Here is a 67816-nt window from a genome sequence, read left to right on the forward strand (position 1 = left end):
CTGAATGTGTATAAATGGACTTCAGGGTAATCTCCTGTTTGCGGTCAGCAGACTCTTTGAGGGTAGCCGTATACTGGGACGGGAGGGCTACCTTCTTGGATAAGCGTGTTAATGCTTTGTCCACCCTAGGGGAGGATTCCCATCGTAACCTATCCATTGATGGGAAAGGATACGCCATAAGAATCCTTTTGGAAATCTGCAGTCTTTTATCTGGAGATTCCCAAGCTTTTTCACATAACTCGTTCAGCTCGTGTGACCCCCTCAAAGGTTACCTCAGGCTTTTTCACCTTGTACATATGTACCCTCTTGTCAGGGACAGGGGGTTCCTCTCTGATGTGCAAAACATCTTTTATTGCCATAATCATATATCGAATGGATTTTGCCAATTTTGGCTGTAACTTTGCATCATCGTAATCGACACTGGAGTCAGAATCCGTGTCTGTATCTGTGTCAACAATCTGGGATAGTGGGCGCTTATGAGACCCTGACAGTCCCTGCAACATAGGATCAGGCATGGGTTGAGACCCTGACTGTCCCAAAGCTTCAGCCTTGTCTAATCTTTTGTGCAATGAGTTTACACTAGCATTTAAAACATTCCACATATCCATCCAATCAGCTGTCGGCGGAGACACCACATTCATTTGCTCCTGCTCCTCTCTAATATAGCCTTCTTCCTCAGACATGTCGACACACGTGTACCGACACACCACACACACAGGGAATGCTTTTTCTGAAGACAGTTTCCCCACAAGGCCCTTTGGAGAGACAGAGAGAGAGTATGCCAGCACACACCCCAGCGCTATATAACCCAGGAATACACAGTAACTTAATGTTTGCCCAGTAGTACTGCTGTATGTAATTTGCGCCAAATTATGTGCCCCCCCCCCCCTCTTTTCAACTCTCTTGTCTACCGTGGTATAAGCAGGGGAGAGTCCGGGGAGCTTCCTCTCAGCGGTGCTGTGAAGAAAAAATGGCGCTGGTGAGTGCTGAGGGAGAAGCCCCGCACCCTCGGCGGCAGGCTTCTGTCCCGCTTAAACTGTAAAATTGGCGGGGGCTCATACATATATACAGTGCCCCGCTGTATATGTGTTATATTTTTGCCAAAAAGAGGTTTATATTGCTGCCCAGGGTGCCCCCCCCCCCCTGCGCCCTGCACCCTTACAGTGACCGGAGTGTGTGAGGTGTATGGGAGCAATGGCGCACAGCTGCAGTGCTGTGCGTTACTTCAGTGAAGATCATGAAGTCTTCTGCCGCCTCTGAAGTCTTCTTTTCTTCTCATACTCACCCGGCTTCTATCTTCCGGCTCTGCAAGGGGGGCGGAGGCGCGGCTCTGGGACGGACGGCGAGGGTGAGATCCTGCGTACCAATCCCTCTGGAGCTAATGGTGTCCAGTAGCCTAAGAAGCAGGACCTTGCAACTCAGAGAGTAGGGCTGCTTCTCTCCCCTCAGTCCCTCGATGAGGGAGTCTGTTGCCAGCAGTGCTCCCTGAAAATTAAAAACCTAACAAAATACTTTCTGTCAGAAAGCTCAGGAGAGCTCCTGAAAAGCACCCAGTCTCCACTGGGCACAGTATCAAACTGAGGTCTGGAGGAGGGGCATAGAGGGAGGAGCCAGTGCACACCCAGAACTAAAGTCTTTCTTAAAGTACCCATGTCTCCTGCGGAGCCTATCTATCCCCATGGTCCTTACGGAGTCCCCAGCATCCTCTAGGACGTTAGAGAAAATAGGATTTTAATACCTACCGGTAAATCCTTTTCTCTTAGTCCGTAGAGGATGCTGGGCACCCGTCCCAGTGCGTACTGTGTCTGCAGTTATTAAATGGCCCTTAACTCCAGAACATTTATGTGGAGAAAACTTTCCTGACTTGACCATCTTCCTTGGATGTTTTCCCCCTGTGTGACTGCTCCCCAGCCTCGGAGGGTTGCATCCATGGTCCCTAGGATCCAGTCCTGGATCCCGAACCATCGCCCCTCTAGGAGGTGAGAACTGTGCAGCCACCAATGGAGTAAGATTCTGGTCTTGGAAGACAGGATTATCCTCCGGTGCATGTGTAGGTGGGATCCGGACCACTTGTCCAACAGGTCCCACTGGAACACTCTGGCATGGAACCTGCAAAACTGAATGGCCTCGTAGGCCGCAACCATCTTCCCCAGCAACAGAATGCATTGATGGATTAACACTCTTGCTGGTTTCAGAATTTGTTTGACCAGACTCTGGAACTCCATAGCCTTTCCACTGGAAGAAAGCCTCTTCTGTGTCCAGTATGACTCCCAGAAACAACAACCGCGTCATTGGGACCAACTGCGATTTTGGCAAGTTTAGGAGCCAACCATGTTGTTGAAGAACTGTCAGGGAGAGTAGATGTTTTGCACCAACTGGTCCCTGGATCTCGCCTTTATCAGGAGATCATCCAAGTACGGCATAATTGTGACTCCTTGCTTGCGAAGGAGAACCATCATTTCCACCATCACCCTGGTGAAAATCCTCGGAGCCGTGGACAGACCAAACGGCAACGTCTGAAATTGGTAATGACAATCCTGAATTGCAAACCTCAGGTAGCTTGATGCAGTGGCTAAATGGGAACATATAAGTAGGCATCCTTTATGTCTACCAAAACCATGAAATCTCCTTTATCCCCCGGACTGGAGATCACTACCCTGAGAGATTCCATCTTGAAATTGAATTTCTTTAGGTAGAAATTAAGGGGTCAGCGTGTTAATGTATAGATGTTGGTGTGTGTATGTCAGTGTACGTACAGATATAGGTGTGTGTGTGTGTATGTATGTATGTATGTATATGTATAGAGGAAGGTGTGATACATACATATAACACATACATGATAGATACATACATATATCACACACACGATAGATAGATAGATAGATAGATAGATAGATAGATAGAACACATACATACAAGATGGATACATACATACATACATGATAGATACATATATATACACACACATACGATAGATAGATAGATAGATAGATAGATAGATAGATAGATAGATAGATAGATACATATATATATATATATATATATATCACAAACATATATGATTCATACATATATCACACACACATACATGATACATACATGAGAAAGACCTGGGATGGTGATGAGGCCAGGGCCCCCTGCTGATGTTGCGTTGAGGAAGGCAGTGTTCCAGGGCGGATGCCAGTCGGGGAGAGCGCCGCGCAGCCCGGGAAAAATACTGCTGAGGAGCTACATCTGGAAGAGCCCCTGGGAGGGAGAGTGCCACATGCCCCATCCTGCGCGGCAGACTCTGCAGGCCTGCACATGGGAAGGGAGGTCTCTGGCCACACGTACTCACCCTTCTGCTGAAGCCCCGCTGCTGTCCCCATCAGCGCTCTCCAGCGGGGAGCGGGGCCAGGATGAACCTCAACCTGTGAGAACTATCTTCATGATCAAGAGATCTCATATGCAAGATAGGTATGTGTTGGGATAGGGCTGGGGAGGGTGGCTGCTCGGGCACACCCCCGTCAAGTTAAGGAGATTTAACTGAGGAAGCACAAGGGAACTCTCGTCTGGGGACAACAACTGCAGGGAGACCACACCTTTTCAGATGAACATGGGAGGGCGGAAGGCTGCCTAATACTGAAGCACCCTCAGACATTAAACCATATGCAACAACTATTGCAAGCATTCCTGGGGGAAGGTCTGCAGCAGACGGATTTGCATACGGTGATGTCATCCAAGCAGTGGGCCAAAGTTGGCTGGAACCCTCATCTGTATATGAAAAGAGAAAAGGGGCATGCAGGGCATGGCGGCCTTTTGCGGCGCTTGGATAACCCCAAGTTTGCATTAAACACCCCCACCCTCCTTCGGTGTGGGGCTCATGTTGGCCATGCCCAAGCCCCTGAAGCATTCAAGCTGATTTCTTGCAGCAGCTGGGCACTGTAACAGCTTCAGAGCTGCTCTACAAGACAAGTAAAAGGGTGTGGGCCCTGCAGCACCACCTGTAGTTTGCATACACACATATATAGGACAGCATCTCTTATATGCCCCAGGGTCAATAAAATAGTATCCTTGTCTAGGCTATCCATCCCCTCAGATAAGGTATTTGTCCATGCCGCTACAGCACTACACACCCAGGCCGACGCAATTGCCGGTCTGAGTAAGGTACCTGAATGTGTATAAATGGACTTCAGGGTAATCTCCTGTTTGCGGTCAGCACACTCTTTGAGGGTAGCCGTATCCTGGGACGGGAGGGCTACCTTCTTGGATAAGCGTGTTAATGCTTTGTCCACCCTAGGGGAGGATTCCCATCGTAACCTATCCGTTGATGGGAAAGGATACGCCATAAGAATCCTTTTGGAAATCTGCAGTCTTTTATCTGGAGATTCCCAAGCTTTTTCACATAACTCGTTCAGCTCGTGTGAGGGGGGAAAGGTTACCTCAGGCTTCTTTCCCTTGTACATATGTACCCTCTTGTCAGCGACAGGGGGTTCCTCTGTGATGTGCAAAACATCTTTTATTGCCATAATCATAAATCGAATGGATTTTGCCAATTTTGGCTGTAACTTTGCTTCATCGTAATCGACACTGGAGTCAGAATCCGTGTCGGTATCTGTGTCAACAATCTGGGATAGTGGGCGCTTATGAGACCCTGACAGTCCCTGCAACATAGGATCAGGCATGGGTTGAAACCCTGACTGTCCCAAAGCTTCTGCCTTGTCTAATCTTTTGTGCAATGAGTTTACACTAGCATTTAAAACATTCCACATATCCATCCAATCAGCTGTCGGCGGAGACACCACATTCATTTGCTCCCGCTCCTCTCTAATATAGCCTTCTTCCTCAGACATGTCGACACACGTGTACCGACACACTTCACACACAGGGAATGCTTTTTCTGAAGACAGTTTCCCCACAAGGCCCTTTGGAGAGACAGAGAGAGAGTATGCCAGCACACCCCCCAGCGCTATATAACCCAGGAATAAAACAGTAACTTAATGTTTGCCCAGTAGTGCTGCTGTATGTAATTTGCGAATTATGTGCCCCCCCCCCCCCCTCTTTTCAACCCTCTTGTCTAACGTGGTATAAGCAGGGTAGAGTCCGGGGAGCTTCCTCTCAGCGGTGCTGTGGAGAAAAAATGGCGCTGGTGAGTGCTGAGGGAGAAGCCCCGCCCCCTCGGAGGCGGGCTTCTGTCCCGCTTAAACTGTAAAATTGGTGGGGGCTTATACATATATAAAGTGCCCAGCTGTATATATGTTATATTTTTGCGAAAGAGGTTTATATTGCTGCCCAGGGCGCCCCCCCTGCGCCCTGCACCCTTACAGTGACCGGAGTATGTGAGGTGTATGGGAGCAAAGGCGCACAGCTGCAGTGCTGTGCGTTACCTCAGTGAAGATCATGAAGTCTTCTGCCGCCTCTGAAGTCTTCTTTTCTTCTCATACTCACCCGGCTTCTGTCTTCCGGCTCTGCGAGGGGGACGGCGGCGCGGCTCTGGGACGGACGGCGAGGGTGAGATCCTGCGTACCAATCCCACTGGAGCTAATGGAGTCCAGTAGCCTAAGAAGCAGGACCTTGCAACTCAGAGAGTAGGGCTGCTTCTCTCCCCTCAGTCCCTCGATGAGGGAGTCTGTTGCCAGCAGTGCTCCCTGAAAATGAAAAACCTAACAAAATACTTTCTGTCAGAAAGCTCAGGAGAGCTCCTGAAAAGCACCCAGTCTCCACTGGGTACAGTATCAAACTGAGGTCTGGAGGAGGGGCATAGAGGGAGGAGCCAGTGCACACCCAGAACTAAAGTCTTTCTTAAAGTGCCCATGTCTCCTGCGGAGCCCGTCTATCCCCATGGTCCTTACGGAGTCCCCAGCATCCTCTAGGACGTTAGAGAAAATAGGATTTTAATACCTACCGGTAAATCCTTTTCTCTTAGTCCGTAGAGGATGCTGGGCACCCGTCCCAGTGCGTACTGTGTCTGCAGTTATTAAATGGCCCTTAACTCCAGAACATTATGTGGAGATGAAAACATCCAAGGAAGACTTGACCATCTTCCTTGGATGTTTTCCCCCTGTGTGACTGCTCTCCAGCCTCAGAGGGTTGCATCCGTGGTCCCTAGGATCCCGTCCTGGATCCCGAACCATCGCCCCTCTAGGTGGTGAGAACTGTGCAGCCACCAATGGAGTGAGATTCTGGTCTTGGAAGACAGGATTATCCTCCGGTGCATGTGTAGGTGGGATCCGGACCACTTGTCCAACAGGTCCCACTGGAACACTCTGGCATGGAACCTGCCAAACTGAATGGCCTCGTAGGCCGCAACCATCTTCCCCAGCAACTGAATGCAATGATGGATTAACACTCTTGCAGGTTTCAGAATTTGTTTGACCAGACTCTGGATCTCCAGAGCCTTTCCACTAGAAGAAAACCTCTTCTGTGTCCAGTATCACTCCCAAAAACAACAACCGCGTCATTGGGACCAACTGCGATTTTGGCAAGTTTAGGAGCCAACCATGTTGTTGAAGAACTGTCAGGGAGAGTAGATGTTTTGCACCAACTGGTCCCTGGATCTCGCCTTTATCAGGAGATCATCCAAGTACGGGATAATTGTGACTCCTTGCTTGCGAAGGAGAACCATCATTTCCGCCATCACCCTGGTGAAAATCCTCGGAGCCGTGGACAGACCAAACGGCAACGTCTGAAATTGGTAATGACAATCCTGAATTGCAAACCTCAGGTAGCTTGATGCAGTGGCTAAATGGGAACATATAAGTAGGCATCCTTTATGTCTACCAAAACCATGAAATCTCCTTTATCCCCCGGACTGGAGATCACTACCCTGAGAGATTCCATCTTGAAATTGAATTTCTTTATGTAGAAATTAAGGGATTTCAGATTTAAGATTGGTCTGACTGAGCCGTCCGGCTTCGGGACCACGAAGAGGCTTGAATAAAAACCTTCTCCCTGCTGACTAAGGCTGATTTGAACAATCGGTGAGGGGGAACGTCTTGAAACCCCAGTTTGTACCCTTGGGACACTATTTGTAAAACCCACGAGTCCAGGTCCGAATGAATCCAGAACTGACTGAAGAGTTTTAGACGTGCCCCCCACTGGTGCGGGCTCCTGCAAGAGAGCCCCAGCGTCATGCAGTGGATTTGGCAGAAGCAGAGGACGATCTCTGCTCCTGCGATCTTGAAGAGGCTACAGACCTCTTCCCTCTTTTCCTTCCTCTACCTGCAAAGAAAGGGGAATCTTAACTTCTTGCATATCTATTGGGCCGAAATGACTGCGTCAGATAATGATGCGTCTTCATCCGTTGAGAGGGAACATAGGGCAAGAAGGATGACTTACCTGCGGGAGCTGCCGAGATCAAATTAACTAGGCCGTCGCCAAACAAGGCTTCACCTTCATAGGGAAGAGACTCCCTTTCTTCTTGGAGTCAGCATCAGCATTCCCTTGGTGAATCCACAATGCCCTCCTATCCGAGACTGCCATGAAATTGGCCCGTGAGCACTTGTGCCCGGTGTAGGATTTTTAAATATGTGTAGTTTACTGTATGCAAAGGTTTAAAACCTTTTAGGAACTGAGATCTAAGGTGTATTACATGTAGTTTAAAAAAAACAAAAAAGGTTTATTTTATGGCAGTAGTTTCCAAACTGGGGTTCTTGCACTGGTAGCATAGTTTGGTGGTCCAGGACCAATTAAAATTATTTATACTTTATTAAATTGGCAAAACCATTCCCTCACAACATAACTGAACCTGAGGATGACATGCTATAAACACAATTTACTTAATTTTATATTTTTTTCTGAATTTCTCAATAAAAAAAACTTTGGCCTAGGGGTGCCGTGAAACAAATTTTGATACTCTAGAGCAGGGGTGTCAAACCCATGGGCCGCATGCCGCCCCCAATGCATCCTTTTGTGGCCCACAGGCCGGGGTCCGACAGGGGTCCTTTTGTGGCCCGATCACCTTGCTTAGAGCGAGGGCAGGAGAGTGCAGCCAGAGTCTTTGCTTTCTATGTGCGGCACCATCTTCCCGAAGAGATCACCGGGAAGATAGTGCCCCTTCCACTGGCTACAGCACAGGTATACTGGGGTGGGGTAGCAAACTGGGGGCCCCAATGGGCCCCTCCAGCAGTCCCTCTACCAAAACACGTCTTTTGGTGGTTTTGCGGTGTTGTTATAACTACATGGTGACGATACTGTAGCACAGAGATTTTCAACCATTTACAACTCACGTCACACAGAACAAGATTTAAATATTGACAAGGCACACTGAAATATAATGGTGATGCATGGTGCAGTATCGTGTCCTAGGATGTCATGTCGCAGCTTCTCCATAGGTAACGCCTGAACAGGCCCGGTGACAGGGGGGACAAAGGGGACACTTGTTCAGGGCTCCAAGTATTAAGAACAGAAATAATGGGGCCACAGTGCCAATATTGCTTTTTAAAGTGTATCCACCAACTGCTCAATTTAAGCAGGAAAACAATTAACAGGCCAACTAAACCCTCCCCCCTCCTTTTACCCCATCACTTTGTCCAGTCCCTGTGGTCCATACTGTATTGCCATTATTATGCATGTTGCTGTGCTGGCCCTTTTCTGAATGTCCCTGCCACCGCCACCGAAGAGCTGGATAGCCCAGTATGAAAACCACCTGCCGGCCTCACTGACGGTCCGAGTCAAAGGCTCCATTTTTTTTTTAAAGATCCCTCTGCCAAGTTAAGGGGGGGTTGAGGGGGCCCCAGAGATATCAGTGTACTGGGCCCCGAGATTTCTGTTGCTGGCCCTGACCCTCAGGGGCGTATCTACCCCTTGGCCAGGATGGCACTTGCCAGGGGCACCATCCAGCTGTGCCAACCGTGGCTAAGGGATAGAGTTCTGCAGTCTCGGCGTGGGACTGACCAATTAGACGGTGAGGGAAGGATACTGAAATTGTCCCAACCTTGTTACAGTTTGAAACGCCCCTCAACTGCTGTCCACTGCTTCACTCCTAGCTCTGCCCCTTTGAAATTATTAATCCCTACCCCCCGGTAGGCGGAGTTCTCCAGGCCCATACTCAGGAGTCACCACTGCTGTACATTATGTGCCGGTTGTAGAGGCAGAGCAGGGAACATCAGAGAACGCCACAAATTACACAGTGGGCAAGGAGATGGCTGGAGACAGCTGCACAGCCATGCCTTGCAAGTTCGAGAGAGCTGTTGAATTTCAGCACTTCAAGTCAGAGCCTGCCCCCTGCTGCCCAAGCAGTCCGTGACAGTTAGTGTCGAGGAGGGAGGGATTTGTGCATGTGTGCTATCAGTGTGTGTGTGGGGGGGTGGAGGATGTGTGTGACTGTGAGGGAGCTGTCAGTGTCAGTGGGGAGAGGAGCAGGAGGGAGTTGTCAGTGTGTGGAAGTGATGAGAGTTGTCAGTATTGGGGAAATGTGTGTGTGTGTGTACTAGATTTTGGAGTGTGTGTTTGTGAGAGGTTTCAGTTGGGGAATTAGAGTTCATACAGTAATTAAATGTTTTCATATTGAGAACTACATCTCCCAGCATATACAGTGTGCTGGGGATGCTAACAAGCTTTATTTAAAAGTCTAAAAACATTGCTTTTATGACTGCAATGGTTAAAAAGGGAGAGCTATAAATCAATTTATCAGTGAATGATCGCAGTTTGAGCTGTTACATTTTACTGAACCACCTATCCCTCCACACTCACTACCTGTCCTCAGGATACATTTACCATCCCGGCAGACGGTATACCGGCGGTCATTTGACCGATGTTGGAATTCTGACACCACTTGGGAGACTGGTGCCGGCACACAGACAGCCAACATCCCGAAGGCGAGTATTGGAGGGAGGGTTAGGACCGGGGGAGGGGGTGTTAGGGAAGGCACTAGGAGGGGGGGGGGGTTAGTCCTAGCTGCCACCCCCTGAGGGTTAGCCCTATCCGCCACCCCCCCAGAGGGTTAGGATTAGGTATCATGTGACTGCTGGAATCCCGAGCGCCGGATGCCATACCCAACCCCCTTTACTTTTTCAGGCATTTCTATCTCTCCTCTCCCTATGGTGTTCCGATTGCCCACTTTCCCTTGTGCTTTTCTCTCTCTCTCTCTCTCCTTTGTTTAGAGCATCAGTTTCTGTAGTCCACTTTATCCTTATTTTTTCCAGTGTTTCACTATCTCTCTGATGTAATGAGGATGTATGGTCTAGAGGGATCAGTAATGCATTGTACTGTATAGAGGCGTCAGGGATGTAGCGTAGGGTATAGAGGCGTCAGGGATGTAGCGTAGGTTATAGAGGCATCAGGAATGTAGCGTAGGGAATAGAGGCATCAGGGATGTAGCGTAGGGTATAGAGGCGTCAGGGATGTAGCATAGGGAATAGAGGCGTCAGGGATGTAGCGTAGGGAATAGAGGCGTCAGGGATGTAGCGTAGGGAATAGAGGCGTCAGGGATGTAGCGTAGGGAATAGAGGCGTCAGGGATTTAGCTTAGGGAATATAGGCATCAGGGATGTACTAGCAGGTATATAGAGGTCAGTGTACTGTATAGAGGGGTCAGTAATGCAGTGATGGTTATAGAAAGGTCAGTGATGTAGTGTAGGGTATAGAGGGGTCAGTTATGTAGTGTGGGGTAAAGAGGGGTCAGTAAAGATACTAAGCTGAAGTACTTAGAACACTTCTTGAATTAAGACACAACCTGCAAGAAAAAGTATGCAATATGGGTGAAAAGGCAAATGTCAGAGGTCTGATACAAGTGACCAGCTCCACACCTTGCACCACATAGCGTTATGTTAAACTGGGATATGTTCTTTTTTGGTGTGTGTGTGTGTGTGTGTGTGTGTATGTGTGTGTGTGTGTGTGGGGGGGGGGGTGCCAAAGGAAATTTTTGCCATTGGCTCCTTTGGTCTAGAACCAGCCCTGATCACAAAATATTTTTGTCTGAGCAGACTGGACACTGATCAGCGTTGGCTCATTCTCAGCCCCCCGCCCAGCCTCTGTTGCCAACAGACTGCTATTAGCTAGTTAACCTTCTGCCTTCCCTATCTATGACACAGACTGCTGCTAATGCTACCAGAATGTTCCCAGTGGCTTCACACCAACAGTGAATCCCAGCCGATGATGTAGGGCAGCGTGTGGGGGAGGGGGTCAGTTGCTGTGGCTCCAACATGGTAACCGCCAATGGACTGCAATGCTTTATCAAAAGGGGGGGCGCCAGTCCCTTACTTTGCCAGGGGCGCTTGGACCCCTAGCTACACCTCTGTTGACCCTAACCGATACCCCTAAACTAACCATAATTCCTGCAGTAAAAATCCATGTTTCTATGTATATAGGGGGTCATTCCGAGTTGATCGCTTGCTGCCGTTGTTCGCTGCGTAGCAATCAGTTGAAAAAAAATGGCTAATCTGTGCATGCGCATGCTCCGTAATGTGCATGCGCATCGTACGGGTACAAAGTCCATTGTGGTTTTGCCGCCATTTTCACACGTGCATTGAGATTGATAGGGAGAGGACGTGGCTGGCGTCCTCTCCTTTTAGACTAGAGTACTAGAGAGAGACACAAATTTTGGGGAGCATATTATTAGGAGGAGTACTACTTGCTGCTGATAGTGTGACCAGTGACCACCAGTTTAATTAATCCGTTCTCTGCCTGAAGAAAAACGATACACAGTGTGACACAGTCACATACCATATCTGTGCTCAGCCCAGTGTGCTGCATTATATGTAATACTGTATATCATTATCTGACTGTGCTGAGTGCTCACTGCTCACACAGCTTAATTGTGGGGGAGACTGGGGAGCAGTTATAGCAGGAGTACATATTTTAAGTACAGTGCACACTTTTGCTGCCAGAGTGCCACTGCCAGTGTGACTGACCAGTGACCACTGACCACCAGTATTGTGATTGTCTGCTGACCACCAGTATATTGTGATTGTCTGCCTGAAAAAGTTAAACACTCGTCGTGTGGTGTTTTTATAAACGCATTCTGCAGACAGTGTCCAGCAGGTCCGTCATTACATAATATATACCTGTCCGGCTGCAGTACTAGTGTGATATATATATATATATATATATATTTTAATTTTATCTCATTATCATCCAGTCTATATTAGCAGCAGACACAGTACGGTAGTCCACGGCTGTAGCTACTAGTGTGATATATAATATATATATATTTTAATTTTATCTCATTATCATCCAGTCTATATTAGCAGCAGACACAGTACGGTAGTCCACGGCTGTAGCTACCTCTGTGTCGGCAGTCGCTCGTCCATCCATAATTGTATACCACCTACCCGTGGTTTTTTTTTTTTCTATCTTCTTGATACTAGTAGCTTACTTTAGGAATCTGCAGTGCTGAGTCTGACAGACAGTGTCCAGCAGGTCCGTCATTACATAATATATACCTGTCCGGCTGCAGTACTAGTGTGATATATAATATATATATATTTTAATTTTATCTCATTATCATCCAGTCTATATTAGCAGCAGACACAGTACGGTAGTCCACGGGTGTAGCTACCTCTGTGTCGGCAGTCGCTCGTCCATCCATAATTGTATACCACCTACCCGTGGTTTTTTTTTTTCTATCTTCTTGATACTAGTAGCTTACTTTAGGAGTCTGCAGTGCTGACAGACAGTGTCCAGCAGGTCCGTCATTACATAATATATACCTGTCCGGCTGCAGTACTAGTGTGATATATATATATATATATATTTTAATTTTATCTCATTATCATCCAGTCTATATTAGCAGCAGACACAGTACGGTAGTCCACGGCTGTAGCTACCTCTGTGTCGGCAGTCGCTCGTCCATCCATAATTGTATACCACCTACCCGTGGTTTTTTTTTTTCTATCTTCTTGATACTAGTAGCTTACTTTAGGAGTCTGCAGTGCTGACAGACAGTGTCCAGCAGGTCCGTCATTACATAATATATACCTGTCCGGCTGCAGTACTAGTGTGATATATATATATATATATATATTTTAATTTTATCTCATTATCATCCAGTCTATATTAGCAGCAGACACAGTACGGTAGTCCACGGCTGTAGCTACCTCTGTGTCGGCAGTCGCTCGTCCATCCATAATTGTATACCACCTACCCGTGGTTTTTTTTTTCTATCTTCTTGATACTAGTAGCTTACTTTAGGAGTCTGCAGTGCTGACAGACAGTGTCCAGCAGGTCCGTCATTACATAATATATACCTGTCCGGCTGCAGTACTAGTGTGATATATATATATATTTTAATTTTATCTCATTATCATCCAGTCTATGTTAGCAGCAGACACAGTACGGTAGTCCACGGCTGTAGTTACCTCTGTGTCGGCAGTCGCTCGTCCATCCATAATTGTATATCACCTACCCGTGTTTTTTTTTTTTTCTATCTTCTTGATACTAGTAGCTTACTTTAGGAGTCTGCAGTGCTGACAGACAGTGTCCAGCAGGTCCGTCATTACATAATATATACCTGTCCGGCTGCAGTACTAGTGTGATATATATATATATATATATATATATATTTTAATTTTATCTCATTATCATCCAGTCTATATTAGCAGCAGACACAGTACGGTAGTCCACGGCTGTAGCTACCTCTGTGTCGGCAGTCGCTCGTCATCCATAAGTATACTAGTATCCATCCATCTCCATTGTTTACCTGAGGTGCCTTTTAGTTGTGCCTATTAAAATATGGAGAACAAAAATGTTGAGGTTCCAAAAATAGGGAAAGATCAAGATCGACTTCCACCTCGTGCTGAAGCTGCTGCCACTAGTCATGGCTGAGACGATGAAATGCCAGCAACGTTGTCTGCCAAGGCCGATGCCCAATGTCATAGTACAGAGCATGTAAAATCCAAAACACCAAATATCAGTAAAAAAAGGACTCAAAAATCTAAAATAAAATTGTCGGAGGAGAAGCGTAAACTTGCCAATATGCCATTTACCACACGGAGTGGCAAGGAACGGCTGAGGCCCTGGCCTATGTTCATGGCTAGTGGTTCAGCTTCACATGAGGATGGAAGCACTCAGCCTCTCGCTAGAAAAATGAAAAGACTCAAGCTGGCAAAAGCACAGCAAAGAACTGTGCGTTCTTCGAAATCCCAAATCCACAAGGAGAGTCCAATTGTGTCGGTTGCGATACCTGACCTTCCCAACACTGGACGTGAAGAGCATGCGCCTTCCACCATTTGCACGCCCCCTGCAAGTGCTGGAAGGAGCACCCGCAGTCCATTTCCTGATAGTCAGATTGAAGATGTCAGTGTTGAAGTACACCAGGATGAGGAGGATATGGGTGTTGCTGGCGCTGGGGAGGAAATTGACCAGGAGGATTCTGATGGTGAGGTGGTTTGTTTAAGTCAGGCACCCGGGGAGACACCTGTTGTCCGTGGGAGGAATATGGCCATTGACATGCCTGGTGAAAATACCAAAAAAATGAGCTCTTCGGTGTGGAAGTATTTCAACAGAAATGCGGACAACAGGTGTCAAGCCGTGTGTTGCCTTTGTCAAGCTGTAATAAGTAGGGGTAAGGACGTTAACCACCTCGGAACATCCTCCCTTATACGTCACCTGCAGCACATTCATAATAAGTCAGTGACAAGTTCAAAAACTTTGGGCGACAGCGGAAGCAGTCCACTGACCAGTAAATCCCTTCCTCTTGTAACCAAGCTCACGCAAACCACCCCACCAACTCCGTCAGTGTCAATTTCCTCCTTCCCCAGGAATGCCAATAGTCCTGCAGGCCATGTCACTGGCAATTCTGACGAGTCCTCTCCTGCCTGGGATTCCTCCGATGCATCCTTGCGTGTAACGCCTACTGCTGCTGGCGCTGCTGTTGTTGCTGCTGGGAGTCGATGGTCATCCCAGAGGGGAAGTCGTAAGCCCACTTTTACTACTTCCACCAAGCAATTGACTGTCCAACAGTCCTTTGCGAGGAAGATGAAATATCACAGTAGTCATCCTGTTGCAAAGCGGATAACTGAGGCCTTGACAACTATGTTGGTGTTAGACGTGCGTCCGGTATCCGCCGTTAGTTCACAGGGAACTAGACAATTTCTTGAGGTAGTGTGCCCCCGTTACCAAATACCATCTAGGTTCCACTTCTCTAGGCAGGCGATACCGAGAATGTACACGGACGTCAGAAAAAGACTCACCAGTGTCCTAAAAAATGCAGTTGTACCCAATGTCCACTTAACCACGGACATGTGGACAAGTGGAGCAGGGCAGGGTCAGGACTATATGACTGTGACAGCCCACTGGGTAGATGTATGGACTCCCGCCGCAAGAACAGCAGCGGCGGCACCAGTAGCAGCATCTCGCAAACGCCAACTCCTAGGCAGGCTACGCTTTGTATCACCGGTTTCCAGAATACGCACACAGCTGAAAACCTCTTACGGCAACTGAGGAAGATCATCGCGGAATGGCTTACCCCAATTGGACTCTCCTGTGGATTTGTGGCATCGGACAACGCCAGCAATATTGTGTGTGCATTAAATATGGGCAAATTCCAGCACGTCCCATGTTTTGCACATACCTTGAATTTGGTGGTGCAGAATTATTTAAAAAACGAGAGGGGCGTGCAAGAGATGCTGTCGGTGGCCAGAAGAATTGCGGGACACTTTCGGCGTACAGGCACCACGTACAGAAGACTGGAGCAACACCAAAAACGCCTGAACCTGCCCTGCCATCATCTGAAGCAAGAAGTGGTAACGAGGTGGAATTCAACCCTATATATGCTTCAGAGGTTGGAGGAGCAGCAAAAGGCCATTCAAGCCTATACAATTGAGCACGATATAAGAGGTGGAATGCACCTGTCTCAAGCGCAGTGGAGAATGATTTCAACGTTGTGCAAGGTTCTGCTGCCCTTTGAACTTGCCACACGTGAAGTCAGTTCAGACACTGCCAGCCTGAGTCAGGTCATTCCCCTCATCAGGCTTTTGCAGAAGAAGCTGGAGACATTGAAGGAGGAGCTAACACAGAGCGATTCCGCTAGGCATGTGGGACTTGTGGATGGAGCCCTTAATTCGCTTAACAAGGATTCACGGGTGGTCAATCCGTTGAAATCAGAGCACTACATTTTGGCCACCGTGCTCGATCCTAGATTTAAAACCTACCTTGGATCTCTCTTTCCGGCACACACAAGTCTGCTGGGGTTCAAAGACCTGCTGGTGAGAAAATTGTCAAGTCAAGCGGAACGCGACCTGTCAACATCTCCTCCTTCACATTCTCCCGCAACTGGGGGTGCGAGGAAAAGGCTCAGAATTCCGAGCCCACCCGCTGGCGGTGATGCAGGGCAGTCTGGAGCGACTGCTGATGCTGACATCTGGTCCGTACTGAAGGACCTGACAACGATTACGGAGTCGGACATGTCGTCTACTGGCACTGCATATGATTCTCTCCCCATTGAAAGAATGGTGGAGGATTATATGAGTGACCGCATCCAAGTAGGCACGTCAGACAGTCCGTACTTATACTGGCAGGAAAAAGAGGCAATTTGGAGGCCCTTGCACAAACTGGCTTTATTCTACCTAAGTTGCCCTCCCACAAGTGTGTACTCCGAAAGAGTGTTTAGTGCCGCCGCTCACCTTGTCAGCAATCGGCGTACGAGGTTACTTCCAGAAAATGTGGAGAAGATGATGTTCATTAAAATGAATTATAATCAATTCCTCCGTGGAGACATTGACCAGCAGCAATTGCCTCCACAAAGTACACAGGGAGCTGAGATGGTGGATTCCAGTGGGGACGAATTGATAATCTGTGAGGAGGGGGATGTACACGGTGATATATCGGAGGATGATGATGAGGTGGACATCTTGCCTCTGTAGAGCCAGTTTGTGCAAGGAGAGATTAATTGCTTCTTTTTTGGTGGGGGTCCAAACCAACCCGTCATTTCAGTCACAGTCGTGTGGCAGACCCTGTCACTGAAATGATTGGTTGGTTAAAGTGTGCATGTCCTGTTTATACAACATAAGGGTGGGTGGGAGGGCCCAAGGACAATTCCATCTTGCACCTCTTTTTTCTTTCATTTTTCTTTGCGTCATGTGCTGTTTGGGGAGTATTTTTTTGAAGGGCCATCCTGCGTGACACTGCAGTGCCACTCCTAGATGGGCCAGGTGTTTGTGTCGGCCACTAGGGTCGCTTATCTTACTCACACAGCTACCTCATTGCGCCTCTTTTTTTCTTTGCGTCATGTGCTGTTTGGGTAATGTTTTTTGGAAGGGCCATCCTGCGTGACACTGCAGTGCCACTCCTAGATGGGCCAGGTGTTTGTGTCGGCCACTAGGGTCGCTTATCTTACTCACACAGCTACCTCATTGCGCCTCTTTTTTTCTTTGCGTCATGTGCTGTTTGGGGAGTGTTTTTTGGAAGGGCCATCCTGCGTGACACTGCAGTGACACTCCTAGATGGGCCAGGTGTTTGTGTCGGCCGCTAGGGTCGCTTAGCTTACTCACACAGCTACCTCATTGCGCCTCTTTTTTTCTTTGCGTCATGTGCTGTTTGGGGAGTGTTTTTTGGAAGGGCCATCCTGCGTGACACTGCAGTGCCACTCCTAGATGGGCCAGGTGTTTGTGTCGGCCACTAGGGTCGCTTAGCTTAGTCATCCAGCGACCTCGGTGCAAATTTTAGGACTAAAAATAATATTGTGAGGTGTGAGGCGTTCAGAATAGACTGAAAATGAGTGGAAATTATGGTTTTTGAGGTTAATAATACTTTGGGATCAAAATGACCCCCAAATTCTATGATTTAAGCTGTTTTTTAGTGTTTTTTGAAAAAAACGCCCGAATCCAAAACACACCCGAATCCGACAAAAAAAATTCGGTGAGGTTTTGCCAAAACGCGGTCGAACCCAAAACACGGCCGCGGAACCGAACCCAAAACCAAAACACAAAACCCGAAAAATTTCAAGTGCACATCTCTAATAGAGGGGTCAGTAATGCAGTGATGGTTATAGAAAGGTCAGTGATGTAGTGTAGGGTATAGAGGGGTCAGTTATGTAGTGTGGGGTAAAGAGGGGTCAGTAAAGATACTAAGCTGAAGTACTTAGAACACTTCTTGAATTAAGACACAACCTGCAAGACAAAAGTATGCAATATGGGTGAAAAGGCAAATGTCAGAGGTCTGATACAAGTGACCAGCTCCACACCTTGCACCACATAGCGTTATGTTAAACTGGGATATGTTCTTTTTTGGTGTGTGTGTGTGTGTGTGTGTGTGTGTGTGTGTGTGTGTATGTGTGTGTGTGTGTGTGTGTGTGTGGGGGGGGGGGGGTGCCAAAGGAAATTTTTGCCATTGGCTCCTTTGGTCTAGAACCAGCCCTGATCACAAAATATTTTTGTCTGAGCAGACTGGACACTGATCAGCGTTGGCTCATTCTCAGCCCCCCGCCCAGCCTCTGCTGCCAACAGACTGCTATTAGCTAGTTAACCTTCTGCCTTCCCTATCTATGACACAGACTGCTGCTAATGCTACCAGAATGTTCCCAGTGGCTTCACACCAACAGTGAATCCCAGCCGATGATGTAGGGCAGCGTGTGGGGGAGGGGGTCAGTTGCTGTGGCTCCAACATGGTAACCGCCAATGGACTGCAATGCTTTATCGAAAGGGGGGGCGCCAGTCCCTTACTTTGCCAGGGGCGCTTGGACCCCTAGCTACACCTCTGTTGACCCTAACCGATACCCCTAAACTAACCATAATTCCTGCAGTAAAAATCCATGTTTCTATGTATATAGGGGGTCATTCCGAGTTGATCGCTTGCTGCCGTTGTTCGCTGCGTAGCAATCAGTTGAAAAAAAATGGCTAATCTGTGCATGCGCATGCTCCGTAATGTGCATGCGCATCGTACGGGTACAAAGTCCATTGTGGTTTTGCACTAGTTCTAGCGATTATTCCAATCACAGAACAGGCCACAAGGAGATTGACAGAAAGAGGGCGTTTCTGGGTGTCAACTGACCGTTTTCAGGGAGTGCTTGGAAAAATGCAGGCGTGGCAGAAGAAATGCAGACGTGGCTGGGCATTCGCTGGATGGGTGTGTGACATCAAAAGCCGTCCCTCGGTTGTTAGAATCAACGCACACGAAGTGTAACTACAGTGCTGGTCTTATTTTGAAACGATTTTGCAGGCGCTCTGCTACTCAAGTATTCGCACTTCTCCAAAGTGAATATACACTCTCCAGTGGGCAGCGACAATGCGTTTGCATGGCTGCTAAAAACTGCTAGCGAGCAATCAACTCAGAATGACCCCCATAGTGTATTGCAAGAAAATATCTGTAAATCCAATGGTACCGTAAGTGCGGTATATACTCGCACTTCTTTGCGGGGTGAGAACATCTCCCCTAAGTGAAGTCAGCCCTATGAATAGAGTTTGTGTGATCCCTGTGCAGCAGTCACAGAAAGGGTTCATCTCTGCAGTTTGTCACTCAAATTACATTGCTGCATTTTTTCTAGAAGTGGATCTGAGAGCTGTTACCCGCAGACCAGCTACAATAATTATCCTGGGTACTCACTAGACCAGTGGTTCTCAAACTGCACCCTGGGGTGCCTCAGGACACTTGCAGGGGTGCCTTGGATTGGTGGTCCAGGACCAATTCAAAATATTTATAGTTAGTGTTATAGGCAAAACCAGTGCTGTTGGCTGGCAATCATAACATATGTGCACAAGCAGAAGCAAATCCTGTCCCCTACCAAAGGGCCAGTGCTAGGGTGTTTGGCGCCTCCCTGCAAACTATTAATTTGGGCCCTCTCTCCAATACTTAATAAAGGGACAGTGCGCTCCTTAAAAAAAGAAGGTGTGGTATCACAAGGAAGGGGCATGGCCACACAATAGCACCCCAAATCAAAATACGCCACACAGTAGCACTATCTTATTGTCATTACACCGCATGTAATAATAATAATAATAATACCCACAGTCGCAGTGCCCTTTATACACATAACCACCATATCAGTGCAGCTTACACACATAATGCCAACAGTAGCAGTGCCCCTTCTACACATGCCCACGGTGGCAATCCTTTACATGGCAAATATCAACCTGGTTTTGCCATGTAAAGGATTGCCACTTTAAAAACAAACAATCAAAAAAAAAAAAACAACAGGAAAAAACACAAAATCTCTCACTTTCTGATTCTCACACCCTATTACATTCCTCCCTATATATTTAAATGTTTCTATTACTGTATGTTCCCTCTTCCCTTCTCCAAACTATACACATCAACATTTTTTAGTATTTCCAGGTAAGTTTTGTGATGTAGGCCATGCACAATTTTAGTTGCCCTAATGTATTTACAGCCTTCTGGAGATATGGCTTCTGGAACTGAACACAGGATTCTAAATGTGGCTGTACCAAGGACCTATACAGTGGCATTACAGGTTGAGTATCCCTTATCCAAAATGCTTGGGACCAGAGGAATTTTGGATATCAGATTTTTCTGTATTTTGGAATAATTGCATACCATAACGAGATATTATGGTGATGGGACCTAAATCTAAGCACAGAAGGCATTTATGTTTCATATACACCTTATACACACAGCCTGAAGGTCATTTTAGCCAATATTTTTTATAACTTTGTGCATTAAACAAAGTGTGTGTACATTCACAGAATTCATTTATGTTTCATATACACCTTATACACACAGTCTGAAGTTCATTTAATACAATATTTTTGATAACTTTGAGTATTAAACAAAGTTTGTGTACACTGAGCCATCAAAACACAAAGGTTTCACTATCTCAGTCTCACTCAAAAAAGTCCGTATTTCGGAATATTCCGTATTTCTGAATATTTGGATATGGGATACTCAACCTGTATTACTTTTTTCTGCTACTGGTTCTTTAACCTATGCAAACAAGCATCTGACTTGCCTTTCCTATTGCTTTGTTACATTGCTCACCTGAAATAGTAATACTTAGATAGCTTTCCTCTTGCCATTATAATGCCCTTAATATTATAGTTAGCCTTTGCATTTTTGAGACGTGTATGATTTTGCATTTTTTGGCATTAAATGTTGCCATGTTCTTGACCATTCCTCTAGTCCAGGGGCGGAACTGCCAGAGACAACGGAGTCAGTTGCCGCCGGGCTCCAGCCCTAAAGGGGCTTCCTCCATTGCCCCCCGGCTGTTACGTGCCCTTCCTACTAAATAGACAAAGGCGCTACCAGCAGGGTCTCGCAGTTTGTACATTCCATGCCGTAACACCCTTCTTTCCACCTTCACAATGAAGCTATTGGTACTTTGCAAAAAAAAAATTATTAGCATTGCAACTCAGCAGATCAATGCAGTGTGCAGCCACACACTCCATATATCTGCTCAGCCACAAAGCTGATTATTTCTTCACAAAGTACAAGGTGAGCTCCAAATAGAATTCTCTAGCTTAGATTATACCTTTCTATGCAAGGGTAAATAGCTCAATTGTTTGACTGCAATGCCACAGGAAATGGTTTGGATCCAAGACAGTGTGACTGAATAATAAAGAAACCTTAAGATGAGTTCATGAATGTTGTATAAGTATTAGTGAGAGAATGGGTCAGGAGCATGCTAGGCTGCAAAAAATAAGGTAGGCTGCAAGTGAAAGTAATGATCTCCTATATATTTTCCCAGATCTGTCACTCTGTGTGGCTAACTCTGGGGGAAGTCACAGCAATGGGCGGAGACGGCATCTGCAGGACGATACACCAGTGCCAGCAGCAGACCGTAACAAAGTGACAGATCAGGGAGAATATATAGGAGGTAGGGAGGTGGCCATGGTACATGGCTGGCCAAGGGACACTAGCTCATGTACCCCTTTACCACTGAGGCTGGCCACCAAGGATGGACCTGTCACCAGTGCACATGCAATAACCTCTTCTGCTGCCCTCTTTGCAACTCAGATTGCCCAGTGCTCCCCTTCGCTAACAGTCCACAAAGTTTCTCCATCTCACGATCTGCCTCCTCACCCCCACTTTCATCTCTACAGCACACGCGCATATCATACAAGATCCCATCATGCGTACGTAGGTCTGAAATGCAAGAGGGAGGTTGGGGGGAGATTGGCATGCGCCAGAAACACCACACAGCTCACTGTGACCACAGTGGAGAGGCGCTGCAACAGAACAATACACCAACCTCGGAGCAAGGAACTGCGTCGGTCAGGAGGAGAACTATTTCAATAGCATAAAAAGGTTAATGCGTCCCACCCTATGGACACCAGACTCATCAAGTCACTGTTGCCAGAGTCTCATACAATGACTCTGAACCTCTAAGCACACTATTTGACTGTCCACACCCTGCTGTGCCTAATACCCATCTCCTCCACCACCCTCAACACTGACCCACACATCATTCACCCACAAAGATACAATAAAGGTAGTTTGGATAAATTAGCTAAATGAAATGGATTTAACCAATTTATCTAAATGACCATTTTTGGATGTTTTCCAGTGTTTGTGAGCAAATGGTCAATTGTCATTTGCTGCCACATATTAGTATAATTTTGTTTCAACTAGAAAAAAAAAATTGGACAGATAATCTAAGTGTGGATCCAGTTTAAAGGTCCGTATTCACGGCCCGATTTTGGGGAGAGATGTGTGCTGAGCGAACTGCTCAGCACACATCTCTGCCCCCGCTCAGCACAGCGTGATGTGTGCTGAGCGTACGGGGGGTGGGGGGGGGGCGCTCATTTCACCCCCTGTGTAGGGCATTCTGTGTGTATCCAGTTTTCCAGGTGTGAGCATGATACAACTACTGACTTGCGAGTAACTATACAGCAGCTCCATACCTTGTGACTTGAAGAAACACCAGTTAACCCCGGGAATGCTGCAGTCAAAGCAACAATTCCTCTTCTTACATTCCGCTGCACTTATTGTGGGGTAGCCGCAATCCCTTCTGCTGTACGGTTCCACATTACATTGTTTCTTGTCACTTCCTGTTGATGCAGTAAGGAAACATCCAGGAATTACAGCAGCTTAGTTTTTTTTTTTTTAACTGGGGCAATTTAGCTAGATCACAGGGCAATTTAGCTCCTTTGGTCCTTTTTTAGGACAAGTTAATCAGACAGTTGAGCAAACTGAAAAACAGCTAACAGGAAATTTCCACTTAAATGGTATTTTCTAATCTTATCTGACCATGACTAAAAATAAAGGATACACAAGATAAACTCTTAGAGCCATGGACCTTATCCATGTTTAAGCTCCATCAAATCTGTAATCAATAGCACTACATGCTCCCACTTTACCACTGTACTATATACTCTACCTGTGTTTTTAAGGTAAAAACACCATTTAACCCCAGTGACACTTGAATTAAAGCAGCAGCCTCTGGAATAGCATTCCTTAGCATTAATCCCAGGAAATCTGCAATCTTCACGCTCTTTGATAGCCATGCTACATTGCTGTTTACTTGGATGGAGCAGAGAGCACAACATCAGGACATGGGAAATATTACAATGCATGATAAGAAAGGTGTGAGCTCTACAGCAAGGCCTCTAACCCTTTGCCAGTGCCAAATACATAGGGCTTAACTCAGATCTGATCACAGCAGCAAATTTATTAGCTAAAACCATGTACACTGCAGGGGGGGGGGGGTGTATAATATGTGCAGAGAGAGTTAGATTTTGGTGCGGTGTGTTCAAACTGAAATCTAAATTGCAGTGTAAAAACAAAACAGCCAGTATTTACCCTGCACACAAACAATATAACCCACCTAAATCTCTCTGCAAATGTTATATCTGCCCCCCCCCCAACCCTGCAGTGCACATGGTTTTGCCCACTAGCTAACAAATTTGCTGCATCTGGGAATTACAGCAGCTTAATATTTCTTTTTACAGAAGGTTCAGCAAATTAAATTATTTAGTGAAATACTGTAATCATAACAGTTACAGGGATATTGTAGGTAGATTTATTGTCAGTGGATAAATGTAAAAATTAAACCCTTAGGCATAGTTCCAAAATGCTGTCATTGCAATCCAGATTTTAAGGATATCATGCTTGAGCACAGGTGACTTAATTAGAACTTCGGTCAATGTGAATTAACCATTGGACTCAACCATGGTTATCCTTAAAACCCAGGGGTCTATTTAAGATCGATCTTAATCGATGTTGGGCTTCCAGGTTGAAAAAAAAACACACATTTACTAACATTTTAAAATTTATATAAAAAATCATCTGTTCGTAAATGCAGTGCACATGGTTTTGCCCAACTGCTAACAAAAATCCTGCTGCGATCAACTCAGAATTACCCCCCATGGCCCTCATTCCGAGTTGTTCGCTCGCAAGCTGCTTTTAGCAGCATTGCACACGCTAAGCTGCCGCCTACTGGGAGTGAATCTTAGCATCTTAAAATTGCGAACGAAAGATTTGCAATATTGCGATAAGACATCTCTGTGCAGTTTCTGAGTAGCTCGAGACTTACTCTGCCAGTGCGATCAGTTCAGTGCTTGTCGTTCCTGGTTTGACGTCACAAACACACCCAGCGTTCGCCCAGACACTCCTCCGTTTCTCCAGCCACTCCCGCGTTTTTCCCAGAAACGGTAGCATTTTTTCCCACACGCCCCTAAAACGGCCTGTTTCCGCCCAGAAACACCCACTTCCTGTCAATCACATTACGATCACCAGAACGATGAAAAAACCGTGAGTAATATTCCTAACTGCACAGCAAATTTACTTGGCGCAGTCGCAGTGTGAACATTGCGCATGCGCATTAAGCGGAAAATCGCTGCGATGCGAAGAAAATTACCGAGCGAACAACTCGGAATGACCACCTATGTGCACTGCAGGGAAGGCAGATTTAACATGTGCAGAGAGAGTTAGATTTGGGTGTGGTGTGTTCAATCTGCAATCTAATTTGCAGTGTAAAAATAAAGCAGTTAGTATTTACCCTGCACAGAAACAAAATAACTCACCCAAATCTAACTCTTTCTGCACATGTTATATCTGCCTCCCCTGCAGTACACATGGTTTTGCCCAACTGCTAACAAAATTCCTGCTGCGATCAACTTGGAATTACCCCCATCGATTGATGTTTTCACACTGCTCGTGTATATAAGACATAGGGCCTAATTCAGTTTGGATCGTAATACGCGTTCCAACCGCAAAAACTATGAAGAGGATGGGGGCATATACGCAGGGTCCATCCTGTGCGTGTGCCTACATTTTCTCCGGGTGCCCCGCAGAAAATGCGAATGCCTCTGCCTGTCAATCAGTAGAGGGCGTACCTTTGCAGGTATATCGCGATCATGAGCCATGTCTCCCATTTTTGTAATTATAGGTGCTCTGTGAGCTGCTGGCCATGCCCCAGCCCCTCTGTCTCCCGTGAATAGAGATTGAGGCTTATTCAGACCAGATCGCTTCAATTTATTTTCACCCAGCGGGCAATCTGGTTTGCACTGCACATGCGTATGCGCCACAATGCGTAAGTGCGACGGTCCGGAGATCACAAGAAGATTGACAAGAAGAGGGTGTTTGTGTGGGTGGCAACTGAATGTTTCTAGGGAGTGTCCGGAAAAACACTGGAGGGACCCGGCGTTTTGTGGGAGGATTTGTGACGTCACCTCAATGGCTGAGTAAGTGCTGAGCTGTGCAGCTCTTGTGCACATGTGATCACACACCTGCACAGCAAATTTTCCCTTCCGCTGTAGGCGACAACTACCTGATTACAGGGATGCAAAAAACACACCCTAGCGATCAGGTCTGAATTACCCACAATGTGCATATTTGCAGAGCAACAAGCTACAGGGAGCCTTCCACCCCCCCCCCCCTTTCCCATGGGAAGGGGGGGGGGGTTGTTTGGGTTAGCTGGACATTCCCCAAAAAAGTGACTGTCCTGCAAAAATTGGGATAGTTGGGAGGTATGTTCAAATACATTTATTGTTTTGCATGCAGGGTAAATACTGGCTTCTTTGACATTTAGCCACAAATGCTGCACAGCTGAATTACAGTATTACACTGCAATTAACAGTTATGCTAGGACATTCCCCCTCCCAAATCTACCTCTCTCTGCATGTTACATCTGTCCCACAGTGGCGTGCGGTGAGGTCAGTGGCTAGTGAGGCACTACAGCCATAATGTCCGCCGAATCCTGCTGATGACCCTTAGCCAATGCCCGCTACTGCCTCTGAGCCGATACCCGCTGCCACCGCCAATAGCTTACAAACTCGCCCACAATCAACTGACCCAGCCCTCCACCACTAATTTCTATCTCAGTCCGATGCCGCCAATGCCCGCTGCCTGCCTGCTCATTGTTCTCGTTATATATTATAAATTTTTAAAGAAAAAAAAAAATGAGTGTTTGGGACTGGGAAGGGTGAGGGAGGAGGACATGAATGCAATTTTGTTGTCCAGGGCTTCCATTAACTTAAAGGAGAAGGGTCTGAATGGGTTAAAAAAAATGCGTGAGGCCCCCCCTCCTTAGTATAACCAGCCTCGGGCTCTTTGAGCCGGTCCTGGTTATTTAAATACTGGGGGAAAAATTGGACAGGGGTTCCCCGTATTTAGACAACCAGCACCGGGCTCTTAGACCGGTCCAGGTTCCAAAAATACGTGGGACAATAGATGTAGGGGTCCCCCATATTTTTAAAACCAGCACCGGGCTCCACTAGCCAGAGAGATAATGCCACAGCCGGGGGACACTTTTATGTAGGTCCCTGCGGCCCTGGCATTACCCCTCCAACTAGTCACCCCTGGCCGGGGTTCCCTGGAGGAGTGGGGACCCCTTAAATCAAGAGGTTCCTCCCCTCGAGGCACCCAAGGGCCAGGGGTGAAGCCCGAGGCTGTCCCCAGCACCCCTGGGTGGTGGGTGCCGGGCTGATAGCCATGTGTGTAAAAAAAGAATATTGTTTTTTCGTTGTGGAACTACAAGGCCCAGCAAGCCTCCCCCGCTTGCTGGTACTTGGAGAACCTCAAGTACCAGCAGGCGGGGAAATAACGGGCTTGCTGGTACCTGTAGTTCTACAACAACAAAAAATACCCAAATAAAAACACAAACACACACAGCGTGACAGTAAAATTATTGAGACAGGCTGTAGCATGTGGGTGCATGTAACCCTATAAAAGTGATGGATTGGGTGACTATTACAATACCCACTGTTGCTGTCTGAAAAATGATGGATTTATAGATTGCTCTGCCGAGACATGTTTTTTTCTAAAATGCACCACAGGTATGGATGGATAGTATACTTGACGACACAGAGGTAGGTAGAGCAGTGGCCTACTGTACCGTACTGCTATGTATTATATTATTTATTATTATTATTATCCTTTATTTATATGGCGCCACAAGGGTTCCGCAGTGCCCAATTACAGAGTACATAAACAAATAATCAAACAGGAAAACAGCAACTTACAGTTGACGACAATATAGGACAAGTACAGGGTAAATAAACATAGCTACATCAGCAGATGACACTGGAATAAGTATCAGGTGGCAGAAGACTGCTGGATTTGGTGCAGCTGAAGATTATTAAAGTAAGAAAAGAGTAAGCACATGAGGGAAGAGGGCCCTGCTCGTGAGAGCTTACATTCTAAAAGGGAGGGGTAGACAGACAGGGTGAGACAGATGGGGTACATAGAGAGCATGGAACAGAGGTTTAGGATGAGATTTGGCTGGGTTTGGTGAAGAAGTGGGTCTTGAGAGCCCGTTTGAAGTTTTGTAGAGAGGTGGAGAGTCTGAGGGGGAGAGGTAGGGAATTCCAGAAAAGTGGTGCAGCACGTGAAAAATCTTGGAGGTAGGAGTGGGAGGAAGTAATCCGTAGGCAGGAGAGTCGGTGTGCATTAGCAGAGCGAAGAGGACGGGTGGGAGTGTAAAGCGAGATAAGATCAGAGATGTAGATGGGAGAGGAGTGGGTGAGGGCTTTGTAAGCAAGTGTGAGAAGCTTGAAATGGATTCTGAAAGGGAAGGGGAGCCAGTGAAGGACTAGTAAGAGAGGAGAGGTGGACGTAGTGCGTTTGGTGAGGAAAATGAGCCGGGCAGCAGCATTGAGGATAGATTGGAGTGGAGAGAGGTATTTGTCAGGAATGCCAGTCAGGAAGAGATTACAGCAGTCCAGTCTGGAGATGACCAGTGAGTGGATAAGAGTCTTAGTAGCATCCTGGGTCAGAAAGGGTCTGATCCTGGAAATATTTTTTAGATGAAAACGGCAGGTTTGTGAGAGGTGCTGAATGTGTGGTTTGAAGGAGAGGGAGGAGTCAAGGATTACTCCAAGACAGCGCGCTTGGGGGGTAGAGGAGATAGTAGTGCCATCAATAGATAATGAGATTGTAGGAGGTGAGATTATGCGGGAGGGAGGGAAGATGATCAGCTCGGTCTTAGACATGTTAAGTTTAAGAAAGCGCTGGGACATCCAGGAAGAGATAGCAGAGAGACAGTTGGAGATACGAGTGAGGAGAGTAGGGGAGAGGTCTGGAGAGGAAAGATAGATTTGAGTGTCATCAGCATAGAGATGATATTGGAAACCAAAAGAACTAATGAGCTTACCTAGTGAGGACGTATAGAGAGAGAAGAGAAGAGGACCAAGGACAGAACCTTGGGGTACCCCTACAGTTAGTGGAAGTGAGGGGGAGGTGGAGTCATGAGAGGAGACAGAGAATGAACGGTCAGAAAGGTAGGACGACAACCAAGAGAGGGCAGTGTTACGCAAACCAATGGAGTGAAGGATTTGCAGTAGGAGAGGATGGTCCACAGTGTCAAAAGCAGCAGAGAGATCAAGTAGAATAAGTAGAGAGTAGTGTCCCTTAGATTTAGCAGCATGGAGGTCATTGCATACTTTTGTAAGGGCAGTTTCAGTGGAGTGGAGAGGACGGAAGCCAGACTGGAATGGGTCAAGCAGTGAGTGTGAGGAAAGAAAGGAAGTAAGGCGGTTGTAGACAATACGCTCAAGGAGTTTGGAGGCAAAAGGGAGGAGAGAGATGGGTCGGTAGTTGGAGATAGTGTTTGGATCAAGGGTAGGTTTTTTAAGAATAGGAGAGATGAGAGCGTGCTTGAAGGCAGAGGGGACAGTGCCTGATGAGAGGGAGAGATTGAGAAGGTGGGAAAGATGGGAACAAGCAGAAGAAGAGAGGTGGCAAAGGAGGCGGGAGGGGATAGGGTCAAGTGGGGAGGTGGTGAGGGGACAGGAACGAATGAGGGCCATGACTTCCTCTCCAGATGCATGGGAGAAAGATGACAGAGTTGGTGCGAGGGATGGGGAGGGTTGGTAAGGGATGGGAGAAGGCTGGTTACTGATAGTCTGGTGTGATGTGATGTCCTGACGTATGGAGTCAATTTTGGATGTGAAGTAAGTGGCAAAGTCAAGAGCAGAGAGTGAGGAAGGGAGACGAGGTGGAGGTGGGCAGAGGAGTGAGTTGAGAGTGGCAAAGAGGCGCCGGGGGTTGGAAGACTGGGAGGAGATGAGGTTCTTGAAGTATGACTGTTTAGCAAGAGAAAGGGCAGCACTGAAGGATGAGAGCATAAGTTTGAAATGGAGGAAGTCTGCCTTAGAGCGTGATTTCCTCCAGTGTCGCTCAGCAGTACATGAGCATTTTTGCAGATATCTGGTGCATTTGGTGTGCCAGGGTTGAGGTGTTAATTTGCAAGGGTGAATAGTGGTTGGTGGAGCAACAGAGTCAAGAGCAGAAGTAAGGGAAGCATTGTATGTGGAAGTGGCTTGTTCAGGGCATGAGAGAGAGAGAATAGGAGAGAGAAGTGAGTCAAACAGGGAGGAAAGGAATGTGGTGTCAATAGCTTCAATGTTACGCTTAGTGATGGTAGCCTTAGGAGGTAGAGATGGGGAAGTCGAGAGAGATAGGTTGAAGGAGAGCAGGTGGTGGTCAGAGAGGGGAAATGGGGAGTTGGAAAAATCAGAAATATCACAGCGGTGAGTGAAGACCAGATCCAGTGAGCTCCCATTCACATGGGAGGGTGAGGAGGTCCACTGGGAGAGACCAAGTGAAGAGGTGAGGTTAAGGAGTTTAGAGGCAGGGGATTGTGTGGGGATGTCAATAGGGATGTTGAAATCGCCTAGGATAATGGTGGGAATGTCAGAAGAGAGGAAGTGAGGAAGCCAGGAAGCAAAGTTGTCGATGAATTTGGAAGCAGTGCCAGGGGGCCGGTAAATGACAGCTACTCTAAGATGGACTGGTTGGAAGAGGCATATGGTGTGGACCTCAAATGTAGAGAATATAAGGGATGGTTCTGGTGGTATGAGTTGGTAGGAGTAACTAGAAGGTAAAAGGACCCCAACACCACCCCCATGGCGACCCCCAGGTCGGGGTGTGTGTGTGAATGTAAGGCCCCCAGCAGAGAGAGCAGCAGCAGAAGTAGTGTCAGAGGGCATAATCCAAGTTTCAGTAATGGCTAGTAGGTGTAGGGAGTTGGAAATGAAAAGGTCATGAGTGGGGACCAGTTTGTTACAAACAGATCTGGCATTCCAGAGGGCACAGGATAGGGGGTATGAGTTTGTGGGAGAGATGTGAATTAGATTTTCAGGGTTGCTGTAGCGATGAGGTGGGATTAACTTTGAGGGCAGGGATGATGAGAGAGTAGTGATGGTACGGGTGCCTGAGCTAGGAGGGGAAACTGCAGGAGGTGGGCAGGGAGGGAGGTCAGTGTGATGTGGATGGGGGTGTGGGGAGGTGACAGGGAAGGGAGAGAGGGAGCAGGGCTGAGTTGTGGGGTAGCAGGACCATGGGGCAGAGGTGAATGAAAGTGGGGTAACAGGAAAGGTGGGGGAAGGAAACAGAGGGATGGAGGGGAGACAGAGGAGGGGAGAGAGGAGGAGGTGGAGGAGACTAGTGGGGAAGGATAAAGATACATTATTAGGTAGACACTGAGTGATGTGGGGAGTATAAGAAAACCTTGACATAGTGTTAAGTAGGTAAATAGGTTGAAGTAGTGGAAGTAGGAGAGGAGACTGTAAGGCAATCCGAGCAGAAGAATTGCAGAAATGCAGGTGAGAAAAGCAGTGTAGGCTCAAGGGGTGTAGATTTAGTATGAAATGAGTCAAAAGCGTAGATAAAGTGGGTGCAGAAATGTATTTGGAGTGTAAGAAATGAAAGGATTGTGAGAGGTTTAAGAAGCAATGGTAATTATGTTAGATGTTTTAAGTGTTTGCAGGTAAAATTGCATTGGTGCAGCTGTGCTTAAAAAACAAAATTACAATAATACAGATACAGGCATTTGTAGGTGAAATGGATGGTTTATGAAATGTCCAAGTAAGGTAGTTCTGTGCTATGTAATCAGATGCAACAATCAGGAGGTGAGTGATCTGAGGAGTAAGTGACTCACATTTGTTATTAGTTCTTCAGTTTTCTTTGTTTTGTTAGATTGGTGTGCTTCTGTTTTCCTTCTTTTTCACTTCGATTGAACGCTGATTGAACACTGCTGTTATGTGTCAATTTTATCACGCTTTGATAAAAATGCACGCTTAGATCAATAAATGCACAGCCAAATGGCTTTGCACAGCCTACACCATTGGACTTAAGTAGAAGACTATTACAAGTGAAACCAATAATTGAAATCTGTAACCACACCCCACCCCCTCAAATGCCAGGCAATAAATTACCTTAAAAACAACAACCAGGCATTCCACAAAGATTAAACTGGGTCTATATCATTCAAAACTTTAAAAAAGTACTTAAAAATCACATACTATGCGATAATGTTTCAATTTGCATTACCCAGCAGAATTAGCTTTGCATATATAGATATAGTGCAGCAGAATATATTGGTGGTTGTAGTCAATTGTAATTACCTGTAGGTGACAAGAAGAGAAGAAACGTCAATTCACAATCGATATCAGCTGAAGATAAATTAACGCTGATTGAACGCTGCTGTTATGTGTCAATTTTATCACGCTTTGATAAAAATGCACGCTTGGATCAATAAATGCACAGCCAAACGGCTTTGCACAGCCTACACCATTGGACTTAAGTAGAAGACTATTACAAGTGAAACCAATAATTGAAATCTGTAACCACACCCCACCCCCTCAAATGCCAGGCAATAAATTACCTTAAAAACAACAACCAGGCATTCCACAAAGATTAAACTGGGTCTATATCATTCAAAACTTTAAAAAAGTACTTAAAAATCACATACTATGCAATAATGTTTCAATTTGCATTACCCAGCAGAATTAGCTTTGCATATATAGATATAGTGCAGCAGAATATATTGGTGGTTGTAGTCAATTGTAATTACTCAGCAGAATTAGCTTTTCATATATAGATATAGTGCAGCAGAATATATTGGTGGTTGTAGTCAATTGTAATTACCCAGCAGAATTAGCTTTGCAAATATAGATATAGTGCAGCAGAATATATTGGTGGTTGTAGTCAATTGTAATTACCCAGCAGAATTAGCTTTGCATATATATAGTGCAGCAGAATATATTGGTGGTTGTAGTAAATTGTAATTACCCAGCAGCAGCTCTACTGCACTCAACATCACCAGTGCTCACAATATATATAATGCTATATACTATGCCATAGTGGTGCTTACTATATAACACCCCCTACTGCGTTCCCCCTGGCAATGAGCATGACACCCAGAGAGTGAAACCCCTGGCAATGAGCATGACACCCAGCACGTGAAACTCTTGGCATTGAGCAGTTTTTGTAAAAGTAATTAGAAGCTTTACTGTAGGGCATAGTGTATCACAGATATTGTGGTGAGTGACATAATATGTTCCAAAGGGCATTAATGTGTGGGGCTTACCCTGCACAGAAACAAAATAACTCACCCAAATCTAACTCTTTCTGCACATGTTATATCTGCCTCCCCTGCAGTACACATGGTTTTGCCCAACTGCTAACAAAATTCCTGCTGCGATCAACTTGGAATTACCCCCATCGATTGATGTTTTCACACTGCTCGTGTATATAAGACATAGGGCCTAATTCAGTTTGGATCGTAATACGCGTTCCAACCGCAAAAACTATGAAGAGGATGGGGGCATATACGCAGGGTCCATCCTGTGCATGTGCCTACATTTTCTCCGGGTGCCCCGCAGAAAATACGAATGCCTCTGCCTGTCAATCAGTAGAGGGCGTACCTTCGCAGGTATATCGCGATCATGAGCCATGTCTCCCATTTTTGTCATTATAGGTGCTCTGTGAGCTGCTGGCCATGCCCCAGCCCCTCTGTCTCCCGTGAATAGAGATTGAGGCTTATTCAGACCAGATCGCTTCAATTTATTTTCACCCAGCGGGCAATCTGGTTTGCATTGCACATGCGTATGCGCCACAATGCGTAAGTGCGACGGCCCGGAGATCACAAGAAGATTGACAAGAAGAGGGTGTTTGTGTGGGTGGCAACTGAATGTGTCTAGGGAGTGTCCGGAAAAACACTGGAGGGACCCGGCGTTTTGTGGGAGGATTTGTGATGTCACCTCAATGGCTGAGTAAGTGCTGAGCTGTGCAGCTCTTGTGCACATGTGATCACACACCTGCACAGCAAATTTTCCCTTCCGCTGTAGGCGACAACTACCTGATTACAGGGATGCAAAAAACACACCCTAGCGATCGGGTCTGAATTACCCACAATGTGCATATTTGCAGAGCAACAAGCTACAGGGAGCCTTCCACCCCCCATCCACCCCCTTCCCCATGGGAAGGGGGGGGGGTGTTTGGGTTAGCTGGACATTCCCCAAAAAAGTGACTGTCCTGCAAAAATTGGGATAGTTGGGAGGTATGTTCAAATACATTTATTGTTTTGCATGCAGGGTAAATACTGGCTTCTTTGACATTTAGCCACAAATGCTGCACAGCTGAATTACAGTATTACACTGCAATTAACAGTTATGCTAGGACATTCCCCCTCCCAAATCTACCTCTCTCTGCATGTTACATCTGTCCCACAGTGGCGTGCGGTGAGGTCAGTGGCTAGTGAGGCACTACAGCCATAATGTCCGCCGAATCCTGCCCATGACCCTTAGCCAATGCCCGCTACTGCCTCTGAGCCGATACCCGCTGCCACCGCCAATGGCTTACAAACTCGCCCACAATCAACTGACCCAGCCCTCCGCACTATCCTGACTTCTCCCGTCTGCTTACTTTGTGCTTTCCAATGCACAATGCAAACTACAGGTAGTACTGCAGGGCCCACACCCTTTTACTTGCCTTACAGAGCAGCTCTGGGTCTGTTACAGTGCCCAGCTGCTGCAAGAAATCAGCTTGAATGCTTCAGGGGCTGGGGCATAGCCAACATGAGCCCCACACCGAAGGAGGGTGGAGGTGTTTAATGCGAACTAGGGGTCATCCAAGCGCCGCAAAAGGCCGCCATGCCCTGCACGCCCCTTTTCTCTTTTCATATGCAGACGAGAGTTGAAGCCAACTTTGACCCACTGCTTGGATGGCATTACCATATGCAAATCAATCTGCTGCAGGCCTTCCCCCAGGAATGCTTGCACTAGTTGTTGCATTTGGTTTGTTGTTTGGGGGTGCTTCAGTATTAGGCAGCCTTCTGCCCTCCCATGTTCATCTGAAAATATGTGTTCTCCCTGCAGTTGTTGTCCCCAGATGAGAGTTCCCTTGTGCTGCCTCAGTTGAATCTCCTTTACTTGACAGAGATGTGCCTGAGCAGCGGCCCTCCCCAGCCCTATCTCAAATCATACTTATTTTGCATAGGAGATACCATGGTCATGAAGATTGTTTTCCCAGGGTGAGGTTCATTCATTGCATTCTGGGTATGCTGACCCCTGTGATTTCCCCAAATGTGGGAAACTCGACTGCATTATTTGTGGTAGTGGGGGACTGTGTTTGTGCTTTCCTCTGGTCAGCTCTGGTAAAAGTCAGATTTCTTTGTCTCAGATCTTCCTCTAGCCTTGTTCTTCTTTCGAGAGTTCCCTTGTGCTGCCTCAGTTGGATCTCCTTCACTTGACAGGGGGGTGCACGAGCAGCGACCCTCCCCAGCTCTAGCCCAACTCCTATTTACCTGCCAGGTGAGATACTATGATCAGGAAGGTGCTTCTCCCAGGGCAAGGCTCACCCATTGCACTCTGGGTGTGCTGCTCCTGCGATTTCCCCAAATGTGGGACACTTGACTGCATAATTTGTGTTTCCTCTGGTCGGCTCTCATATAATTCAGATCTCTTTGTCTCAGGTCTTTCTCCAGCCTAGTTTGCTGTCTGTTTCCACTTCTCTTTTCTTGAGCCGCTCCCTTCTATGCAGTTGCGCACTATCCTGACCTCTCCCGTCTGCTTACTTTGTGCCTTCCAACGCACAATGCATACTACAGGTAGTGCTGCAGGGCCCACACCCTTTTACATGCTTTACAGAGCAACTCTGGAGCTGTTACAGTGCCCAGCTGCTGCAAGAAATCATCTTGAATGCTTCAGGGGCTGGGGCATAGCCAACATGAGCCCCACACCGAAGGAGGGGTCATCCAAGCGCCACAAAAGGACACCATGCCCTGCACATCCCTTTTTTCTTTTCATATGCAGACGAGGGTTGAAGCCAACTTTGACCCACTGCTTGGATGACATCACCATATGCAAATCCATCTGCTGCAGGCCTTCCCCCAGGAATGCTTGCACTAGTTGTTGCATTTGGTTTGTTGTTTGGGGGTGCTTCAGTATTAGGCAGCCTTCTGCCCTCCCATGTTCATCTGAAAATATGTGTTCTCCCTGCAGTTGTTGTCCCCAGATGAGAGTTCCCTTGTGCTGCCTCAGTTGAATCTCCTTTACTTGACAGAGATGTGCCTGAGCAGCGGCCCTCCCCAGCCCTATCCCAAATCATACTTATTTTGCATAGGAGATACCATGGTCATGAAGATTGTTCTCCCAGGGTGAGGTTCATTCATTGCATTCTGGGTATGCTGACCCCTGTGATTTCCCCAAATGTGGGAAACTCGACTGCATTATTTGTGGTAGTGGGGGACTGTGTTTGTGCTTTCTTCTGGTCAACTCTGGTAAAAATCAGATTTCTTTGTCTCAGATCTTCCTCTAGCCTTGTTCCTCTTTCGAGAGTTCCCTTGTGCTGCCTCAGTTGGATCTCCTTCACTTGACAGGGGGGTACCCGAGCAGCGACCCTCCCCAGCTCTAGCCCAACTCCTACTTACCTGCCAGGTGAGATACTATGATCATGTAGGTGCTTCTCCCAGGGCAAGGCTCACCCATTGCACTCTGGGTGTGCTGCCCCTGTGATTTCCCCAAATGTGGGAAACTTGACTGCATAATTTGTGTTTCCCCTGGTCGTCTCTCGTATAATTCAGATCTCTTTGTCTCAGGTCTCTCTCCAGCCTAGTTTGCTGTCTGTTTCCACTTCTCTTTTCTTGAGCCGCTCCCTTCTATGCCCTTGCGCACTATCCTGACTTCTCCCGTCTGTTTACTTTGTGCCTTCCAACACACAATGCAAACTACAGGTAGTGCTGCAGGGCCCACACCCTTTTACTTGCCTCACAGAGCAGCTCTGGAGCTGTTACAGTACCCAGCTGCTGCAAGAAATCAGCTTGAATGCTTCAGGGGCTGGGGCATTGCCAACATGAGCCCCACACCGAAGGAGGGTGGGGGTGTTTAATGCGAACTAAGGGTCACCCAAGCGCCGCAAAAGGCCGCCATGCCCTGCACGCCCCTTTTCTCTTTTCATATGCAGACGAGGGTTGAAGCCAACTTTGACCCACTGCTTGGATGGCATTACCATATGCAAATCAATCTGCTGCAGGCCTTCCCCCAGGAATGCTTGCACTAGTTGTTGCATTTGGTTTGTTGTTTGGGGGTGCTTCAGTATTAGGCAGCCTTCTGCCCTCCCATGTTCATCTGAAAATATGTGTTCTCCCTGCAGTTGTTGTCCCCAGATGAGAGTTCCCTTGTGCTGCCTCAGTTGAATCTCCTTTACTTGACAGAGATGTGCCTGAGCAGCGGCCCTCCCCAGCCCTATCCCAAATCATACTTATTTTGCATAGGAGATACCATGGTCATGAAGATTGTTCTCCCAGGGTGAGGTTCATTCATTGCATTCTGGGTATGCTGACCCCTGTGATTTCCCCAAATGTGGGAAACTTGACTGCATTATTTGTGGTAGTGGGGGACTGTGTTTGTGCTTTCCTCTGCTCAGCTCTGGTAAAAGTCAGATTTCTTTGTCTCAGATCTTCCTCTAGCCTTGTTCTTCTTTCGAGAGTTCCCTTGTGCTGCCTCAGTTGGATCTCCTTCACTTGACAGGGGGGTGCCCGAGCAGCGACCCTCCCCAGCTCTAGCCCAACTCCTACTTACCTGCCAGGTGAGATACTATGATCAGGAAGGTGCTTCTCCCAAGGCAAGGCTCACCCATTGCACTCTGGGTGTGCTGCTCCTGCGATTTCCCCAAATGTGGGAAACTTGACTGCATAATTTGTGTTTCCTCTGGTCGGCTCTCGTATAATTCAGATCTCTTTGTCTCAGGTCTTTCTCCAGCCTAGTTTGCTGTCTGTTTCCACTTCTCTTTTCTTGAGCCGCTCCCTTCTATGCCCTTGCGCACTATCCTGACCTCTCCCGTCTGCTTACTTTGTGCCTTCCAACGCACAATGCATACTACAGGTAGTGCTGCAGGGCCCACACCCTTTTACATGCTTTACAGAACAGCTCTGGAGCTGTTACAGTGCCCAGCTGCTGCAAGAAATCATCTTGAATGCTTCACGGGCTGGGGCATAGCCAACATGAGCCCCACACCGAAGGAGGGTGGAGATGTTTAATGCGAATTAAGGGTCATCCAAGCGCCACAAAAGGACGCCATGCCCAGCACATCCCTTTTTTCTTTTCATATGCAGACGAGGGTTGAAGCCAACTTTGACCCACTGCTTGGATGACATCACCATATGCAAATCCATCTGCTGCAGGCCTTCCCCCAGGAATGCTTGTACTAGTTGTTGCATTTGGTTTGTTGTTTGGGGGTGCTTCAGTATTAGGCAGCCTTCTGCCCTCCCATGTTCATCTGAAAATATGTGTTCTCCCTGCAGTTGTTGTCCCCAGATGAGAGTTCCCTTGTGCTGCCTCAGTTGAATCGCCTTTACTTGACAGAGATGTGCCTGAGCAGCGGCCCTCCCCAGCCCTATCCGAAATCATACTTATTTTGCATAGGAGATATCATGGTCATGAAGATTGTTCTCCCAGGGTGAGGTTCATTCATTGCATTCTGGGTATGCTGACCCCTGTGATTTCCCCAAATGTGGAAAACTCGACTGCATTATTTGTGGTAGAGGGGGACTGTGTTTGTGCTTTCCTCTGGTCAGCTCTGGTAAAAGTCAGATTTCTTTGTCTCAGATCTTCCTCTAGCCTTGTTCTTCTTTCGAGAGTTCCCTTGTGCTGCCTCAGTTGGATCTCCTTCACTTGACAGGGGGGTGCCCGAGCAGCGACCCTCCCCAGCTCTAGCCCAACTCCTACTTACCTGCCAGGTGAGATACTATGATCAGGAAGGTGCTTCTCCCAGGGCAAGGCTCACCCATTGCACTCTGGGTGTGCTGCTCCTGCGATTTCCCCAAATGTGGGACACTTGACTGCATAATTTGTGTTTCCTCTGGTCGGCTCTCGTATAATTCAGATCTCTTTGTCTCAGGTCTCTCTCCAGCCTAGTTTGCTGTCTGTTTCCACTTCTCTTTTCTTGAACCGCTCCCTTCTATGCCCTTGCGCACTATCCTGACTACTCCCGTCTGCTTACTTTGTGCCTTCCAACGCACAATGCGAACTACAGGTAGTGCTGCAGGGCCCACACCCTTTTAGTTGCCTTACAGAGCAGCTCTGGAGCTGTTACAGTGCCCAGCTGCTGCAAGAAATCAGCTTGAATGCTTCAGGTGCTGGGGCATAGCCAACATGAGCCCCACACCGAAGGAGGGTGGAGGTGTTTAATGCGAATTAGGGGTCATGCAAGCGCCGCAAAAGGCCGCCATGCCCTGCACATCCCTTTTTTCTTTTCATATGCAGACGAGGGTTGAAGCCAACTTTGACCCACTGCTTGGATGACATCACCATATGCAAATCCATCTGCTGCAGGCCTTCCCCCAGGAATGCTTGCACTAGTTGTTGCATTTGGTTTGTTGTTTGGGGGTGCTTCAGTATTAGGCAGCCTTCTGCCCTCCCATGTTCATCTGAAAATATGTGTTCTCCCTGCAGTTGTTGTCCCCAGATGAGAGTTCCCTTGTGCTGCCTCAGTTGAATCGCCTTTACTTGACAGAGATGTGCCTGAGCAGCGGCCCTCCCCAGCCCTATCCCAAATCATACTTATTTTGCATAGGAGATATCATGGTCATGAAGATTGTTCTCCCAGGGTGAGGTTCATTCATTGCATTCTGGGTATGATGACCCCTGTGATTTCCCCAAATGTGGGAAACTCGACTGCATTATTTGTGGTAGTGGGGGACTGTGTTTGTGCTTTCCTCTGGTCAGCTCTGGTAAAAGTCAGATTTCTTTGTCTCAGATCTTCCTCTAGCCTTGTTCTTCTTTCGAGAGTTCCCTTGTGCTGCCTCAGTTGGATCTCCTTCACTTGACAGGGGGGTGCCCGAGCAGCGACCCTCCCCAGCTCTAGCCCAACTCCTACTTACCTGCCAGGTGAGATACTATGATCATGTAGGTGCTTCTCCCAGGGCAAGGCTCACCCATTGCACTCTGGGTGTGCTGCCCCTTTGATTTCCCCAAATGTGGGAAACTTGACTGCATAATTTGTGTTTCCCCTGGTCGGCTCTCATATAATTCAGATCTCTTTGTCTCAGGTCTCTCTCCAGCCTAGTTTGCTGTCTGTTTCCACTTCTCTTTTCTTGAGCCGCTCCCTTCTATGCCCTTGCGCACTATCCTGACTTCTCCCGTCTGCTTACTTTGTGCCTTCCAACGCACAATGCGAACTACAGGTAGTGCTGCAGGGCCCACACCCTTTTACTTGACTTACAGAGCAACTCTGGAGCTGTTACAGTGCCCAGCTGCTGCAAGAAATCAGCTTGAATGCTTCAGGGGCTGGGGCATAGCCAACATGAGCCCCACACCGAATGAGGGTGGAGGTGTTTAATGCGAACTAGGGGTCATCCAAGCGCCGCAAAAGGCCGCCATGCCCTGCACGCCCCTTTTCTCTTTTCATATGCAGATGAGGGTTGAAGCCAACTTTGACCCACTGCTTGGATGACATCACCATATGCAAATCCATCTGCTGCAGGCCTTCCCCCAGGAATGCTTGTACTAGTTGTTGCATTTGGTTTGTTGTTTGGGGGTGCTTCAGTATTAGGCAGCCTTCTGCCCTCCCATGTTCATCTGAAAATATGTGTTCTCCCTGCAGTTGTTGTCCCCAGATGAGAGTTCCCTTGTGCTGCCTCAGTTGAATCTCCTTTACTTGACAGAGATGTGCCTGAGCAGCGGCCCTCACCAGCCCTATCCCAAATCATACTTATTTTGCATAGGAGATACCATGGTCATGAAGATTGTTCTCCCAGGGTGAGGTTCATTCATTGCATTCTGGGAATGCTGACCCCTGTGATTTCCCCAAATGTGGGAAACTCGACTGCATTATTTGTGGTAGTGGGGGACTGTGTTTGTGCTTTCCTCTGGTCAGCTCTGGTAAAAGTCAGATTTCTTTGTCTCAGATCTTCCTCTAGCCTTGTTCCTCTTTCAAGAGTTCCCTTGTGCTGCCTCAGTTGGATCTCCTTCACTTGACAGGGGGGTGCCCGAGCAGCGACCCTCCCCAGCTCTAGCCCAACTCCTACTTACCTGCCAGGTGAGATTCTATGATCATGAAGGTGCTACTCCCAGGCTAAGGCTCACCCATTGCACTCTGGGTGTGCTGCTCCTGCAATTTCCCCAAATGTGGGACACTTGACTGCATAATTTGTGTTTCCCCTGGTCGGCTCTCGTATAATTCAGATCTCTTTGTCTCAGGTCTCTCTCCAGTATAGTTTGCTGTCTGTTTCCACTTCTCTTTTCTTGAGCCGCTCCCTTCTATGCCCTTGCGCACTATCCTGACTTCTCCCGTCTGCTTACTTTGTGCCTTCCAATGCACAATGCAAACTACAGGTAGTGCTGCAGGGCCCACACCCTTTTACTTGCCTTACAGAGCAGCTCTGGAGCTGTTACAGTGCCCAGCTGCTGCAAGAAATCAGCTTGAATGCTTCAGGGGCTGGGGCATAGCCAACATGAGCCCCACACCGAAGGAGGGTGGAGGTGTTTAATGCGAACTAGAGGTCATCCAAGCGCCGCAAAAGGCCGCCATGCCCTGCACGCCCCTTTTCTCTTTTTTGATATGCAGACGAGGGTTGAAGCCAACTTTGACCCACTGCTTGGATGGCATTACCATATGCAAATCAATCTGCTGCAGGCCTTCCCCCAGGAATGCTTGCACTAGTTGTTGCATTTGGTTTGTTGTTTGGGGGTGCTTCAGTATTAGGCAGCCTTCTGCCCTCCCATGTTCATCTGAAAATATGTGTTCTCCCTGCAGTTGTTGTCCCCAGATGAGAGTTCCCTTGTGCTGCCTCAGTTGAATCTCCTTTACTTGACAGAGATGTGCCTGAGCAGCGGCCCTCCCCAGCCCTATCCCAAATCATACTTATTTTGCATAGGAGATACCATGGTCATGAAGATTGTTCTCCCAGGGTGAGGTTCATTCATTGCATTCTGGGTATGCTGACCCCTGTGATTTCCCCAAATGTGGGAAACTCAACTGCATTATTTGTGGTAGTGGGGGACTGTGTTTGTGCTTTCATCTGGTCAGCTCTGGTAAAAGTCAGATTTCTTTGTCTCAGATCTTCCTCTAGCCTTGTTCTTCTTTCGAGAGTTCCCTTGTGCTGCCTCAGTTGGATCTCCTTCACTTGACAGGGGGGTGCACGAGCAGCGACCCTCCCCAGCTCTAGCCCAACTCCTATTTACCTGCCAGGTGAGATACTATGATCAGGAAGGTGCTTCTCCCAGGGCAAGGCTCACCCATTGCACTCTGGGTGTGCTGCTCCTGCGATTTCCCCAAATGTGGGACACTTGACGGCATAATTTGTGTTTCCTCTGGTCGGCTCTCATATAATTCAGATCTCTTTGTCTCAGGTCTTTCTCCAGCCTAGTTTGCTGTCTGTTTCCACTTCTCTTTTCTTGAGCCGCTCCCTTCTATGCCCTTGCGCACTATCCTGACCTCTCCCGTCTGCTTACTCTGTGCCTTCCAACGCACAATGCATACTACAGGTAGTGCTGCAGGGCCCACACCCTTTTACATGCTTTACAGAACAGCTCTGGAGCTGTTACAGTGCCCAGCTGCTGCAAGAAATCATCTTGAATGCTTCAGTGGCTGGGGTATAGCCAACATGAGCCCCACACCGAAGGAGGGTGGAGATGTTTAATGCGAATTAGGGGTCATCCAAGCGCCACAAAAGGACGCCATGCCCTGCACATCCCTTTTTTCTTTTCATATGCAGACGAGGGTTGAAGCCAACTTTGACCCACTGCTTGGATGACATCACCATATGCAAAACCATCTGCTGCAGGCCTTCCCCCAGGAATGCTTGCACTAGTTGTTGCATTTGGTTTGTTGTTTGGGGGTGCTTCAGTATTAGGCAGCCTTCTGCCCTCCCATGTTCATCTGAAAATATGTGTTCTCCCTGCAGTTGTTGTCCCCAGATGAGAGTTCCCTTGTGCTGCCTCAGTTGAATCTCCTTTACTTGACAGAGATGTGCCTGAGCAACGGCCCTCCCCAGCCCTATCCCAAATCATACTTATTTTGCATAGGAGATACCATGGTCATGAAGATTGTTCTCCCAGGGTGAGGTTCATTCATTGCATTCTGGGTATGCTGACCCCTGTGATTTCCCCAAATGTGGGAAACTCAACTGCATTATTTGTGGTAGTGGGGGACTGTGTTTGTGCTTTCTTCTGGTCAACTCTGGTAAAAATCAGATTTCTTTGTCTCAGATCTTCCTCTAGCCTTGTTCCTCTTTCGAGAGTTCCCTTGTGCTGCCTCAGTTGGATCTCCTTCACTTGACAGGGGGGTACCCGAGCAGCGACCCTTCGCAGCTCTAGCCCAACTCCTACTTACCTGCCAGGTGAGATACTATGATCATGTAGGTGCTTCTCCCAGGGCAAGGCTCACCCATTGCACTCTGGGTGTGCTGCCCCTGTGATTTCCCCAAATGTGGGAAACTTGACTGCATAATTTGTGTTTCCCCTGGTCGGCTCTCGTATAATTCAGATCTCTTTGTCTCAGGTCTCTCTCCAGCCTAGTTTGCTGTCTGTTTCCACTTCTCTTTTCTTGAGCCGCTCCCTTCTATGCCCTTGTGCACTATCCTGACTTCTCCCGTCTGCTTACTTTGTGCCTTCCAACACACAATGCAAACTACAGGTAGTGCTGCAGGGCCCACACCCTTTTACTTGCCTCACAGAGCAGCTCTGGAGCTGTTACAGTGCCCAGCTGCTGCAAGAAATCAGCTTGAATGCTTCAGGGGCTGGGACATTGCCAACATGAGCCCCACACCGAAGGAGGGTGGGGGTGTTTAATGCGAACTAAGGGTCACCCAAGCGCCGCAAAAGGCCGCCATGCCCTGCACGCCCCTTTTCTCTTTTCATATGCAGACGAGGGTTGAAGCCAACTTTGACCCACTGCTTGGATGGCATTACCATATGCAAATCAATCTGCTGCAGGCCTTCCCCCAGGAATGCTTGCACTAGTTGTTGCATTTGGTTTGTTGTTTGGGGGTGCTTCAGTATTAGGCAGCCTTCTGCCCTCCCATGTTCATCTGAAAATATGTGTTCTCCCTGCAGTTGTTGTCCCCAGATGAGAGTTCCCTTGTGCTGCCTCAGTTGAATCTCCTTTACTTGACAGAGATGTGCCTGAGCAGCGGCCCTCCCCAGCCCTATCCCAAATCATACTTATTTTGCATAGGAGATACCATGGTCATGAAGATTGTTCTCCCAGGGTGAGGTTCATTCATTGCATTCTGGGTATGCTGACCCCTGTGATTTCCCCAAATGTGGGAAACTCGACTGCATTATTTGTGGTAGTGGGGGACTGTGTTTGTGCTTTCCTCTGCTCAGCTCTGGTAAAAGTCAGATTTCTTTGTCTCAGATCTTCCTCTAGCCTTGTTCTTCTTTCGAGAGTTCCCTTGTGCTGCCTCAGTTGGATCTCCTTCACTTGACAGGGGGGTGCCCGAGCAGCGACCCTCCCCAGCTCTAGCCCAACTCCTACTTACCTGCCAGGTGAGATACTATGATCAGGAAGGTGCTTCTCCCAGGGCAAGGCTCACCCATTGCACTCTGGGTGTGCCGCTCCTGCGATTTCCCCAAATGTGGGAAACTTGACTGCATAATTTGTGTTTCCTCTGGTCGGCTCTCGTATAATTCAGATCTCTTTGTCTCAGGTCTTTCTCCAGCCTAGTTTGCTGTCTGTTTCCACTTCTCTTTTCTTGAGCCGCTCCCTTCTATGCCCTTGCGCACTATCCTGACCTCTCCCGTCTGCTTACTTTGTGCCTTCCAACGCACAATGCATACTACAGGTAGTGCTGCAGGGCCCACACCCTTTTACATGCTTTACAGAACAGCTCTGGAGCTGTTACAGTGCCCAGCTGCTGCAAGAAATCATCTTGAATGCTTCAGGGGCTGGGGCATAGCCAACATGAGCCCCACACCGAAGGAGGGTGGAGATGTTTAATGTGAATTAGGGGTCATCCAAGCGCCACAAAAGGACGCCATGCCCTGCACATCCCTTTTTTCTTTTCATATGCAGACGAGGGTTGAAGCCAACTTTGACCCACTGCTTGGATGACATCACCATATGCAAATCCATCTGCTGTAGGCCTTCCCCCAGGAATGCTTGTACTAGTTGTTGCATTTGGTTTGTTGTTTGGGGGTGCTTCAGTATTAGGCAGCCTTCTGCCCTCCCATGTTCATCTGAAAATATGTGTTCTCCCAGCAGTTGTTGTCCCCAGATGAGAGTTCCCTTGTGCTGCCTCAGTTGAATCTCCTTTACTTGACAGAGATGTGCCTGAGCAGCGGCCCTCCCCAGCTCTATCCCAAATCATACTTATTTTGCATAGGAGATACCATGGTCATGAAGATTGTTCTCCCAGGGTGAGGTTCATTCATTGCATTCTGGGTATGCTGACTCCTATGATTTCCCCAAATGTGGGAAACTCGACTGCATTATTTGTGGTAGTGGGGGACTGTGTTTGTGCTTTCCTCTAGTCAGCTCTGGTAAAAGTCAGATTTATTTGTCTCAGATCTTCCTCTAGCCTTGTTCTTCTTTCGAGAGTTCCCTTGTGCTGCCTCAGTTGGATCTCCTTCACTTGACAGGGGGGTGCCCTAGCATCAACCCTCCCCAGCTCAAGCCCAACTCCTACTTACCTGCCAAGTGAGATACTATGATCATGAAGGTGCTTCTCCCAGGGCAAGGCTCACCCATTGCACTCTGGGTGTGCTGCTCCTGCGATTTCCCCAAATGTGGGAAACTTGACTGCATAATTTGTGTTTCCCCTGGTCAGCTCTCGTATAATTCAGATCTGTTTGTCTCAGGTCTCTCTCCAGCCTAGTTTGCTGTCTGTTTCAACTTCTCTTTTCTTGAGCCGCTCCCTTCTATGCCCTTGCGCATTATCTTGACTTCTCCCATCTGCTTACTTTGTGCCTTCCAATGCACAATGCGAACTACAGGTAGTGCTGCAGGGCCCACACCCTTTTACTTGCCTTACAGAGCAGCTCTGGAGCTATTACAGTGCCCAGCTGCTGCAAGTAATCAGCTTGAATGCTTCATGGGCTGGGGCATAGCCAACATGAGCCCCACACCGAAGTAGGGTGGAGGTGTTTAATGCGAACTAGGGGTCATCCAAGCGCCGCAAAAGGCCGCCATGCCCTGCACGTCCCTTTTCTCTTTTCATATGCAGACGAGGGTTGAAGCCAACTTTGACCCACTGCTTGGATGACATCACCATATGCAAATCCATCTGCTGCAGGCCTTCCCCCAGGAATGCTTGTACTAGTTGTTGCATTTGGTTTGTTGTTTGGGGGTGCTTCAGTATTAGGCAGCCTTCTGCCCTCCCATGTTCATCTGAAAATATGTGTTCTCCCTGCAGTTGTTGTCCCCAGATGAGAGTTCCCTTGTGCTGCCTCAGTTGAATCTCCTTTACTTGACAGAGATGTGCCTGAGCAGCGGCTCTCACCAGCCCTATCCCAAATCATACTTATTTTGCATAGGAGATACCATGGTCATGAAGATTGTTCTCCCAGGGTGAGGTTCATTCATTGCATTCTGGGTATGCTGACCCCTGTGATTTCCCCAAATGTGGGAAACTCGACTGCATTATTTGTGGTAGTGGGGGACTGTGTTTGTGCTTTCCTCTGGTCAGCTCTGGTAAAAGTCAGATTTCTTTGTCTCAGATCTTCCTCTAGCCTTGTTCCTCTTTCAAGTGTTCCCTTGTGCTGCCTCAGTTGGATCTCCTTCACTTGACAGGGGGGTGCCCGAGCAGCGACCCTCCCCAGCTCTAGTCCAACTCCTACTTACCTGCCAGGTGAGATACTATGATCATGAAGGTGCTACTCCCAGGGCAAGGCTCACCCATTGCACTCTGGGTGTGCTGCTCCTGCAATTTCCCCAAATGTGGGACACTTGACTGCATAATTTGTGTTTCCCCTGGTCGGCTCTCGTATAATTCAGATCTCTTTGTCTCAGGTCTCTCTCCAGTATAGTTTGCTGTCTGTTTCCACTTCTCTTTTCTTGAGCCGCTCCCTTCTATGCCCTTGCGCACTATCCTGACTTCTCCCGTCTGCTTACTTTGTGCCTTCCAATGCACAATGCAAACTACAGGTAGTGCTGCGGGGCCCACACCCTTTTACTTGCCTTACAGAGCAGCTCTGGAGCTGTTACAGTGCCCAGCTGCTGCAAGAAATCAGCTTGAATGCTTCAGGGGCTGGGGCATAGCCAACATGAGCCCCACACCGAAGGAGGGTGGAGGTGTTTAATGCGAACTAGAGGTCATCCAAGCGCCGCAAAAGGCCGCCATGCCCTGCACGCCCCTTTTCTCTTTTTTGATATGCAGACGAGGGTTGAAGCCAACTTTGACCCACTGCTTGGATGGCATTACCATATGCAAATCAATCTGCTGCAGGCCTTCCCCCAGGAATGCTTGCACTAGTTGTTGCATTTGGTTTGTTGTTTGGGGGTGCTTCAGTATTAGGCAGCCTTCTGCCCTCCCATGTTCATCTGAAAATATGTGTTCTCCCTGCAGTTGTTGTCCCCAGATGAGAGTTCCCTTGTGCTGCCTCAGTTGAATCTCCTTTACTTGACAGAGATGTGCCTGAGCAGCGGCCCTCACCAGCCCTATCCCAAATCATACTTATTTTGCATAGGAGATACCATGGTCATGAAGATTGTTCTCCCAGGGTGAGGTTCATTCATTGCATTCTGGGTATGCTGACCCCTGTGATTTCCCCAAATGTGGGAAACTCGACTGCATTATTTGTGGTAGTGGGGGACTGTGTTTGTGCTTTCCTCTGGTCAGCTCTGGTAAAAGTCAGATTTCTTTGTCTCAGATCTTCCTCTAGCCTTGTTCCTCTTTCAAGAGTTCCCTTGTGCTGCCTCAGTTGGATCTCCTTCACTTGACAGGGGGGTGCCCGAGCAGCGACCCTCCCCAGCTCTAGTCCAACTCCTACTTACCTGCCAGGTGAGATACTATGATCATGAAGGTGCTACTCCCAGGGCAAGGCTCACCCATTGCACTCTGGGTGTGCTGCTCCTGCAATTTCCCCAAATGTGGGACACTTGACTGCATAATTTGTGTTTCCCCTGGTCGGCTCTCGTATAATTCAGATCTCTTTGTCTCAGGTCTCTCTCCAGTATAGTTTGCTGTCTGTTTCCACTTCTCTTTTCTTGAGCCGCTCCCTTCTATGCCCTTGCGCACTATCCTGACTTCTCCCGTCTGCTTACTTTGTGCCTTCCAATGCACAATGCAAACTACAGGTAGTGCTGCAGGGCCCACACCCTTTTACTTGCCTTACAGAGCAGCTCTGGAGCTGTTACAGTGCCCAGCTGCTGCAAGAAATCAGCTTGAATGCTTCAGGGGCTGGGGCATAGCCAACATGAGCCCCACACCGAAGGAGGGTGGAGGTGTTTAATGCGAACTAGAGGTCATCCAAGCGCCGCAAAAGGCCGCCATGCCCTGCACGCCCCTTTTCTCTTTTTTGATATGCAGACGAGGGTTGAAGCCAACTTTGACCCACTGCTTGGATGGCATTACCATATGCAAATCAATCTGCTGCAGGCCTTCCCCCAGGAATGCTTGCACTAGTTGTTGCATTTGGTTTGTTGTTTGGGGGTGCTTCAGTATTAGGCAGCCTTCTGCCCTCCCATGTTCATCTGAAAATATGTGTTCTCCCTGCAGTTGTTGTCCCCAGATGAGAGTTCCCTTGTGCTGCCTCAGTTGAATCTCCTTTACTTGACAGAGATGTGCCTGAGCAGCGGCCCTCCCCAGCCCTATCCCAAATCATACTTATTTTGCATAGGAGATACCATGGTCATGAAGATTGTTCTCCCAGGGTGAGGTTCATTCATTGCATTCTGGGTATGCTGACCCCTGTGATTTCCCCAAATGTGGGAAACTCAACTGCATTATTTGTGGTAGTGGGGGACTGTGTTTGTGCTTTCCTCTGGTCAGCTCTGGTAAAAGTCAGATTTCTTTGTCTCAGATCTTCCTCTAGCCTTGTTCTTCTTTCGAGAGTTCCCTTGTGCTGCCTCAGTTGGATCTCCTTCACTTGACAGGGTGGTGCACGAGCAGCGACCCTCCCCAGCTCTAGCCCAACTCCTATTTACCTGCCAGGTGAGATACTATGATCAGGAAGGTGCTTCTCCCAGGGCAAGGCTCACCCATTGCACTCTGGGTGTGCTGCTCCTGCGATTTCCCCAAATGTGGGACACTTGACGGCATAATTTGTGTTTCCTCTGGTCGGCTCTCATATAATTCAGATCTCTTTGTCTCAGGTCTTTCTCCAGCCTAGTTTGCTGTCTGTTTCCACTTCTCTTTTCTTGAGCCGCTCCCTTCTATGCCCTTGCGCACTATCCTGACCTCTCCCGTCTGCTTACTTTGTGCCTTCCAACGCACAATGCATACTACAGGTAGTGCTGCAGGGCCCACACCCTTTTACATGTTTTACAGAGCAGCTCTGGAGCTGTTACAGTGCCCAGCTGCTGCAAGAAATCATCTTGAATGCTTCAGGGGCTGGGGCATAGCCAACATGAGCCCCACACCGAAGGAGGGTGGAGATGTTTAATGCGAATTAGGGGTCATCCAAGCGCCACAAAAGGACGCCATGCCCTGCACATCCCTTTTTTCTTTTCATATGCAGACGAGGGTTGAAGCCAACTTTCACCCACTGCTTGGATGACATCACCATATGCAAAACCATCTGCTGCAGGCCTTCCCCCAGGAATGCTTGCACTAGTTGTTGCATTTGGTTTGTTGTTTGGGGGTGCTTCAGTATTAGGCAGCCTTCTGCCCTCCCATGTTCATCTGAAAATATGTGTTCTCCCTGCAGTTGTTGTCCCCAGATGAGAGTTCCCTTGTGCTGCCTCAGTTGAATCTCCTTTACTTGACAGAGATGTGCCTGAGCAGCGGCCCTCCCCAGCCCTATCCCAAATCATACTTATTTTGCATAGGAGATACCATGGTCATGAAGATTGTTCTCCCAGGGTGAGGTTCATTCATTGCATTCTGGGTATGCTGACCCCTGTGATTTCCCCAAATGTGGGAAACTCAACTGCATTATTTGTGGTAGTGGGGGACTGTGTTTGTGCTTTCTTCTGGTCAACTCTGGTAAAAATCAGATTTCTTTGTCTCAGATCTTCCTCTAGCCTTGTTCCTCTTTCGAGAGTTCCCTTGTGCTGCCTCAGTTGGATCTCCTTCACTTGACAGGGGGGTACCCGAGCAGCGACCCTTCGCAGCTCTAGCCCAACTCCTACTTACCTGCCAGGTGAGATACTATGATCATGTAGGTGCTTCTCCCAGGGCAAGGCTCACCCATTGCACTCTGGGTGTGCTGCCCCTGTGATTTCCCCAAATGTGGGAAACTTGACTGCATAATTTGTGTTTCCCCTGGTCGGCTCTCGTATAATTCAGATCTCTTTGTCTCAGGTCTCTCTCCAGCCTAGTTTGCTGTCTGTTTCCACTTCTCTTTTCTTGAGCCGCTCCCTTCTATGCCCTTGCGCACTATCCTGACTTCTCCCGTCTGCTTACTTTGTGCCTTCCAACACACAATGCAAACTACAGGTAGTGCTGCAGGGCCCACACCCTTTTACTTGCCTCACAGAGCAGCTCTGGAGCTGTTACAGTGCCCAGCTGCTGCAAGAAATCAGCTTGAATGCTTCAGGGGCTGGGGCATTGCCAACATGAGCCCCACACCGAAGGAGGGTGGGGGTGTTTAATGCGAACTAAGGGTCACCCAAGCGCCGCAAAAGGCCGCCATGCCCTGCACGCCCCTTTTCTCTTTTCATATGCAGACGAGGGTTGAAGCCAACTTTGACCCACTGCTTGGATGGCATTACCATATGCAAATCAATCTGCTGCAGGCCTTCCCCCAGGAATGCTTGCACTAGTTGTTGCATTTGGTTTGTTGTTTGGGGGTGCTTCAGTATTAGGCAGCCTTCTGCCCTCCCATGTTCATCTGAAAATATGTGTTCTCCCTGCAGTTGTTGTCCCCAGATGAGAGTTCCCTTGTGCTGCCTCAGTTGAATCTCCTTTACTTGACAGAGATGTGCCTGAGCAGCGGCCCTCCCCAGCCCTATCCCAAATCATACTTATTTTGCATAGGAGATACCATGGTCATGAAGATTGTTCTCCCAGGGTGAGGTTCATTCATTGCATTCTGGGTATGCTGACCCCTGTGATTTCCCCAAATGTGGGAAACTCGACTGCATTATTTGTGGTAGTGGGGGACTGTGTTTGTGCTTTCCTCTGCTCAGCTCTGGTAAAAGTCAGATTTCTTTGTCTCAGATCTTCCTCTAGCCTTGTTCTTCTTTCGAGAGTTCCCTTGTGCTGCCTCAGTTGGATCTCCTTCACTTGACAGGGGGGTGCCCGAGCAGCGACCCTCCCCAGCTCTAGCCCAACTCCTATTTACCTGCCAGGTGAGATACTATGATCAGGAAGGTGCTTCTCCCAGGGCAAGGCTCACCCATTGCACTCTGGGTGTGCCGCTCCTGCGATTTCCCCAAATGTGGGAAACTTGACTGCATAATTTGTGTTTCCTCTGGTCGGCTCTCGTATAATTCAGATCTCTTTGTCTCAGGTCTTTCTCCAGCCTAGTTTGCTGTCTGTTTCCACTTCTCTTTTCTTGAGCCGCTCCCTTCTATGCCCTTGCGCACTATCCTGACCTCTCCCGTCTGCTTACTTTGTGCCTTCCAACGCACAATGCATACTACAGGTAGTGCTGCAGGGCCCACACCCTTTTACATGCTTTACAGAACAGCTCTGGAGCTGTTACAGTGCCCAGCTGCTGCAAGAAATCATCTTGAATGCTTCAGGGGCTGGGGCATAGCCAACATGAGCCCCACACCGAAGGAGGGTGGAGATGTTTAATGTGAATTAGGGGTCATCCAAGCGCCACAAAAGGACGCCATGCCCTGCACATCCCTTTTTTCTTTTCATATGCAGACGAGGGTTGAAGCCAACTTTGACCCACTGCTTGGATGACATCACCATATGCAAATCCATCTGCTGTAGGCCTTCCCCCAGGAATGCTTGTACTAGTTGTTGCATTTGGTTTGTTGTTTGGGGGTGCTTCAGTATTAGGCAGCCTTCTGCCCTCCCATGTTCATCTGAAAATATGTGTTCTCCCAGCAGTTGTTGTCCCCAGATGAGAGTTCCCTTGTGCTGCCTCAGTTGAATCTCCTTTACTTGACAGAGATGTGCCTGAGCAGCGGCCCTCCCCAGCTCTATCCCAAATCATACTTATTTTGCATAGGAGATACCATGGTCATGAAGATTGTTCTCCCAGGGTGAGGTTCATTCATTGCATTCTGGGTATGCTGACTCCTATGATTTCCCCAAATGTGGGAAACTCGACTGCATTATTTGTGGTAGTGGGGGACTGTGTTTGTGCTTTCCTCTGGTCAGCTCTGGTAAAAGTCAGATTTATTTGTCTCAGATCTTCCTCTAGCCTTGTTCTTCTTTCGAGAGTTCCCTTGTGCTGCCTCAGTTGGATCTCCTTCACTTGACAGGGGGGTGCCCTAGCATCAACCCTCCCCAGCTCAAGCCCAACTCCTACTTACCTGCCAAGTGAGATACTATGATCATGAAGGTGCTTCTCCCAGGGCAAGGCTCACCCATTGCACTCTGGGTGTGCTGCTCCTGCGATTTCCCCAAATGTGGGAAACTTGACTGCATAATTTGTGTTTCCCCTGGTCAGCTCTCGTATAATTCAGATCTGTTTGTCTCAGGTCTCTCTCCAGCCTAGTTTGCTGTCTGTTTAAACTTCTCTTTTCTTGAGCCGCTCCCTTCTATGCCCTTGCGCATTATCTTGACTTCTCCCATCTGCTTACTTTGTGCCTTCCAATGCACAATGCGAACTACAGGTAGTGCTGCAGGGCCCACACCCTTTTACTTGCCTTACAGAGCAGCTCTGGAGCTATTACAGTGCCCAGCTGCTGCAAGTAATCAGCTTGAATGCTTCATGGGCTGGGGCATAGCCAACATGAGCCCCACACCGAAGTAGGGTGGAGGTGTTTAATGCGAACTAGGGGTCATCCAAGCGCCGCAAAAGGCCGCCATGCCCTGCACGCCCCTTTTCTCTTTTCATATGCAGACGAGGGTTGAAGCCAACTTTGACCCACTGCTTGGATGACATCACCATATGCAAATCCATCTGCTGCAGGCCTTCCCCCAGGAATGCTTGTACTAGTTGTTGCATTTGGTTTGTTGTTTGGGGGTGCTTCAGTATTAGGCAGCCTTCTGCCCTCCCATGTTCATCTGAAAATATGTGTTCTCCCTGCAGTTGTTGTCCCCAGATGAGAGTTCCCTTGTGCTGCCTCAGTTGAATCTCCTTTACTTGACAGAGATGTGCCTGAGCAGCGGCCCTCCCCAGCCCTATCCCAAATCATACTTATTTTGCATAGGAGATACCATGGTCATGAAGATTGTTCTCCCAGGGTGAGGTTCATTCATTGCATTCTGGGTATGCTGACCCCTGTGATTTCCCCAAATGTGGGAAACTCGACTGCATTATTTGTGGTAGTGGGGGACTGTGTTTGTGCTTTCCTCTGGTCAGCTCTGGTAAAAGCCAGATTTCTGTGTCTCAGATCTTCCTCTAGCCTTGTTCTTCTTTCGAGAGTTCTCTTGTGCTGCCTCAGTTGGATCTCCTTCACTTGACAGGGGGGTGCCCGAGCAGCGACCCTCCTCAGCTCTTGCCCAACTCCTACTTACCTGCCAGGTGAGATACTATGATCATGAAGGTGCTTCTCCCAGGGCAAGACTCACCCATTGCACTCTGTGTGTGCTGCTCCAGCGATTTCCCCAAATGTGGGAAACTCGACTGCATAATTTGTGTTTCCCCTGGTCGGCTCTCGTATAATTCAGATCTCTTTGTCTCAGGTCTCTCTCCAGCCTAGTTTGCTGTCTGTTTCCACTTCTCTTTTCTTGAGCCGCTCCTTTCTATGCCCTTGCGCACTATCCTGACTTCTCCCGTCTGCTTACTTTGTGCCTTCCAACGCACAATGCGAACTACAGGTAGTGCTGCAGGGCCCACACCCTTTTAGTTGCCTTACAGAGCAGCTCTGGAGCTGTTACAGTGCCCAGCTGCTGCAAGAAATCAGCTTGAATGTTCTTCGTTGATTGATGGAAGAAACATCTTACAAAAACTCTCCAGATTATTGACTTTTTAAAGTTTTTCTAGGAAACGTTCTAGATGAATGCTTATTAGCCTTTGTCAGTATGAACTTTTTGCAAAGTGTCTCTGTGGCGCAATCGGTTAGTGTGTTTGGCTATTAACCAAAAGGTTGGTGGTTCAATCCCACCCAGGGATGTAATTGACCTTGTGATCAGATTTTGGTGATATTTAAGTAGACAAGTCAAAATTTCAAACCCCCGGTTATGGTGTGGGTACCTGGCCTTCCCTGATGTAATCAGAGTTAGATTTGATTCAGTGATTTTATAAAAACAGCTAGGAAGCACAATTTAGCAGTAGGTTGCAGAGAAAAAAAATATGCTGGCTGAAAAATCCAATTGAGTGATTTAACAGCTCTTCATTTTCTGGCTTTATTTTTATGCTAACAAATTTGTTCTCTGAAAAGTGTCCACAAAGCCAAGTCTCTGATTAACACCTTTGTAAGGATGGTTTTTCACCTATTACTAAATTAAACTTGCTTCATTGGAAAGGCAGCAAGATGCATCCTCATTTCAATGTCTACTGAAATTATACAGGTTGACACCAGGATACATTAACGCCACTGCATCCTTGCTGCTTTCTCATGTGGAAGTCTGTTTAATGTGAAAACAAGGTGATATCTAATTAGCACACAGGTAAGGAATTAAGAAAATCTTTATTTAAGGGTGAAGATGTTTCTCACAAAATCGTTGCCCCAATGCATCATTGAAATTCAAGCTGGAAAGATGATTTTAATATATCACTTGTACATTTTGTATTGCTCTTCTGGTGACAATGTAGTTTGTTTTTGTCAATTACCATTTTAATAATAGGGTAAAGAAAATTAAGTGGATTTTTGAAAGAAAACAATACTGTCAATATACTATTAAAACAAATTAAAATGGTAAAAGTTATTGTACTTTCAGTAAAAATAAAAGAGCAAAAATATCAATCCCAGTTTTGGATTACTTTAATTAACAAAAAAAAATGCATATAGCAAAGGATAGTTTCAATCTGCCTACCTCTGGGTTATGGGCCCAGCATGCTTCCATTGCAGTACTCTGCTGCACATGTAAGTGCAAGAGATCCTGAAGCACTTACTCATCATGGGAAAGTACCAATGTGTTTCTTCGTTGGTTGATGGAAGAAACATCTTACAAAAACTCTCCAGATTATTGACTTTTTAAAGTTTTTCTAGGAAACGTTCTAGATTAATGCTTATTAGCCTTTGTCAGTATGTACTTTTGCAAAGTGTCTCTGTGGTGCAATTGGTTAGTGTGTAAGGCTGTTAACCAAAAGGTTGGTGGTTCAATCCCACCCAGGAATGTAATTGACCTTGTGATCAGATTTTGGTGATATTTAAGTAGACAAGTCAAAATTTCAAACCCCCTCTTATTGTGTAGGGTACCTTGCCTTCTCTGATGTAATCAGAGTTAGATTTGATTCAGTGATTTTATAAAAAACAGCTAGGAAGCACAATTTAGCAGTGGGTTGCAGATAAAAAAAATATGCTGGCAAAAAAATACAATTGAGTGATTAAACAGCTCTTCATTTTCTGGTTTATTTTTATGCTAACAAATTTGTTCTCTGAAAAGTGTCCACAAAGCCAAGTCTCTGATTAACACCTTTGTAGGGATGGTTTTTCACCTATTACTAAATTAAACTTGCTTCATTGGAAAGGCAGCAAGATGCATCCTCATTTCAATGTCTACTGAAATAATACAGGTTGACACCAGGAAACATTAACGCCACTGCATCCTTGCTGCTTTCTCATGTGGAAGTCTGTTTAATGTGAAAACAAGGTGATATCTAATTAGCACACAGGTAAGGAATTAAGAAAATCTTTATTTAAGGGTGAAGATGTTTCTCACAAAATCGTTGCCCCAATGCATCATTGAAATTCAAGCTGGAAAGATGATTTTAATATATCACTTGTACATTTTGTATTGCTCTTCTGGTGACAATGTAGTTTGTTTTTGTCAATTACCATTTTAATAATAGGGTAAAGAAAATAAAGTGGATTTTTGAAAGAAAACAATACTGTCAATATACTATTAAAACAAATTAAAATGGTAAAAGTTATTGTACTTTAAGTAAAAATAAAAGAGCAAAAATATCAATCCCAGTTTTGGATTAGTTTAATTAACAAAAAAAATGCATATAGCAAAGGATAGTTTCAATCTGCCTATCTCTGGGTTATGGGCCCAGCATGCTTCCATTGCAGTACTCTGCTGCACATGTAAGTGCTAGAGATCCTGAAGCACTTACTCATCATGGGAAAGTACCAATGTGTTTCTTCATTGGTTGATGGAAGAAACATCTTACAAAAACTCTCCAGATTATTGACTTTTTAAAGTTTTTCTAGGAAACGTTCTTGATGAATGCTTATTAGCCTTTGTCAGTATGTACTTTTTCTCTGTGGTGCAATTGGTTAGTGTGTAAGGCTATTAACCAAAAGGTTGGTGGTTCAATCCCACCCAGGAACGTAATTGACCTTGTGATCAGATTTTGGTGATATTTAAGTAGACAAGTCAAAATTTCAAACCCCCTCTTATTGTGTAGGGTACCTGGCCTTCTCTGATGTAATCAGAGTTAGATTTGATTCAGTGATTTTATAAAAAACAGCTAGGAAGCACAATTTAGCAGTGGGTTGCAGAGAAAAAAAATATGCTGGCAAAAAAAAATCCAATTGAGTGATTAAACAGCTCTTCATTTTCTGGCTTTATTTTTATGCTAACAAATTTGTTCTCTGAAAAGTGTCCACAAAGCCAAGTCTCTGATTAACACTTGTGTAGGGATGGTTTTTCACCTATTACTAAATTAAACTTGCTTCATTGGAAAGGCAGCAAGATGCATCCTCATTTCAATGTCTACTGAAATAATACAAGTTGACACCAGGAAACATTAACGCCACTGCATCCTTGCTGCTTTCTCATGTGGAAGTCTGTTTAATGTGAAAACAAGGTGATATCTAATTAGCACACAGGTAAGGAATTAAGAAAATCTTTATTTAAGGGTGAAGATGTTTCTCACAAAATCGTTGCCCCAATGCATCATTGAAATTCAAGCTGGAAAGATGATTTTAATATATCACTTGTACATTTTGTATTGCTCTTCTGGTGACAATGTAGTTTGTTTTTGTCAATTACCATTTTAATAATAGGGTAAAGAAAATTAAGTGGATTTTTGAAAGAAAACAATACTGTCAATATACTATTAAAACAAATTAAAATGGTAAAAGTTATTGTACTTTAAGTAAAAATAAAAGAGCCAAAATATCAATCCCAGTTTTGGATTACTTTAATAAAAAAAAAAAAAGCATACAGCAGAGGATAGTTTCAATCTGCCTACCTCTGGGTTATGAGCCCAGCATGCTTCCATTGCTGTACTCTGCTGCACATGTAAGTGCAAGAGATCCTGAAGCACTCACTCATCATGGGAAAGTACCAATGTGTTTCTTCGTTGGTTGATGGTAGAAACATCTTACAAAAACTCTCCAGATTATTGACTTTTTAAAGTTTTTCTAGGAAACGTTTTAGATGAATGCTTATTAGCCTTTGTCAGTATGCTCTTTCGCAAAGTGTCTCTGTGGCGCAATCAGTTAGTGTGTACGGCTATTAACTAAAAGGTTGGTGGTTCAATCCCACCCAGGGATGTAATTGATCTTGTTATCAGATTTTGGTGATCTTTAAGTAGACAAGTCAAAATTTCAAACCCCCTCTTATGGTGTAGGGTACCTGGCCTTCTCTGATGTAATCAGAGTTAGATTTGATTCATTGATTTTATAAAAAGAGCTAGGAAGCACAATTTAGCAGTGGTTTGCAGAGAAAAAAAATATGCTGGCAGAAAAATCCAATTGAGTGATTAAACAGCTCTTCATTTTCTGGCTTTATTTTTATGCTAACAAATTTGTTCTCTGAAAAGTGTCCACAAAGCAAAGTCTCTGATTAACACCTTTGTAAGGATGGTTTTTCACCTATTACTAAATTAAACTTGCTTCATTGGAAAGGCAGCAAGATGCATCCTCATTTCAATGTCTACTGAAATAATACAAGTTGACACCAGGAAACATTAACGCCACTGCATCCTTGCTGCTTTCTCATGTGGAAGTCTGTTTAATGCGAAAACAAGGTGATATCTAATTATCACACAGGTAAGGAATTAAGAAAATCTTTATTTAAGGGTGAAGATGTTTCTCACAAAATCGTTGCCCCAATGCATCATTGAAATTCAAGCTGGAAAGATGATTTTAATATATCACTTGTACATTTTGTATTGCTCTTCTGGTGACAATGTAGTTTGTTTTTGTCAATTACCATTTTAATAATAGGGTAAAGAAAATTAAGTGGATTTTTGAAAGAAAACAATACTGTCAATATACTATTAAAACAAATTAAAATGGTAAAAGTTATTGTACTTTAAGTAAAAATAAAAGAGCCAAAATATCAATCCCAGTTTTGGATTACTTTAATTAACAAAAAAAAAGCATATAGCAAAGGATAGTTTCAATCTGCCTACCTCTGGGTTATGGGCCCAGCATGCTTCCATTGCTGTACTCTGCTGCACATGTAAGTGCAAGAGATCCTGAAGCACTCACTCATCATGGGAAAGTACCAATGTGTTTCTTCGTTGGTTGATGGAAGAAACATCTTACAAAAACTCTCCAGATTATTGACTTTTTAAAGTTTTTCTAGGAAACGTTCTAGATGAATGCTTATTAGCCTTTGTCAGTATTTACTTCTGCAAAGTGTCTCTGTGGCGCAATCAGTTAGTGTGTACAGCTACTAACCAAAAGGTTGGTGGTTCAATCACACCCAGGGACGTAATTGACCTTGTGATCAGATTTTGGTGATCTTTAAGTAGACAAGTCAAAATTTCAAACCCCCTGTTATGGTGTAGGGTACCTGGCCTTCTCTGATGTAATCAGAGTTAGATTTGATTCAGTGATTTTATTAAAACAGCTAGGAAGCACAATTTAGCAGTGGGTTGCAGAGAAAAAGAAATATGCTGGCAAAAAAATCCAATTGAGTGATTAAACAGCTCTTCATTTTCTGGCTTTATTTTTATGCTAACAAATTTGTTCTCTGAAAAGTGTCCACAAAGCCAAGTCTCTGATTAACACCTTTGTAGGGATGGTTTTTCACCTATTACTAAATTAAACTTGCTTCATTGGAAAGGCAGCAAGATGCATCCTCATTTCAATGTCTACTGAAATAATACAGGTTGACACCAGGAAACATTAACGCCACTGCATCCTTGCTGCTTTCTCATGTGGAAGTCTGTTTAATGTGAAAACAAGGTGATATCTAATTAGCACACAGGTAAGGAATTAAGAAAATCTTTAAGGGTGAAGATGTTTCTCACAAAATCGTTGCCCCAATGCATCATTGAAATTCAAGCTGGAAAGATGATTTTAATATATCACTTGTACATTTTGTATTGCTCTTCTGGTGACAATGTAGTTTGTTTTTGTCAATTACCATTTTAATAATAGGGTAAAGAAAATTAAGTGGATTTTTGAAAGAAAACAATACTGTCAATATACTATTAAAACAAATTAAAATGGTAAAAGTTATTGTACTTTAAGTAAAAATAAAAGAGCAAAAATATCAATCCCAGTTTTGGATTACTTTAATTAACAAAAAAAAATGCATATAGCAAAGGATAGTTTCAATCTGCCTACCTCTGGGTTATGGGCCCAGCATGCTTCCATTGCAGTACTCTGCTGCACATGTAAGTGCAAGAGATCCTGAAGCACTCACTCATAATGGGAAAGTACCAATGTGTTTCTTCGTTGGTTGATGGAAGAAACATCTTACAAAAACTCTCCAGATTATTGACTTTTTAAAGTTTTTCTAGGAAACGTTCTAGATGAATGCTTATTAGCCTTTGTCAGTATGTACTTTTGCAAAGTGTCTCTGTGGTGCAATTGGTTAGTGTGTAAGACTATTAACCAAAAGGTTGGTGGTTCAATCCCACCCAGGAATGTAATTGACCTTGTGATCAGATTTTGGTGAAATTTAAGTAGACAAGTCAAAATTTCAAACCCCCTCTTATTGTGTAGGGTACCTGGCCTTCTCTGATGTAATCAGAGTTAGATTTGATTCAGTGATTTTATAAAAAAAACAGCTAGGAAGCACAATTTAGCAGTGGGTTGCAGATAAAAAAAATATGCTGGCAAAAAAATACAATTGAGTGATTAAACAGCTCTTCATTTTCTGGCTTTATTTTTATGCTAACAAATTTGTTCTCTGAAATGTGTCCACAAAGCCAAGTCTCTGATTAACACCTTTGTAGGGATGGTTTTTCACCTATTACTAAATTAAACTTGCTTCATTGGAAAGGCAACAAGATGCATCCTCATTTCAATGTCTACTGAAATAATACAGGTTGACACCAGGAAACATTAACGCCACTGCATCCTTGCTGCTTTCTCATGTGGAAGTCTGTTTAATGTGAAAACAAGGTGATATCTAATTAGCACACAGGTAAGGAATTAAGAAAATCTTTATTTAAGGGTGAAGATGTTTCTCACAAAATCGTTGCCCCAATGCATCATTGAAATTCAAGCTGGAAAGATGATTTTAATATATCACTTGTACATTTTGTATTGCTCTTCTGGTGACAATGTAGTTTGTTTTTGTCAATTACCATTTTAATAATAGGGTAAAGAAAATTAAGTGGATTTTTGAAAGAAAACAATACTGTCAATATACTATCAAAACAAATTAAAATGGTAAAAGTTATTGTACTTTAAGTAAAAATAAAAGAGCCAAAATATCAATCCCAGTTTTGGATTACTTTAATTAACAAAAAAAAAATGCATATAGCAAAGGATAGTTTCAATCTGCCTACCTCTGGGTTATGGGCCCAGCATGCTTCCATTGCAGTACTCTGCTGCACATGTAAGTGCAAGAGATCCTGAAGCACTCACTCATCATGGGAAAGTACCAATGTGTTTCTTTGTTGGTTGATGGAAGAAACATCTTACAAAAACTCTCCAGATTATTGACTTTTTAAAGTTTTTCTAGGAAACGTTCTAGATGAATGCTTATTAGCCTTTGTCAGTATGTACTTTTGCAAAGTGTCTCTGTGGCGCAATTGGTTAGTGTGTAAGGCTATTAACCAAAAGGTTGGTGGTTCAATCCCACCCAGGGATGTAATTGACCTTGTGATCAGATTTTGGTGATATTTAAGTAGACAAGTCAAAATTTCAAACCCCCTCTTATTGTGTAGGGTACCTGGCCTTCTCTGATGTTATCAGAGTTAGATTTGATTCAGTGATTTTATTAAAAAACAGCTAGGAAGCACAATTTAGCAGTGGGTTGCAGAGAAAAAAAATATGCTGGCAAAAAAATCCAATTGAGTGATTAAACAGCTCTTCATTTTCTGGTTTATTTTTATGCTAACAAATTTGTTCTCTGAAAAGTGTCCACAAAGCCAAGTCTCTGATTAACACCTTTGTAGGGATGGTTTTTCACCTATTACTAAATTAAACTTGCTTCATTGGAAAGGCAGCAAGATGCATCCTCATTTCAATGTCTACTGAAATAATACAGGTTGACACCAGGAAACATTAACGCCACTGCATCCTTGCTGCTTTCTCATGTGGAAGTCTGTTTAATGTGAAAACAAGGTGATATCTAATTAGCACACAGGTAAGGAATTAAGAAAATCTTTATTTAAGGGTGAAGATGTTTCTCACAAAATCGTTGCCCCAATGCATCATTGAAATTCAAGCTGGAAAGATGATTTTAATATATCACTTGTACATTTTGTATTGCTCTTCTGGTGACAATGTAGTTTGTTTTTGTCAATTACCATTTTAATAATAGGGTAAAGAAAATTAAGTGGATTTTTGAAAGAAAACAATACTGTCAATATACTATTAAAACAAATTAAAATGGTAAAAGTTATTGTACTTTAAGTAAAAATAAAAGAGCAAAAATATCAATCCCAGTTTTGGATTACTTTAATTAACAAAAAAAATGCATATAGCAAAGGATAGTTTCAATCTGCCTATCTCTGGGTTATGGGCCCAGCATGCTTCCATTGCAGTACTCTGCTGCACATGTAAGTGCAAGAGATCCTGAAGCACTCACTCATCATGGGAAAGTACCAATGTGTTTCTTCATTGGTTGATGGAAGAAACATCTTACAAAAACTCTCCAGATTATTGACTTTTTAAAGTTTTTCTAGGAAACGTTCTTGATGAATGCTTATTAGCCTTTGTCAGTATGTACTTTTTGCAAAGTGTCTCTGTGGTGCAATTGGTTAGTGTGTAAGGCTATTAACCAAAAGGTTGGTGGTTCAATCCCACCCAGGAACGTAATTGACCTTGTGATCAGATTTTGGTGATATTTAAGTAGACAAGTCAAAATTTCAAACCCCCTCTTATTGTGTAGGGTACCTGGCCTTCTCTGATGTAATCAGAGTTAGATTTGATTCAGTGATTTTATAAAAAAACAGCTAGGAAGCACAATTTAGCAGTGGGTTGCAGAGAAAAAAAATATGCTGGCAAAAAAAAATCCAATTGAGTGATTAAACAGCTCTTCATTTTCTGGCTTTATTTTTATGCTAACAAATTTGTTCTCTGAAAAGTGTCCACAAAGCCAAGTCTCTGATTAACACCTTTGTAGGGATGGTTTTTCACCTATTACTAAATTAAACTTGCTTCATTGGAAAGGCAGCAAGATGCATCCTCATTTCAATGTCTACTGAAATAATACAAGTTGACACCAGGAAACATTAACGCCACTGCATCCTTGCTGCTTTCTCATGTGGAAGTCTGTTTAATGCGAAAACAAGGTGATAACTAATTAGCACACAGGTAAGGAATTAAGAAAATCTTTATTTAAGGGTGAAGATGTTTCTCACAAAATCGTTGCCCCAATGCATCATTGAAATTCAAGCTGGAAAGATGATTTTAATATATCACTTGTACATTTTGTATTGCTCTTCTGGTGACAATGTAGTTTGTTTTTGTCAATTACCATTTTAATAATAGGGTAAAGAAAATTAAGTGGATTTTTGAAAGAAAACAATACTGTCAATATACTATTAAAACAAATTAAAATGGTAAAAGTTATTGTACTTTAAGTAAAAATAAAAGAGCCAAAATATCAATCCCAGTTTTGGATTACTTTAATTAAAAAAAAAAAGCATACAGCAGAGGATAGTTTCAATCTGCCTACCTCTGGGTTATGAGCCCAGCATGCTTCCATTGCTGTACTCTGCTGCACATGTAAGTGCAAGAGATCCTGAAGCACTCACTCATCATGGGAAAGTACCAATGTGTTTCTTCGTTGGTTGATGGAAGAAACATCTTACAAAAACTCTCCAGATTATTGACTTTTTAAAGTTTTTCTAGGAAACGTTTTAGATGAATGCTTATTAGCCTTTGTCAGTATGCCTTTTCGCAAAGTGTCTCTGTGGCGCAATCAGTTAGTGTGTACGGCTATTAACTAAAAGGTTGGTGGTTCAATCCCACCCAGGGATGTAATTGATCTTGTTATCAGATTTTGGTGATCTTTAAGTAGACAAGTCAAAATTTCAAACCCCTTCTTATGGTGTAGGGTACCTAGCCTTCTCTGATGTAATCAGAGTTAGATTTGATTCATTGATTTTATAAAAACAGCTAGGAAGCACAATTTAGCAGTGGTTTGCAGAGAAAAAAAATATGCTGGCAGAAAAATCCAATTGAGTGATTAAACAGCTCTTCATTTTCTGGCTTTATTTTTATGCTAACAAATTTGTTCTCTGAAAAGTGTCCACAAAGCCAAGTCTCTGATTAACACCTTTGTAAGGATGGTTTTTCACCTATTACTAAATTAAACTTGCTTCATTGGAAAGGCAGCAAGATGCATCCTCATTTCAATGTCTACTGAAATAATACAAGTTGACACCAGGAAACATTAACGCCACTGCATCCTTGCTGCTTTCTCATGTGGAAGTCTGTTTAATGCGAAAACAAGGTGATATCTAATTATCACACAGGTAAGGAATTAAGAAAATCTTTATTTAAGGGTGAAGATGTTTCTCACAAAATCGTTGCCCCAATGCATCATTGAAATTCAAGCTGGAAAGATGATTTTAATATATCACTTGTACATTTTGTATTGCTCTTCTGGTGACAATGTAGTTTGTTTTTGTCAATTACCATTTTAATAATAGGGTAAAGAAAATTAAGTGGATTTTTGAAAGAAAACAATACTGTCAATATACTATTAAAACAAATTAAAATGGTAAAAGTTATTGTACTTTAAGTAAAAATAAAAGAGCCAAAATATCAATCCCAGTTTTGGATTACTTTAATTAACAAAAAAAAAGCATATAGCAAAGGATAGTTTCAATCTGCCTACCTCTGGGTTATGGGCCCAGCATGCTTCCATTGCTGTACTCTGCTGCACATGTAAGTGCAAGAGATCCTGAAGCACTCACTCATCATGGGAAAGTACCAATGTGTTTCTTCGTTGGTTGATGGAAGAAACATCTTACAAAAACTCTCCAGATTATTGACTTTTTAAAGTTTTTCTAGGAAACGTTTTAGATGAATGCTTATTAGCCCTTGTCAGTATATACTTTTGCAATGTGTCTCTGTGGCGCAATTAGTTAGTGTGTACGGCTATTAACCAAAAGGTTGGTGGTTCAATCCCACCCAGGTACGTAATTGACCTTGTTATCAGATTTTGGTGATCTTTAAGTAGACAAGTCAAAATTTCAAACCCCCTGTTATGGTGTAGGGTACCTGGCCTTCTCTGATGTAATCAGAGTTAGATTTGATTCAGTGATTTTATAAAAATAGCTAGGAAGCACAATTTAGCAGTGGGTTGCAGAGAAAAAGAAATATGCTGGCAGAAAAATCCAATTGAGTGATTAAACAGCTCTTCATTTTCTGGCTTTATTTTTATGCTAACAAATTTGTTCTCTGAAAAGTGTCCACAAAGCAAAGTCTCTGATTAACACCTTTGTAGGGATGGTTTTTCACCTATTACTAAATTAAACTTGCTTCATTGGAAAGGCAGCAAGATGCATCCTCATTTCAATGTCTACTGAAATAATACAGGTTTACACCAGGAAACATTAACGCCACTGCATCCTTGCTGCTTTCTCATGTGGAAGTCTGTTTAATGTGAAAACAAGGTGATATCTAATTAGCACACAGGTAAGGAATTAAGAAAATCTTTATTTAAGGGTGAAGATGTTTCTCACAAAATCGTTGCCCCAATGCATCATTGAAATTCAAGCTGGAAAGATGATTTTAATATATCACTTGTACATTTTGTATTGCTCTTCTGGTGACAATGTAGTTTGTTTTTGTCAATTACCATTTTAATAATAGGGTAAAGAAAATGAAGTGGATTTTTGAACGAAAACAATACTGTCAATATACTATTAAAACAAATTAAAATGGTAAAAGTTATTGTACTTTAAGTAAAAATAAAAGAGCCAAAATATCAATCCCAGTTTTGGATTACTTTAATTAACAAAAAAAAATGCATATAGCAGAGGATAGTTTCAATCTGCCTACCTCTGGGTTATGGGCCCAGCATGCTTCCATTGCTGTACTCTGCTGCACATGTAAGTGCAAGAGATCCTGAAGCACTCACTCATCATGGGAAAGTACCAATGTGTTTCTTCGTTGGTTGATAGAAGAAACATCTTACAAAAACTCTCCAGATTATTGACTTTTTTAAGTTTTTCTAGGAAACGTTTTAGATGAATGCTTATTAGCATTTGTCAGTATGTACTTTTGCAAAGTGTCTCTGTGGCGCAATCAGTTAGTGTGTACGGCTATTAACCAAAAGGTTGGTGGTTCAATCCCACCCAGGGACGTAATTGACCTTGTTATCGGATTTTGGTGATCTTTAAGTAGACAAGTCAAATTTCATACCCCCTGTTATTGTGTAGGGTACCTGGCCTTCTCTGATGTAATCAGAGTTAGATTTGATTCAATGATTTTATAAAAACATCTAGGAAGCACAATTTAGCAGTGGGTTGCAGAGAAAAAGAAATATGCTGGCAAAAAAATCAAATTGCGTGATTAAACAGCTCTTCATTTTCTGGCTTTATTTTTATGCTAACAAATTTGTTCTCTGAAAAGTGTCCACAAAGCCAAGTCTCTGATTAACACCTTTGTAGGGATGGTTTTTCACCTATTACTAAATTAAACTTGCTTCATTGGAAAGGCAGCAAGATGCATCCTCATTTCAATGTCTACTGAAATAATACAGGTTGAAACCAGGAAACATTAACGCCACTGCATCCTTGCTGCTTTCTCATGTGGAAGTCTGTTTAATGTGAAAACAAGGTGATATCTAATTAGCACACAGGTAAGGAATTACGAAAATCTTTATTTAAGGGTGAAGATGTTTCTCACAAAATTGTTGCCCCAATGCATCATTGAAATTCAAGCTGGAAAGATGATTTTAATATATCACTTGTACATTTTGTATTGCTCTTCTGGTGACAATGTAGTTTTTTTTGTCAATTACCATTTTAATAATAGGGTAAAGAAAATTAAGTGGATTTTTGAAAGAAAACTATACTGTCAATATACTATTAAAACAAATTAAAATGGTAAAAGTTATTGTACTTTAAGTAAAAATAAAAGAGCCAAAATATCAATCCCAGTTTTGGATTACTTTAATTAAAAAAAAAAAGCATACAGCAGAGGATAGTTTCAATCTGCCTACCTCTGGGTTATGAGCCCAGCATGCTTCCATTGCTGTACTCTGCTGCACATGTAAGTGCAAGAGATCCTGAAGCACTCACTCATCATGGGAAAGTACCAATGTGTTTATTCGTTGGTTGATGGAAGAAACATCTTACAAAAACTCTCCAGATTATTTATTTTTTAATGTTTTTCTAGGAAACGTTTTAGATGAATGCTTATTAGCCCTTGTCAGTATATACTTTTGCAATGTGTCTCTGTGGCGCAATTAGTTAGTGTGTACGGCTATTAACCAAAAGGTTGGTGGTTCAATCCCACCCAGGTACGTAATTGACCTTGTTATCAGATTTTGGTGATCTTTAAGTAGACAAGTCAAAATTTCAAACCCCCTGTTATGGTGTAGGGTACCTGGCCTTCTCTGATGTAATCAGAGTTAGATTTGATTCAGTGATTTTATAAAAACAGCTAGGAAGCACAATTTAGCAGTGGGTTGCAGAGAAAAAGAAATATGCTGGCAGAAAAATCCAATTGAGTGATTAAACAGCTCTTCATTTTCTGGCTTTATTTTTATGCTAACAAATTTGTTCTCTGAAAAGTGTCCACAAAGCAAAGTCTCTGATTAACACCTTTGTAGGGATGGTTTTTCACCTATTACTAAATTAAACTTGCTTCATTGGAAAGGCAGCAAGATGCATCCTCATTTCAATGTCTACTGAAATAATACAGGTTGACACCAGGAAACATTAACGCCACTGCATCCTTGCTGCTTTCTCATGTGGAAGTCTGTTTAATGCGAAAACAAGGTGATATCTAATTAGCACACAGGTAAGGAATTAAGAAAATCTTTATTTAAGGGTGAAGATGTTTCTCACAAAATCGTTGCCCCAATGCATCATTGAAATTCAAGCTGGAAAGATGATTTTAATATATCACTTGTACATTTTGTATTGCTCTTCTGGTGACAATGTAGTTTGTTTTTGTCAATTACCATTTTAATAATAGGGTAAAGAAAATTAAGTGGATTTTTGAAAGAAAACAATACTGTCAATATACTATTAAAACAAATTAAAATGGTAAAAGTTATTGTACTTTAAGTAAAAATAAAAGAGCCAAAATATCAATCCCAGTTTTGGATTACTTTAATTAACAAAAAAAAAAGCATATAGCAAAGGATAGTTTCAATCTGCCTACCTCTGGGTTATGGGCCCAGCATGCTTCCATTGCTGTACTCTGCTGCACATGTAAGTGCAAGAGATCCTGAAGCACTCACTCATCATGGGAAAGTACCAATGTGTTTCTTCGTTGGTTGATAGAAGAAACATCTTACAAAAACTCTCCAGATTATTGACTTTTTTTAAGTTTTTCTAGGAAACGTTTTAGATGAATGCTTATTAGCATTTGTCAGTATGTACTTTTGCAAAGTGTCTCTGTGGCGCAATCAGTTAGTGTATACGGCTATTAACCAAAAGGTTGGTGGTTCAATCCCACCC

At 45.2% G+C, this 67816-nt stretch overlaps 34 non-coding genes and 1 pseudogene across 34 annotated transcripts; all 35 read left to right on the top strand.

Moving 5' to 3' along the window:
* Positions 1–34509: 34509 nt before the first annotated feature.
* LOC134994429 (U1 spliceosomal RNA) lies at positions 34510–34673 on the top strand. The gene has a single exon (XR_010197443.1). It is a non-coding gene; the product is annotated as a U1 spliceosomal RNA (small nuclear RNA).
* A 152-nt stretch (positions 34674–34825) lies between these two features.
* On the top strand, positions 34826–34988 carry LOC134994448 (U1 spliceosomal RNA). Its single transcript, XR_010197466.1, has one exon. It is a non-coding gene; the product is annotated as a U1 spliceosomal RNA (small nuclear RNA).
* Positions 34989–35634: 646 nt separating this feature from the next.
* LOC134994432 (U1 spliceosomal RNA) lies at positions 35635–35798 on the top strand. The gene has a single exon (XR_010197447.1). It is a non-coding gene; the product is annotated as a U1 spliceosomal RNA (small nuclear RNA).
* A 152-nt stretch (positions 35799–35950) lies between these two features.
* LOC134994451 (U1 spliceosomal RNA) lies at positions 35951–36113 on the top strand. Its single transcript, XR_010197469.1, has one exon. It is a non-coding gene; the product is annotated as a U1 spliceosomal RNA (small nuclear RNA).
* A 671-nt stretch (positions 36114–36784) lies between these two features.
* LOC134994433 (U1 spliceosomal RNA) lies at positions 36785–36948 on the top strand. The gene has a single exon (XR_010197448.1). It is a non-coding gene; the product is annotated as a U1 spliceosomal RNA (small nuclear RNA).
* A 152-nt stretch (positions 36949–37100) lies between these two features.
* Positions 37101–37263, top strand: LOC134994439 (U1 spliceosomal RNA). The gene has a single exon (XR_010197455.1). It is a non-coding gene; the product is annotated as a U1 spliceosomal RNA (small nuclear RNA).
* A 671-nt stretch (positions 37264–37934) lies between these two features.
* LOC134994430 (U1 spliceosomal RNA) lies at positions 37935–38098 on the top strand. The gene has a single exon (XR_010197444.1). It is a non-coding gene; the product is annotated as a U1 spliceosomal RNA (small nuclear RNA).
* Positions 38099–38250: 152 nt separating this feature from the next.
* LOC134994441 (U1 spliceosomal RNA) lies at positions 38251–38413 on the top strand. The gene has a single exon (XR_010197457.1). It is a non-coding gene; the product is annotated as a U1 spliceosomal RNA (small nuclear RNA).
* A 671-nt stretch (positions 38414–39084) lies between these two features.
* LOC134994438 (U1 spliceosomal RNA) lies at positions 39085–39248 on the top strand. Its single transcript, XR_010197454.1, has one exon. It is a non-coding gene; the product is annotated as a U1 spliceosomal RNA (small nuclear RNA).
* Positions 39249–39400: 152 nt separating this feature from the next.
* LOC134994453 (U1 spliceosomal RNA) lies at positions 39401–39542 on the top strand (annotated as a pseudogene).
* Positions 39543–40234: 692 nt separating this feature from the next.
* On the top strand, positions 40235–40398 carry LOC134994431 (U1 spliceosomal RNA). The gene has a single exon (XR_010197445.1). It is a non-coding gene; the product is annotated as a U1 spliceosomal RNA (small nuclear RNA).
* Positions 40399–40550: 152 nt separating this feature from the next.
* LOC134994455 (U1 spliceosomal RNA) lies at positions 40551–40713 on the top strand. The gene has a single exon (XR_010197472.1). It is a non-coding gene; the product is annotated as a U1 spliceosomal RNA (small nuclear RNA).
* Positions 40714–41386: 673 nt separating this feature from the next.
* Positions 41387–41550, top strand: LOC134994437 (U1 spliceosomal RNA). Its single transcript, XR_010197453.1, has one exon. It is a non-coding gene; the product is annotated as a U1 spliceosomal RNA (small nuclear RNA).
* A 152-nt stretch (positions 41551–41702) lies between these two features.
* On the top strand, positions 41703–41865 carry LOC134994456 (U1 spliceosomal RNA). Its single transcript, XR_010197473.1, has one exon. It is a non-coding gene; the product is annotated as a U1 spliceosomal RNA (small nuclear RNA).
* A 671-nt stretch (positions 41866–42536) lies between these two features.
* On the top strand, positions 42537–42700 carry LOC134994427 (U1 spliceosomal RNA). The gene has a single exon (XR_010197441.1). It is a non-coding gene; the product is annotated as a U1 spliceosomal RNA (small nuclear RNA).
* Positions 42701–42852: 152 nt separating this feature from the next.
* On the top strand, positions 42853–43015 carry LOC134994449 (U1 spliceosomal RNA). The gene has a single exon (XR_010197467.1). It is a non-coding gene; the product is annotated as a U1 spliceosomal RNA (small nuclear RNA).
* A 671-nt stretch (positions 43016–43686) lies between these two features.
* LOC134994446 (U1 spliceosomal RNA) lies at positions 43687–43850 on the top strand. Its single transcript, XR_010197463.1, has one exon. It is a non-coding gene; the product is annotated as a U1 spliceosomal RNA (small nuclear RNA).
* Positions 43851–44002: 152 nt separating this feature from the next.
* On the top strand, positions 44003–44165 carry LOC134994440 (U1 spliceosomal RNA). The gene has a single exon (XR_010197456.1). It is a non-coding gene; the product is annotated as a U1 spliceosomal RNA (small nuclear RNA).
* A 671-nt stretch (positions 44166–44836) lies between these two features.
* Positions 44837–45000, top strand: LOC134994434 (U1 spliceosomal RNA). The gene has a single exon (XR_010197449.1). It is a non-coding gene; the product is annotated as a U1 spliceosomal RNA (small nuclear RNA).
* A 152-nt stretch (positions 45001–45152) lies between these two features.
* On the top strand, positions 45153–45315 carry LOC134994445 (U1 spliceosomal RNA). The gene has a single exon (XR_010197462.1). It is a non-coding gene; the product is annotated as a U1 spliceosomal RNA (small nuclear RNA).
* Positions 45316–45986: 671 nt separating this feature from the next.
* On the top strand, positions 45987–46150 carry LOC134994458 (U1 spliceosomal RNA). The gene has a single exon (XR_010197475.1). It is a non-coding gene; the product is annotated as a U1 spliceosomal RNA (small nuclear RNA).
* Positions 46151–46302: 152 nt separating this feature from the next.
* Positions 46303–46465, top strand: LOC134994443 (U1 spliceosomal RNA). Its single transcript, XR_010197460.1, has one exon. It is a non-coding gene; the product is annotated as a U1 spliceosomal RNA (small nuclear RNA).
* A 673-nt stretch (positions 46466–47138) lies between these two features.
* LOC134994459 (U1 spliceosomal RNA) lies at positions 47139–47302 on the top strand. Its single transcript, XR_010197476.1, has one exon. It is a non-coding gene; the product is annotated as a U1 spliceosomal RNA (small nuclear RNA).
* Positions 47303–47454: 152 nt separating this feature from the next.
* On the top strand, positions 47455–47617 carry LOC134994444 (U1 spliceosomal RNA). Its single transcript, XR_010197461.1, has one exon. It is a non-coding gene; the product is annotated as a U1 spliceosomal RNA (small nuclear RNA).
* Positions 47618–48290: 673 nt separating this feature from the next.
* LOC134994435 (U1 spliceosomal RNA) lies at positions 48291–48454 on the top strand. The gene has a single exon (XR_010197450.1). It is a non-coding gene; the product is annotated as a U1 spliceosomal RNA (small nuclear RNA).
* Positions 48455–48606: 152 nt separating this feature from the next.
* On the top strand, positions 48607–48769 carry LOC134994457 (U1 spliceosomal RNA). The gene has a single exon (XR_010197474.1). It is a non-coding gene; the product is annotated as a U1 spliceosomal RNA (small nuclear RNA).
* Positions 48770–49440: 671 nt separating this feature from the next.
* On the top strand, positions 49441–49604 carry LOC134994428 (U1 spliceosomal RNA). Its single transcript, XR_010197442.1, has one exon. It is a non-coding gene; the product is annotated as a U1 spliceosomal RNA (small nuclear RNA).
* A 152-nt stretch (positions 49605–49756) lies between these two features.
* LOC134994450 (U1 spliceosomal RNA) lies at positions 49757–49919 on the top strand. Its single transcript, XR_010197468.1, has one exon. It is a non-coding gene; the product is annotated as a U1 spliceosomal RNA (small nuclear RNA).
* A 671-nt stretch (positions 49920–50590) lies between these two features.
* On the top strand, positions 50591–50754 carry LOC134994425 (U1 spliceosomal RNA). Its single transcript, XR_010197439.1, has one exon. It is a non-coding gene; the product is annotated as a U1 spliceosomal RNA (small nuclear RNA).
* Positions 50755–50906: 152 nt separating this feature from the next.
* LOC134994442 (U1 spliceosomal RNA) lies at positions 50907–51069 on the top strand. Its single transcript, XR_010197459.1, has one exon. It is a non-coding gene; the product is annotated as a U1 spliceosomal RNA (small nuclear RNA).
* A 671-nt stretch (positions 51070–51740) lies between these two features.
* LOC134994436 (U1 spliceosomal RNA) lies at positions 51741–51904 on the top strand. Its single transcript, XR_010197451.1, has one exon. It is a non-coding gene; the product is annotated as a U1 spliceosomal RNA (small nuclear RNA).
* A 152-nt stretch (positions 51905–52056) lies between these two features.
* LOC134994447 (U1 spliceosomal RNA) lies at positions 52057–52219 on the top strand. Its single transcript, XR_010197465.1, has one exon. It is a non-coding gene; the product is annotated as a U1 spliceosomal RNA (small nuclear RNA).
* A 671-nt stretch (positions 52220–52890) lies between these two features.
* Positions 52891–53054, top strand: LOC134994426 (U1 spliceosomal RNA). Its single transcript, XR_010197440.1, has one exon. It is a non-coding gene; the product is annotated as a U1 spliceosomal RNA (small nuclear RNA).
* Positions 53055–53206: 152 nt separating this feature from the next.
* On the top strand, positions 53207–53369 carry LOC134994454 (U1 spliceosomal RNA). Its single transcript, XR_010197471.1, has one exon. It is a non-coding gene; the product is annotated as a U1 spliceosomal RNA (small nuclear RNA).
* Positions 53370–53739: 370 nt separating this feature from the next.
* Positions 53740–53813, top strand: TRNAN-AUU (transfer RNA asparagine (anticodon AUU)). The gene has a single exon. It is a non-coding gene; the product is annotated as a tRNA-Asn (tRNA).
* Positions 53814–67816: the final 14003 nt, after the last annotated feature.

This window comes from Pseudophryne corroboree, unplaced genomic scaffold (genome assembly GCF_028390025.1).
Source record: "Pseudophryne corroboree isolate aPseCor3 unplaced genomic scaffold, aPseCor3.hap2 scaffold_1314, whole genome shotgun sequence".
Taxonomy (NCBI): Eukaryota; Metazoa; Chordata; class Amphibia; order Anura; family Myobatrachidae; genus Pseudophryne; species Pseudophryne corroboree.